The sequence below is a fragment of the Strongylocentrotus purpuratus genome, unplaced genomic scaffold (assembly GCF_000002235.5).
Source record: "Strongylocentrotus purpuratus isolate Spur 01 unplaced genomic scaffold, Spur_5.0 spur5_scaffold_4, whole genome shotgun sequence".
Taxonomy (NCBI): domain Eukaryota; kingdom Metazoa; phylum Echinodermata; class Echinoidea; order Camarodonta; family Strongylocentrotidae; genus Strongylocentrotus; species Strongylocentrotus purpuratus.
The window spans coordinates 28973864-29045952 of NW_022145610.1; the positions used below are offsets into that span (position 1 = coordinate 28973864).

The 72089-nt window shown below is 37.9% G+C and overlaps 4 protein-coding genes across 4 annotated transcripts; all 4 read left to right on the plus strand.

Annotated features, from left to right (window-relative positions):
- The first annotated feature begins 31441 nt into the window (after positions 1–31441).
- LOC105442757 (vicilin-like seed storage protein At2g18540) lies at positions 31442–33250 on the plus strand. Its single transcript, XM_030998069.1, has 2 exons — positions 31442–32677; positions 33041–33250. The coding sequence occupies exons 1-2, from the start codon at positions 31552–31554 to the stop codon at positions 33106–33108; spliced, it is 1194 nt and encodes a 397-aa protein (XP_030853929.1). The 5' UTR covers positions 31442–31551; the 3' UTR covers positions 33109–33250.
- Positions 33251–33561: 311 nt separating this feature from the next.
- Positions 33562–34739, plus strand: LOC105442756. The gene is made up of 2 exons (XM_030998228.1): positions 33562–33873; positions 34211–34739. Exons 1-2 carry the CDS (start codon positions 33570–33572, stop codon positions 34603–34605), a joined length of 699 nt encoding a protein of 232 aa, XP_030854088.1. The 5' UTR covers positions 33562–33569; the 3' UTR covers positions 34606–34739.
- A 10577-nt stretch (positions 34740–45316) lies between these two features.
- LOC105446910 (serine/arginine-rich SC35-like splicing factor SCL33) lies at positions 45317–46222 on the plus strand. The gene has a single exon (XM_011684324.2). It carries the CDS (start codon positions 45317–45319, stop codon positions 46220–46222), a length of 906 nt encoding a protein of 301 aa, XP_011682626.2.
- A 3667-nt stretch (positions 46223–49889) lies between these two features.
- LOC115929104 (myosin-11-like) lies at positions 49890–66214 on the plus strand. Its single transcript, XM_030997294.1, has 5 exons — positions 49890–50019; positions 62284–63816; positions 64172–64235; positions 64723–65012; positions 65461–66214. Exons 1-5 carry the CDS (start codon positions 49890–49892, stop codon positions 66069–66071), a joined length of 2628 nt encoding a protein of 875 aa, XP_030853154.1. The 3' UTR covers positions 66072–66214.
- Positions 66215–72089: the final 5875 nt, after the last annotated feature.

Sequence of the window (72089 nt, forward strand, 5' to 3'; positions counted from 1 at the left end):
GTGACGTAGTCGAGGAACGTCGGCATGGTCGACCTGATGAAGCGTCTGTAGACCTAAGACGTCATTAGCAACAAACAAAATAATCTAGTTGACTTTTTAAATATATATTATCTAATGCCTGGATGGTTGAAAAGAGTAAGAGACATAACCTTCATAATCATTAACCCAACCACATTGTATCAAAACACTCCATATATCATTTCAACAATGTGATTTGTTTTATAAATATTACAAGAATGGCATGCAGAGCGTGATGATTGTTGATTTTGATTTGAATTTTGTTTTTGACAAGAAATCTGGATATAGAAATTCAATCAATTATAGTAACTATTACAAGGGTCACTGATCATAACCGGAGCAAATTATAGTGTTATACTTTAATCTTTCAAAAGAATATGAGGCTTCATCAATCTTCTAATATATATTTTTTAATTTCACTGTACTTTTTAAAATAAGTTTAATTCAAAGCAGAAGAATCAAATTATTTCAATGAAAAACGCTCGTTGTTATATTTGTATATACCGCCATTTTGAAATGGATAAGTTAATAAACGAAGATATGACAGAATAATAAATCAATTAATAAATAATTCACATGAAAATAATGAATAAGAAAATGATGAATAACTAAAATAAGCATTGATTTTATAATATACAACACTCTGTACATAAGTATATCTCACAGTTTCTTTAGATTTTTGTTTGTCTCTGTTTTGATATATTTGTCCACGTGTATGTATATCTTGACGTACTGAACGTATGGGGATATTAAGGCTGATTTGTTGTCATTTGGGCCATTTCCAATTTGTCCAAACTTGTCTATGCATATCTAACCGGTTTCTGTACTTGTAATCGGTCTGATCTAATCTTGATCTTTGATATGCCTTGGATACTTGTCATTTTCCTGCTGTCTGTTAGAAATATTACCGATTAGCTCTACATATTTTCGTGGCCATATACACAATTTATTGTTTGGTAAGCATAACATAGTTTTTGTGTAATGTAAATGTACGTACATGTAACTGTTTTGATGTTCTGAATGCATGTACAACTAAAAACGAAAAATGAAACTAAAGGAGATAGAAAAACAAGTTATTATATCATGAATTTTTGTTAAAGAACATCTCTTCTAAAACCTTTCATACCGTGGTGGAAGGATACCATGCATCCTTCCATTATGACATTGCATTGCTGTATACTATTTGCTACATGTTTTCCTATGATACATTTGGTTTTGAAGCTAAAATTGTTCGTTGTAATGTTTGCAATTATAATTCTGATTTTATCCATAGTATCTTTCAATATGTCTTATATCTAAATTTATGTCGTTTTCCATAGTACCGTTATTGATATTGCGACCTTAAACATATTTTAACTGATATATTGTGTAGTTCCTAAAATATTAAGGTTAAACGGAAAAATACAGAGATCGCATGAAAAGACTCAGATGCAGAAATGGTAGATGTAGGCCAATACGGTAGAATATTATAACCAGTTGGTTTATTACTATAATATTAGCAAAAAATTATTTGGCTGTACATAAATGTGGCCATACACATGGAATGCAAATATTAACTATGAAATGAACTTCCGCCGCTTCTTGATATGTTAATACAAATACTGAATAGATGAACATTTATTACTTTGCGATTGTTACATCAATCGTTAGTACTCTGTATATACAGAAATGATCTTGGCATGGAACGTAATTAAACATTATTCGCGTGTACAGTATGCAGGCGTGTTTGCGTGCAAAATATCATATTGGCTTAGTGGGCATACTAAATCAAGCAACTCTTGATTTCTGTGTATCCTCGAATTGCAAATGTATGTGTTGCTGTATAGCACTTGGCAAATGTTAGTTGATCATAGAAATTATATTTGATATTTTAAGTCATATGCAATTGTCATTACAATGGCGGGGGAAATTAATGTAGATGATAGTCTGAAAATTATGTAAGAAATAAAGTGACATGACTTTCGATTTCATTTTGAATGTGTAAGCTACTAATACTATTTCTTGTCTTCCTCAATTTGTCACTTATTTTCTCTACCAGACCGTTCATCAGCTTAATGCAATTTGCCTGAAAGAGAACCATAGAGTTTGCACAAACGAACTGCTTAATAAATCATTGGAATACACGTCTGGCATTGATATCTCTCTCATGTGTAAAGTGTTTTCGAAAGTTAATCAAGGTGCGGGGAGTGTATAATTATTATACAGTCAAAATGTAACCCATTGTCATCAACGGGTACAGGCATGTATTTAACACCGTAGGGATGGGACATAGCTTTCACCCTCGACTTGAACATTGGTTAGTGGCAGATTATGCAGGTTTGAAGGGGGAGGGGGATTTACCCATAAATGACACTACATGTAACAGAGAGGAGAATTTGCGAGAGATGTTTGTGTGTATTGAAGAGAAAAGTATTAAAAAAGAAGGAGGGAGAATGGAGATAGAAATAGAGAGAAAGAGAGAAAGAGAGAGAGAGAGAGATGTAGAGAGATCTAAAGAGGGGGAGAGAGAGAGTACGGAAGAGAGAACTAAAGAGGGGAGAAAAAAGGAGCCTGGAGGGAAGGGGAGGCGGGTGGGAGCATGCACACGTTACAACCTACATCGTTCAGATTAAGGCAGTGCGAAGAGTTAAATAGTAAATGCTCTCCGAAAGGGCAAAAACATAACAATCAACTTCAAAACTCTAATGTGAGGTTGACAGAAATATAAATTACATGTTCACTTCTATTGTTTTATTTACTTTAAACATGAACAAAGTGCCATCCTAAATTACTCTTCAACATAGGAAATGCACGATTTAATTTCCCAATACCAACCCTATCCCTAGCGCTATAATTATGTCAACGAAATAAAGATTTCAAAAGAAGATCATCAAGTTCAATAATCATGTAGGCTTAACCTTATATCGGTGTTTACTCTCATCACAGTTCAGAAGTTTGAATTGCATTGAAGCAATACGAGATGCACATACTCCCTTGTCGCACAAATTTTGCAAATGCTTTACAGAATTTGTATTGGCGTAGTAGACAAGACATTAGTTTTCTTTTTTTTCTCGCTTCTTTGCCTAATTATTAAAGATAACAGCCTATGTTGTTGGTTGTACTTTTTGGCGTTCAGTCAAATTTTACCATTTTACGCCTGCATGCAGGGGTGGCGATTTCTTTTCATGACCGGAGAGGGGGGGGGGGGGGGACGAAATGCGAGGGACGGGGGAGCAGTGGCGTATATTGAATAAAAACGTTGGGGGGAGAACAAAATCCGCGTCCCTACTCTAACATTGTACATGCAGGCCTCGCGGAACGTTTTTCACAGAGGGGGAGGCTAAAGCATTTTATTAGGTAGAGCAATGCGAGCATAGCAAGTGGAGCGAAAATTGGCGCGGGTCAATGTCGCTAATCTTAAGGTCCGCTATTCATAAGGTCCGTTTTTCATAAGGTCCGTTATTCATAAGAACCGCTATTCATAAGGACCGCTATTCATAATCAGAGAAGAGGGTCGGTATTCGTAATAGGAGAAGAGGGTCGCTATTCATAATGCAAAATCGGGGTCGCTATTCATAATAGGAGAAAAGGGTCGCTATTCATACTAGGAGGAGATGGTCGCCATTCATAATACGAAATGAGGTTCGCTATTCATAATAGGAGAAGAGGGTCGCTATTCATAATAGGAGAAGAGGGTCGCTATTCATAATAGGAGAAGAGGGTCGCTATTCATAATACGAAATGAGGTTCGGTATTCATAATAGGAGAAGAGGGTCGCTATTCATTATAGGAGAAGAGGATCGTTATTCAAAATAGGAGAAGAGGGTCGCTATTCATAATACGAAATGAGGTTCGCTATTCATAATAGGAGAAGAGGGTCGCTATTCATAATACGAAATGAGGTTCGCTATTCATAACAGGAGAAGAGGGTCGCTATTCATAATACGAAATGAGGTTCGCTATTCATAATAGGAGAAGAGGGTAGCTATTCATAATACGAAATGAGGTTCGGTATTCATAATAGGAGAAGAGGGTCGCTATTCATAATACGAAATGAGGTTCGGTATTCATAATAGGAGAAGAGGGTCGCTATTCATAATACGAAACGAAGTTCGCTATTCATAACAGAAGAAGAGGGTCGCTATTCATAATACAAAATGAGGTTCGCTATTCATAATACGAAAGAGGGTCGCTATTCATAATAGGAGAAGAGGGTCGTTATTCATAATAGGAGAAGAGGGTCGCTATTCATAATAGGAGAAGAGGGTCGTTATTCATAATAGGAGAAGAGGGTCGCTATTCATAATACAAAATGAGGTTCGCTATTCATAATACGAAAGAGGGTCGCTATTCATAATACGAAATGAGGTTCGGTATTCATAATAGGAGAAGAGGGTCGCTATTCATAATACGAAATGAGGTTCGCTATTCATAATAGGAGAAGAGGGTCGCTATTCATAATACGAAATGAGGTTCGGTATTCATAATAGGAGAAGAGGGTCGCTATTCATAATAGGAGAAGAGGATCGTTATTCATAATAGGAGAAGAGGGTCGCTATTCATAATATGAAACGAGGTTCACTATTCATAATAGGAGAAGAGGGTCGCTATTCATAATACGAAATGAGGTTCGCTTTTCATAATAGGAGCAGAGGGTCGCTATTCATAATACGAAATGAGGTTCGGTATTCATAATAGGAGAAGAGGGTCGCTATTCATAATAGGAGAAGAGGGTCGTTATTCATAATAGGAGAAGAGGGTCGCTATTCATAATACGAAATGAGGTTCGGTATTCATAATAGGAGAAGAGGGTCGCTATTCATAATACGAAATGAGGTTCGCTATTCATAATAGGAGAAGAGGGTCGCTATTCATAATACGAAATGAGGTTCGGTATTCATAATAGGAGAAGAGGGTCGCTATTCATAATAGGAGAAGAGGATCGTTATTCATAATAGGAGAAGAGGGTCGCTATTCATAATATGAAACGAGGTTCACTATTCATAATAGGAGAAGAGGGTCGCTATTCATAATACGAAATGAGGTTCGCTTTTCATAATAGGAGAAGAGGGTCGCTATTCATAATACGAAATGAGGTTCGGTATTCATAATAGGAGAAGAGGGTCGCTATTCATAATAGGAGAAGAGGGTCGTTATTCATAATAGGAGAAGAGGGTCGCTATTCATAATACGAAATGAGGTTCGCTATTCATAATAGGAGAAGAGGGTCGCTATTCATAATACGAAATGAGGTTCGCTATTCATAATAGGAGAAGAGGGTCGCTATTCATAATAGGAGAAGAGGATCGTTATTCATAATAGGAGAAGAGGGTCGCTATTCATAATATGAAATGAGGTTCACTATTCATAATAGGAGAAGAGGGTCGCTATTCATAATACGAAATGAGGTTCGCTGTTCATAATAGGAGAAGAGGGTCGCTATTCATAATACGAAATGAGGTTCGATATTCATAATAGGAGAAGAGGGTCGCTATTCATAATAGAAGAAGAGGATCGTTATTCATAATAGGAGAAGAGGGTCGCTATTCATAATACGAAACGAGGTTCGCTATTCATAATAGGAGAAGAGGGTCGCTATTCATAATACGAAATGAGGTTCGGTATTTATAATAGGAGAAGAGGGTCGCTATTCATAATAAGAGAAGAGGGTCGTTATTCATAATAGGAGAAGAGGGTCGCTATTCATAATACGAAATGAGGTTCGCTATTCATAAATCAGTGGTATCGAGTTAGAAATAAAGTTTGAATTTTATTAGGGGGCAACTGCCCCCAACCCCCCCCCCCCTCATCATTACGTCAAGGCGAGGGAGCAAAGAGAACGAGAGGGATAGAGGTGACTATCCCCTCACAGGTTTTTGAAGATTTGTTGTATTAACAAATTACATACTTTAATTAGCAAAAGAATAGTATAAAAACAAGCAATATACCTTTTTCACACTTCACTTTTCTAGCATATTTACTGTACACTTCGAAGAATATTATGCGGGGAAGCGTAGCTCTAGAGCGAGAAGATTTTTTCATTTTTATTTGTCTAAACGCTGCACTCTAGGGCCCTCCAGAGCCTAATATAAAAGTTTGTTACAGTCTTTAGTCAGTATTTGCTTTACACTTTTTTTCTCACTTTTTCAATTTTTCAGGGGGGACGATCCCCCCCCCCCCCCCCCGTCCCCCGGGATCGCCGCCCCTGCCTGCATGGTCTGGTTCTTCAATAGTTGTATCAATTAAGGTAGTCGAGTCGCAAGAGTACCTAGCTTGGAAACTCTGTGCGTCTAGATGTTCTTCGCTGGTCGACTGCTGGTCGTCCGGCCAACATTGGAGAATCTGGCCGGTTCTTATATTTTATCTCTTTAATATTCTCTACACTTGCTGCAAGACGCCGAAGATGGCGTTATCGACGATTTTGTACGTCTAGCTTAATCTTTCCGGTTCTAATAATATTTTATTTCTATAAAAGTCCTTACACTTGCTGCAAGACGCTGAAGATGGCGTCAACGAACTCGTACGCCCAGCTTAATCTTGCCGGTTGGTATATAATTGTCTCTATAATATTCCCTACACACGCTGCAAGCCGCCGAAGATGGCGTTATCAACAAACTCGTACACACAGCTTTAATCTGGTCGACCAGCTGGCTGATCTTACTTTCACATTCTTACTGTCCGAACCTCGCGAGTCTTCTCATTCTATTGTATCCCAAGTTGGTCACTCAGTATTCAAATTTGCATTTCTTTTCTTATTTAAAATCAATTTGAAATCCAACTACCACATAAGTCTGTGAATATTGATGTGCATCCCCTCTTTCTTTTCTCTTCTTTTTTCTGTCTTTTCCCCCTTTTACCAATATTTTGTTCCTCCATATTTGTATTATTATGTATCTTTTGAGGGTAGTCATACTATCAAGCTTTGCTTATTTTGTCAACCCTCCTGTTTGATGTTCTCGATTAGTTACACCCAGCCTTACTTTATTCTACATATATTGTTTTGTCCTGTGTCCTGTGTAAATTTGCAATATTTGTTTGTTATATATTTGTAAAAATGCAAAAGAAAAAGAAAATCAAACAGAAATAAATCAATCAAATCAAATCAAATCAATTCTTATAATTTATTTATATTAATATTTCCTCCATCACCGAACTCATACGTCCACACACTTCATGTACTTGACATTTAGTCATATTACGGTCCATGTCGCATATAGTGAACAACTAAATTATTCATTTCCCTGGTAATCTGATATTTCTGGGTTGTTTTTTGTAAGTCAAGAATGAAAGGTTATTACTTGTTGAATTGGGGCCCTTTTTTATAATGTAAGCCTTAATATGTCACATTATCATGAAACTTAAGTTGGGACAAGTCATTTGTTTACATACTTTGAAATTACAAAACTTGGTATGGGTAAATACGAATGATATTTTCGTTGTGTTGATGTGGACATAAAATAAAAATGACATAATTTTCGGGAAAATCCGACGTCACTATCCGATTTTCATTTTTTTTTTAAATAGTAAAAAACGAACATTATGGTATAGTTATCATTTTGTCTACTTATCATTTGGTCTAATGTCCATTTAAGCTTAAATCCGTTTGGTCTAATGTCCATTTTGACTTATCGTCAAAAAGTCTACTACCCATTTGGTCTATTGTTCATTTATCTTACTAACCAGCTATTCTAATTCCCAGTTTGTGTAATGCCCATTTCGTCTACTATCTATAAGGTCTAATAATAATTTGACAAATGTCATTATTTAAGATTAAATTATTATTAGACTTGATGAATTGTAGACGAAATGGGAATTAGACCGGCTGGAAATAAGAATAAATATTCAATATGCAATATTTAAAGAATACAGTTATTCATCTCATGAGAAACAAGAAAAATAAAATATAACGCAGACCAGTTTTCACAAAATCATAACAACAGTAAGCAAATGTGGAGATGATTAAGAGGCCTTTTGCCTAAGTCGTTACCTATTTCTCCCAATACCATAAACGTTGATGGAGCAAATGTGTCAGACAATGCAAATATTGCTGAAGCCTTTAATGACTTTTTCATTTCTAATGCTACTAAGACTACAAAGGACCTGCGGAGGAATACGTCTCTACTGAGAGTAGACGAGGACAATGATTTTGGTCCAACTCATTCGCAATTTAATTTAAATTTGATTACTTAGGATTTTGTTTTGAAACAGATTGATAATCTGAGTATAGATAAAGCAACTGGTGAAGATCCCATCAGCTGTACACTTTTAAAGACGACGAAGAATGTTATCGCAGAGTCTCTTTGTGATATCATTAACAAATCCCTATCTACAGGTCTGGAGTTGTTCCACGTGAATGGAACAAGGCTCGGGTAGTACCAATATTCAAATCTGGAGATATTTCTTCTTTGAATAATTACCGACCCATTTCAATTTTACCCATTGTGAGTAAAATTATTTTTAAAAAGGGCCGTCCATCAACAACTCAGTGATTTCTTCGACGAGAATCAATGATTACACCCTATTCAGTCTGGTTTGAGACCTAAACTTTTAACAGCTACTGCCCTTGGAATAATTGTAAATCAATGATCGTTGAATTTTGGTAACAGAGACATTTCTGGATTTGCCTTCATAGATCTTCAGAAGGCTTTTGATAGTGTTGATTATATACCTCACTTAAGTAATCCAGCAATCTGATTGGTCGAAATTGCATTCATAAACTTTAACTGTTCCCGAAAATTCCCGGTAACTATGGTTAAAAAACAGTTCAAAATCCAAATAACCATGGTTATTGGGAAAATAGGTCAGTCTCCATGGTTACCCCATAGGTTTACATGTTAAAAAATGGTCTGAGCGATCGAGGATACCGTACGTGTGCGAAGAATTGGTCGGTAATTTCAATACAATTGAATCTCGATCGATCTTACCGACAATTTTATCTTGCATTGTTGACATGAAGACGAAAATAAACTTCCAAAAACAAAAAAACAACATCTGCCGATAGATCTTGATCTAAGTTCGTGCCAATATGCATTGCAAAAGTTAAAAAAGGGCCCGTTTAATGGAGCAGCGGCGAAGCATCGACCACGCGAAGCCGTTTTCAATTCATTTTAATGTATATATTAAAGAAAACTAGTGTACATGGAGACATAGCGCGCTGGCCGAGCGGTTTGAGGCGCTGACTATAGGTACATCACCTGTTGTGCGCAAGTGTTTGAATCCCATCATCGACAAAAGTGTTTGTTTGTTTTTCTTTTTTTTTTTTTTTTTTTCGGCATATAAAAGTATTAATGACTGCTTTAATATTCGAGAAATAGTTGTTTTATACGCTCTCGGGAAGGTTACAATTGGGCTATTCCCCTCGGCACGCCTCGGGTAATAGCACAATTCTAACCTTCCCTTGAGCGTATAAAAACAACTATTTCTCTCAAAGCAGTCATTAATACTATACCATGAGCTACTTTTATATAAACTAGCTTGTATAGGTTGTAGTAATAGGACTATTTATTGGTTCAAATCATATTTAGGTAATCGACAACAAGTGACCCAATTCAAAGGAGCCAAGTCGCATCCATCAACCATCAAAATTAGATGTGCCACAAGGTTCAGTCTACCTGAATGTACTTCTGATGGTATCATAGATATTATGTATAGCGACGATACGACACTTACCGTCAGCGCTAATGATGCAACTGTTGTGGAAGAAAATTAACTGTTCATTAAACAAAGTCATGGTATGGATTAAGGGAAATCGTCTCGTTCTTAACACTGAAGAAAACTTGTGTCATGATAATAGGCTCTCGTGCTAATCTCAGGAAAATTGCATTTGATCAAAAGAGTTCAATTCACCAAATGCTTAGGACTTTTGATAGATGAAGAATTGAAATGGTCTAAACAAATCAAAAACGTAAGTGAACTTACCCAGAAAACATTAGCAAAGAGTTTTTTTGCCTAAACGATCCTCAAGGTACTTTATAACAGTCTAGTGTTGCCACGATTAGAATACTGCTCTGCTGTATGGTCGAACAGATTTCATTCCGCGGCATACAACTAAACTGCAAAAAAAAATGAAAGAGGGCCACAACTTATTGAACAAGACATATGATACACCGTTGGCTGATTTGTTCACAAGTCTTAAATGGATGACACTAGAAAAACGGTTTCAATTAAATCGCGTTATGGATGATATATAAGTTTGTTCTTAGCATCTTCTTATCTTAGCACCTTCTTACCTTTAGGTAGGCTTAATCAATCCTAATGTACATGAGCATCATACAAGGCAAATAGACAGTGGATGTTTACGTGTGCCTATATTTCACGCTGATTGGTATAAATGTAGCCCAATTGTTTCTTCTATATTCGAATGGAATAAGCTAGATAATTCGATGAGAACGGCTTCCGCTGTCAATTCAGAGATTGTTTAAAAAAAGTTGTAATTCGTCAATGGCTCAGCCGAACATACACTACGAGCATGTTCTGTAATATAGGATTTCCCGGCCAAATTCGCGAGTTTGTCATTCAAATTAATTTGTCTTGCATTCAAATTCGACGGTTTTAGTGCAGTCAGGTATATCTCGGGTTTATATTCCCTTTTCTAGTTTCCAAATCTATGAACTTTTCGTTAGAATCTACGTATGTTTCATTCAAATTAACGAACATTATGCTTCTTTCGCTATTTGGTCATTCGATTTGGCGCAACACGATTTTTATTCATTCATGCACAAGCAGTGGCACTTCATGATACACAGGTGGAAGTATTATTTGAAAAGAGGGAACAAAGGCTATCTATGTACCACCTCCATCGCTGTAGGAGTGATTATTTAAAAATGTACAAAGCGGGACCTTTTCATGTGTTGTAGACGAGTGGATATTCGGGGTCATTGCAGTCATGTGCTAACCGTGAACTGGACTATTCCGGTCACTTGCTGCAAGCCGCCGAAGATGGCGTTATCAACGAACTCGTACACCCAGCTTAATCATGTTGGTTCTTATATGTTATCTCTATAATATTCCCTCCATCTTCGAACTCATACGCCGACACACTTCATATACCCAACCTTTAATACCCGAGATCGAAATTTAGTATATATCAATGCTCTGTTTCAAAATCCTAGCTGGTCTAGTGGGCATACTCTGACGTTAGATGACGTGCTAATGATGAGCTTAATATTGAAGTTTCACTTCACATGCTTATGACGTATCAAGTTGATTAGTTACATTGCGGTCGATGTCGCATACAGTGAACAACTAAATTATTCATACCCCTGGTTAATAAGATATTTCTGGGTTGTTTTTTGTAACTCTAGAATGAAAGGTTAACTGGATGAATTACAGCCTTTTTTAATGTAAATCTTAATACATATGTCACATTATCAAAGAACCTAAATTGGGACAAGACATTTGTTTACATATTTTGAAATTGCAAAACTTGGTATGGGTAAATACGAATGATATTTTCGTTGTGTTGATGTGGACATAAAATAAAAATGACATAATTTTCGGGAAAATCCGACGTCACCATCCGATTTTTATTTAAAGAAAAAATAGTAAAAAACAAACATTATGGTCTAATTATCATTTTGTCTACTTATCATTTGGTCTAATGTCCATTTAAGTTTAAATCCGTTTGGTCTAATGTCCAATTTGACTTATCGTCAAAAGTCTACTGCCCATTTGGTCTATTGTTCATTTATTTTACTAACCAGCTAGTCTAATTCCCAGTTTGTGTAATGCCCATTTCGTCTACTATCCATAAGGTCTAATAATGATTTGACAAATATCGTTATTTATGATTAAATCATTATTAGACTTTATGAATTGTAGACGATATGGGAATTAGACCGGCTGGAAATAAGAATAAATATTCAATATGCAATATCTAAAGAATACAGTTATTCATCTCATGAGAAACAAGAAAAATAAAATATAACGCAGACCAGATTTCACAAAATCATAACAACAGTAAGCAAATGTGGAGATGATTAGGAGGCCTTATGCCTAAGTCGTTACCTATTTCTCCCAATACCATAAACGTTGATGGAGCAAATGTGTCAGACAATACAAATATTGCTGAAGCCTTTAATGACTTTTTCATTTATAATGCTACTGAGACTACAAAGGACCTGCGGAGGAATACGTCTCTACTGAGAGTAGACGAGGGCAATGATTTTGGTCCAACTCATTCGCAATTTAATTTAAATTTGAATACTAAGGATTTTGTTTTGAAACAGATTGATAATCTGAGTATAGATAATGCAACTGGTGAAGATCCCATCAGCTGTACACTTTTAAAGACGACGAAGAATGTTATCGCAGAGTCTCTTTGTGGTGTCATTAACAAATCCCTGTCTACAGGTCTGGAGTTGTTCCACGTGAATGGAACAAGGCTCGGGTAGTACCAATATTCAAATCTGGAGATATTTCTTCTTTGAATAATTACCGTCTCATTTCAATTTTACCCATCGTGAGTAAAAATATTTTTAAAAAGGGCCGCCCATCAACAACTCAGTGAATTCTTGGACGAGAATCAATGATTACACCCTATTCAGTCTGGTTTGAGACCTAAACTTTTAACAGCTACTGCCCTTGGAATAATTGTAAATCAATGATCGTTGAATTTTGGTAACAGAGACATTTCTGGATTTGCCTTCATAGATCTTCAGAAGGCTTTTGATAGTGTTGATTATATACCTCACTTAAGTAATCCAGCAATCTGATTGGTCGAAATTGCATTCATAAACTTTAACTGTTCCCGAAAATTCCCGGTAACTATGGTTAAAAAACAGTTCAAAATCCAAATAACCATGGTTATTGGGAAAATAGGTCAGTCTCCATGGTTACCCCATAGGTTTACATGTTAAAAAATGGTCTGAGCGATCGAGGATACCGTACGTGTGCGAAGAATTGGTCGGTAATTTCAATACAATTGAATCTCGATCGATCTTACCGACAATTTTATCTTGCATTGTTGACATGAAGACGAAAATAAACTTCCAAAAACAAAAAAACAACATCTGCCGATAGATCTTGATCTAAGTTCGTGCCAATTTGCATTGCAAAAGTTAAAAAAGGGCCCGTTTAATGGAGCAGCGGCGAAGCATCGACCACGCGAAGCCGTTTTCAATTCATTTTAATGTATATATTAAAGAAAACTAGTGTACATGGAGACATAGCGCGCTGGCCGAGCGGTTTGAGGCGCTGACTATAGGTACATCACCTGTTGTGCGCAAGTGTTTGAATCCCATCATCGACAAAAGTGTTTGTTTGTTTTTCTTTTTTTTTCTTTTTTTTCGGCATATAAAAGTATTAATGACTGCTTTAATATTCGAGAAATAGTTGTTTTATACGCTCTCGGGAAGGTTACAATTGGGCTATTCCCCTCGGCACGCCTCGGGTAATAGCACAATTCTAACCTTCCCTTGAGCGTATAAAAACAACTATTTCTCTCAAAGCAGTCATTAATACTATACCATGAGCTACTTTTATATAAACTAGCTTGTATAGGTTGTAGTAATAGGACTATTTATTGGTTCAAATCATATTTAGGTAATCGACAACAAGTGACCCAATTCAAAGGAGCCAAGTCGCATCCATCAACCATCAAAATTAGATGTGCCACAAGGTTCAGTCTACCTGAATGTACTTCTGATGGTATCATAGATATTATGTATAGCGACGATACGACACTTACCGTCAGCGCTAATGATGCAACTGTTGTGGAAGAAAATTAACTGTTCATTAAACAAAGTCATGGTATGGATTAAGGGAAATCGTCTCGTTCTTAACACTGAAGAAAACTTGTGTCATGATAATAGGCTCTCGTGCTAATCTCAGGAAAATTGCATTTGATCAAAAGAGTTCAATTCACCAAATGCTTAGGACTTTTGATAGATGAAGAATTGAAATGGTCTAAACAAATCAAAAACGTAAGTGAACTTACCCAGAAAACATTAGCAAAGAGTTTTTTTGCCTAAACGATCCTCAAGGTACTTTATAACAGTCTAGTGTTGCCACGATTAGAATACTGCTCTGCTGTATGGTCGAACAGATTTCATTCCGCGGCATACAACTAAACTGCAAAAAAAAATGAAAGAGGGCCACAACTTATTGAACAAGACATATGATACACCGTTGGCTGATTTGTTCACAAGTCTTAAATGGATGACACTAGAAAAACGGTTTCAATTAAATCGCGTTATGGATGATATATAAGTTTGTTCTTAGCATCTTCTTATCTTAGCACCTTCTTACCTTTAGGTAGGCTTAATCAATCCTAATGTACATGAGCATCATACAAGGCAAATAGACAGTGGATGTTTACGTGTGCCTATATTTCACGCTGATTGGTATAAATGTAGCCCAATTGTTTCTTCTATATTCGAATGGAATAAGCTAGATAATTCGATGAGAACGGCTTCCGCTGTCAATTCAGAGATTGTTTAAAAAAAGTTGTAATTCGTCAATGGCTCAGCCGAACATACACTACGAGCATGTTCTGTAATATAGGATTTCCCGGCCAAATTCGCGAGTTTGTCATTCAAATTAATTTGTCTTGCATTCAAATTCGACGGTTTTAGTGCAGTCAGGTATATCTCGGGTTTATATTCCCTTTTCTAGTTTCCAAATCTATGAACTTTTCGTTAGAATCTACGTATGTTTCATTCAAATTAACGAACATTATGCTTCTTTCGCTATTTGGTCATTCGATTTGGCGCAACACGATTTTCTGACAACGCGACGGTGTACTTCTAGCATTCTAATTCATTTGTAGCATTCAAATTAGCACTTTGTGCACTTAAATTGATGGTCATTATACATTTCTCGTTTATTACACACTTTTTATAGCTCATTCTTTTTCTTTCAAGATTGTTTTTTCATGTGTATTTCATCATATTTCATTTTCTTGCATTTATACAATTATTATTATTATATTTATCTGATATTCATCAGCATTTAAGTTTGATGGTTAAGAAGAAAAAAACGACTTGCCTCTACGGACCTGATGGTCTCAGTATATTTGTAAATGTTCATGTAAGGAAGTTGTTTGTCTTATGTTTTATCATAAATTGATCATAATTTCATCATAATTTCATTATGGAAGAAGGGCATAATATTGTGACTGGAGTAGGGAGGGACTAGAGTCAACAATTTGAACATGATTAATTATTTAGTCATGTCTTGGCCATCGATCTGCTGGCGGGGCAGGTAAACTATGAAACTCTTTAAGAATAACAGAGGGGTGTGCTGGGTATAAGAGACGATGTGAATTACTTTTGTAAAATTCCGAGTCTGTAGTAAAGAAAAAAGGGCGATTGAGGGTACACCCACCTTTCCCGGGTATATGAACATGTCCGTGCAGAAATGCCATATCCCTTGATTTCGCCCCCTTCTCTACTTTATGTCTGACTACACCTATCTGCATTGTCCTGAAAACAAATAAATGGAATAACAGCTTTAATAGACCCTAATGGCAAATCATGCATTTTAACTGCATTATTTAAATACTGTAAAATGTTGTTGCAATTCTTCCCCCTAACATTCCTAACTTAAATAAAAAATATTACGAATACGAATGACAGGTGCTAATTTGAATGATAAAAATTACGCTTCGACAAGTGAATATTAATTTGAATGCTAGTTGAGCAGTTTCTAAATTGAATGATAGATCTATAAAACCCTTCGACCAAAATCCTAAATTAAATACAAAAGCTGGAAAATTGAATGATGATTGGCATGGCAAAGCCGATCTGCGCTAACTTAAATGCAAAGTAAATGAATTCGAATGACAAACACGCGAATTTGGCCGGGAAATCCTATATTAACATGATTTATTCACAAAATTGCGACTTAATCAATATTTTCCTATTGGCATTACAGTTGAACTAGTTTATTGATATATGTTTATTTTACAAGCAAGTATTCGTTTGTGGCACGTCTACTATTGCTCCGTCATATCTTTCTAAATGTACTATGGATTTTTATTTTAACTGTTCTGTTGAAATGGTATTCTTTTTGATGTAAATATGTTCATGCTTATTCAGAGCCCCGTGGAAGACCACTACTTATTGGTGAATGGGCAGCTCAGTGATCACGAGTCAAATCAATGCAAATGCATGTAGCTGTAATATGAACAAAACGAAAGGGGATGCATCAGTTTGAAAGGCCACCAGAGCGAATCGTTAACTCATACAAAATATTAAATTAGCAATGATTTCAGACACTGAAAGTACAAAGTCCATGAAAGCCATATTTTGAACAATAAACGTTTGCCCTGCGAGAATATACTGATTGAATTCACTGCATTAGGTTGTACCTTTTCATACGTAGGCAGGTAGTTATTCAAAATGGCTTCCTCAAACGCGGATATTGAGACGAGGATCGCTACATTACGACATGAAATCTTGTCGTACACACCAGGCAAGGCTGTATCTTGTGATGATGAACGAGTGGTGTTTCCTGATAAGCTTGTCGTTGGTATGTACGGGTTTGCGCCCGACATAGTCCCTGTTCTGAGACGCGCTCTTCGTGGAGACGTAAAGCCGAGCGAGCATGCTGATAAACGACAAACATCTACCGAGGATCAGGAGGATCTGACTGATTCTATATCTGTCATCGCGAGAATTTGCCATGGTTTGTATATTGAAAGCAAATGCAATGTTGATTTATTTGTGTGTGTTTGTTGAAAACGATTCAAATGAAACTAAGCCTCGAAGATAAAACTGTAACTATGGTATGTTTTTTTGTTCCTTATCCTTTAATCATAAAGTCGGAGGTATGTTTTTGATAAAATGTTGAATCTTATGACCATATTCTGTCTTTGGTATTACTAAAGCAACGCAACGCTCTTTGTTCCTCATTAAACCAGCAATGTGTAGAAATTCAAAACACTCTACATATGCCGGATAAAACAAATAATTTATTTCATTTCCTATTTGTTTCTTCCATCATTGGCTTTCTGAACATGCGCTTATGACCAATTGCCTGAAATAACGGAAATCAGACGCAACTAGCGTGTTTGTAAATTTGCAAAAATTTGTAAAAAATGGATGTTAGGTATTAAATTGCGAGACTATCCAAACTGTGCTTAAAGTTATGTTCACTTTCGTAGATTACACTAATTAATGGCAATCATGAATACGTTATCTAGCAATGTAATACAACTCAGTCGCTTTTAATGTTAGGGCATGTTTGCTATTTTTGGAGTTGTCTTGAGCCTTTTAATTGTTTGTATATCGAAGGTATAAACCATGCCATGCGCCAGTGTAACCCACGAACTATTGACATCATCCAACATCTATCATCCGAAAGAGGAATTATGTGAACACTTGCGTTCCTAATAAATGGCACACATCAAACACATGGAACGCCGTATCATTTTGTTTAAAGAATGGAATAAACACAATCGAATATGTGTATAAGCCGTTGATCAATTTAACATGTCAGCTATATGAAACATTGTTAGTTAGATGATGTGTATGTTTCACTGTGACTATATACCTGACCTGCCTGATGTAATTAGTTTGGAGGCTACCAGGACGGTATTATACATGAGCATACGTGTGTATGTAAATTGTGGAAACAGGTTTTCCAACATTGCCAATCGTCATATCACCATATTGGGATTATTAACAAGGAACTGCGAATAATTATATAACTCAGCCTTTTCTCTCTCAAAAGCGTATGGAGTACAAATAAGGGGGCATAAAAAGCAATTACTCAAATACATTTTCAATATCATATAGCTCAAACAGTGTTGATATATAGATGCCCAAATTTCATTAAAGAAAGTGATGTCTTGGGCTTTTCAAACATCCTCATTTTGTTGATGTCGTTATGGGTGCTTCTATTTTTGGTTTTGGAATTGTACCATTACTGACCACTGCAATCCTTACAAAATTCTTGCATGGCATTATACTTATAGGCCTACATAATTTTATACACATATATTTATCACAATTTTGGTTCTCCTTCTTAGTATGATTTCACGACGAACCCAGGTAAGATTCTCTACATTAAAAGTATCATGTTCACTTTTTTTGCTATCACATAATATTATTTTGTGTGGTTTCATTAAATGTTATTGCACAAACAATTCATCCATGCGTGTTTATTTAGTTTATTCTGAAACATTGGATGCAACTTATGGAACTACACACACGTGTCTACTTTGTTCTCTCTCTCTACTTCTGCATGTAGCCTACATGTCTTGCTCATAGTATCCCACATGTTCATCATGCACAATATATCAAACACGTTTTCTCTTCATCTTACCAGGTATAGTTGAAAAAGAGATACAAGACATGGCTGGGAAAGTTGGATGTATGGTGCTATTAGTTCAGTGAGTATTATTTTTTTTTCGCTCTCCGTATTTACATGAGCCGTATATATTTTGACTGAAACAAAATCACATAATATGTCTTTGGAAATCTGAAGAAAATAAACGTTCACGAAAATAGAAGACACATGTTTTAGCACTTTGGTCAAAATTCCATAAACGCGCATATTAATAATAAAAAACGATAAGGATTAATCAATTAGGACTGAAACAAGAATTGTGGTAATAAAAATTAACAGAAAACTCAGTCACTAGGTCCTCTTTTTTCTTCATACACAAAACGATATTAAACAATAACTTCAAGAACATCTTTATTGCTAGTTATTTTTATTGGATGGGTTGCTGAATTGATCTTTTTCATAAAGCGCGATTTAGCAAACATAATTCAGCAAAAAGGCGAAAGAATAGCAAATATGAGAAGTACAAACACGAAGGGCATCGTCAAGCATGTTTGCAAAGCTTCCAAATTTTGGGAGATTTCGGATGCATGAAATCAGTTCCGGAAAAGCATAATTGGTACGGGAAATTAGACACCTTAACGTAGAATATAGTAACCTGTCAGTGTCACAAAAAAGATATCGAAATATGTTCATCTGACAGTTATTAAATGCCTAAAATCCCCGAGCTTCCAGGGGCTCCGCCTCTTAGACCCCACTTCAATTTACGCTTAGTCTAGTTCCGGACCCTTTTTATTGATTGTTTTATTCGCCGACTATACTCATTAGGCCGAGTGATGGCGCGATCCCGAGAACCGATCCGGAAAAGCAAGTAATTTTCGGGAATAATCTCGAAGATAATTTTTTTTTGGACGAGGAAGTTATTTAAAGTTTCACAACCTGTGGCATTCAAAAGGAAGGGGAAAAAGAACGAAAGGAAATGAACTCACTTTTGTTTGAATCATGTATCGATAATGCCGTATAGGCCTATATACGGAGGAGGCAGAGAAAAACAAAGGTAAGAACGAGAAGAAGAAGAACTGTAGAATGAGAATATACCCCAAAATACAAAACAAACGGTGCACTAGCTGGAAAAGGACTTGTTGAAGTTTTAAAACACGATCATTTCAAGATCATGGTCATTTAAATATATCGTATAATTATGCTGATTCGGGATCGTGTAGTTCTGCGCCCCAACATAGCATAGTCCATACGAAGGGGTTTACATTAATTCTAATCGCTTTGCTCTAATTGAAAAGTGTTTAATTAGGCTCTTGTCAAATTTTTTGCTGGAGCGTACACAAATAAGGTTAACAATTTAAAAGGAATTTCAACATTCTAGCATCTTACCTATTTTTTCGCCTATATTTATCGCGAGGGTTGGTGGTGGAGTCCAGAGGGTAGAGTCGCTGCCAGGCTAGCAGTAGATGCAGGTTCAAGTCCCGCTGGTTTTTTTCTGACTTGTTTTTTCAATTACAGATCGATCAATCCAGGCGCGGATCCAGGATTTCTTAGGGGAGGGGGCCCAACTTTCTTCATTTTTGTTTGCTCCCGAAAATTCGAAAATCGCGCCGGCCGAAAAGTCGCTCAGTGGGAGGGGGGGGGGGGGGGGTAGTGAGCACATTTTTTTTTTGTCCTCGAAAATTTTTCAATTTGCACCCCCCAAAAAGGTAAAAATCACGTGATTTTACATGATTTTTTTCTCAAGGGGGGGGGGGGGGGCCGGGCCCCCCAGGCCCCCCCCCCCCCCCTGGATCCGCCACTGGATCAATCGATCTTATCTACTGGGTGTGAGCCACAAATATGTTTAAATAATTTAAGTTTCTACCAGGAAGCATTACATTTATAAAAGTTATTGTCCTATGGCGGACTAATGAATATTAATAAATCAGAATGAATTAGGAGAGCTTGGGTATTTGTTTCTAGTTCGTCGTGACCGTACCATGGACCAGTGATGGCCTGGTGGAAGAGTCGCTGCCCGGCAAGCAGTTAGATGCAGGTTCAAGTCCCGATGGTTCCAAGATATTTTTCTGTACTTTTGTTTCCAATTACAGATCGATCAAACGATCTTATTAAATGGGTGTAAGCAACAAATATGTTTAAATAATGATTTTTATTATTCCTAATGATCTCCGATAAATTGAATATCTCTTATGATTTCTTTTCTTGTTCTTGTTCTTCATACCGCTACGTAACTCAGACGACTTATAATGAACATATAATATGATATTATTCCCATCAGGGGCGTACGCATGATTTTTTCAAGGGGGGGGGGGGGTTAACATTTAACAGTTAACATGGGCCGAAAATTTCGCAACGATTCAGCCAGCCGCTGAATAAGCGGGGGGGGGGGGGGGGGGGGAGGGGGAGGGGGGAGGGGGAGGGGGAAGAGGACACTTTTTTTTTCTTTTTTTTTTTGGATCCCCCCAAAAATCGCAACGACTCTGCCAGCCGCTAAATAAGCGGGGGGTAAAAGGACACATTTTTTATTTTATTTTTTAAATAAAACAAATAAAAGTCACAAAAGGGGTGGGGGGTGATCAAAAAATACACATATAACATAAATAAAAGGGGGGTTCAACCCCCCCCCCCTGCGTACGCGCCTGATTCCCATTACAAAATTGATAGAAGGAGAGAAAGAGACAAGTGAGTGGGTTGAAGCAGGGATGTGATAGAGGAGAACTGGAATCATGCCGCTCTCATTTGACCCCAAGCTCCAAGCCGCCGAACAGTTATGCGCTAATCTGCAACTGTTGACCAGGTGGTGAGATAAAAGAGCGCATGAAATTTCAGGATTTAGAATTCCTACATCAGAAAAAGGTATCACAGCAACTGTTCGATGTCCCTTTCATTGATTTATCATCCATTGTTGAATATGCTAAGAGTAGAACAAGCGAACACAACATCCTTTTTTAAATTCAAAAATACAAATAACACGCGGAAACACGCATTGGCAAACTAAATGTTATTGAAGATTGTAAATCACGGATTGAATAAAGGGATATTAAAACATGCACAAATTAGCGCATTATCGTAAAATAATGAGGTTTTGTCAGGATGTAATTTTTCTTTTACTAACTCTGGCACACAAATTATAGGAAGGATGGAGTACTAAATTTGAAAATGCGTTTGATGCACTATTCCCAATACAATCCCCATATAAAGTTTTTGATATACACTGCAATTTTGCTGGTAATTTAATATTTTGTAATAAATGTAAAACTGGAGCCTGGCTTTCGAAAGTTCCCGCAGTGGAAGCGCGGTTCGGAGCATGGAACTTCAAAGCCAAGTGGAATGCTACACATCCCATTGTTACGATTTAGAACTCACGAATGGGTTTGAATAAATTACAAGAGTTTCGCCTCCTTTCTTTCACCTCCCTGGTTGAAGAACGAATGGGATGAGATACTGAAAAGAGGATGCGCAAAGAAACTGAAATATGAATATTGAAATATCATACATGAAATAATAACGGGGACATTGAGAGAGAGAGAGAGAGAGAGAGAGAGAGAGAGAGAGAGAGAGGGGGGAGGGGAGGGGGAGGAAGAGAGAGGAAGAGAGAGAGAGAGAGAGAGAGGAAGAGAGGCATAGCGGGAGAGAGGGAGAGGGAGAGAGATGGGGGTAATAATAATAATAATAATAGTTAGCTCTTATATAGCGCATTTAATTACCGAAGGTAATACCAATGCGCTTTACAAATGTAGAAGACAATAGAAATAAAGACATATATAGAAATAATTACATATAATTATAATCAAAACTTACAAGTAGGCATACGTTATACATTAGACAAATCGAAAATAGCTTCTATTAAAGGTGATACATGTAATATTTGAAAATGATTATAATTATACAACAATATAAATATGATTACAAAGATGGTATGTGCTGCACCAACCCTTTGGAACCAGTACAAAATTAAAAGGAAATGTTAAACAAATATGTCTTGAGCTCTTTCTGGAACATGTCTTTGTCTGATTGAGCACGTAGAGTGCTAGGAAGAGAGTTCCAAAGGGTTGGTGCAGCACATTCAAATGACCTGTCACCGAAAGTTTTGGTTCGGCTTCTATTTATTACTAGCAGATTTTGCGAGGCAGATCTGAGTGATCTGGTTGGTAGATATTGGGCTATCAACTCGGATAGGTAAGTAGGAGCAAGGCCATGGATTGCTTTAAATGTGAGCAGGATAACTTTGTAGTGGATGCGTGCGGGAATAGGTAACCAATGGAGCTCCTTTAAGATGGGAGTGATGTGATTGTATTTACTTGACATAGATACAAGACGGGCGGCAGAGTTCTGAATTCGTTGGAGTTTGGAAATGTCTTTGTCCGGAACGCCGAAGAGAAGACTGTTACAGTTGTCCAGCAGTGATGTGACAAACGCATGGATCAGTATTTCTGTTGTCTTCTGGTTAAGGAGATGGCGAATACCACCAATTCTTCTTAAGGCGAACGAAGCTCTGCGACACACCAAATTTATGTGGCGACGAAGAGATAGATGTTTGTCGATGACTACCCCTAGGTCCCGGACAGCTTCAGCGGGCTTGATTTCTCCAAAGCAGAAAGGTGGCAGTTCCTGGTTGCTCTTCATGTGAGATGATACATGTAATACTTCCGTCTTGTTGTCATTTAAGAAGAGATGGTTACCTCCCATCCACGTTCGAACCTCCTTAAGACACACATCAAGCTTTCTGATTGCTCGATTTCTGTCATCGGAGTTCATAGAGATGTACAGCTGTGTGTCATCTGCATACATCATGCAGGACAGGCCATGTGCATGAATTATCTGTTGAACTGGAGTTGTATAGCATACAAATAGCAACGGGCCAATTACTGATCCTTGGGGGACGCCCCATCGAAGACTAATTGGATCAGATGTTGCTTGATCAACCAACACTCGCTGTTGCCGATTGGAAAGATATGACGCTAACCAGTCAGCAGCAATGCCTGTGATACCAAATCTTTCTTTCAGCCCAGTTAGAAGAATATGATGGTCGACCGTATCAAATGCGGAGGTAAGGTCCAATAAGACAAGGATTGCTTCATTTCTGCTATCCAAAGTTTGGAGAAGATCATTTTGGACTCTTACTAGGGCTGTTTCCACACTGTGATACTGCCTGTAGGCAGACTGCCTAGACGCCAGAAGAGAGTTTCCATCAAGGTATGACATTAGTTGCTTACAGACGACACGTTCAATCACTTTTCCAAGAAATGGTAGATTAGATATGGGGCGGTAGTGATTGAGGCTCTCTGGTTCTAAACTGGGTTTTTTCAGTGTGGGAATGACGAGCGAGGACTTGAGGGAAGCTGGAAAGATGCCCGTCTGCAAGGACTGATTTATGATATCAGTGATAGCCGGGAGCAGAACCTCGACACAGTTCTTGAATACCATTGCCGGTAGAGGGTCAAGGGGACAAGCTTTGATCTTGGATGACTTTATGATACGAGCGACGTCGGACTGAGTCACTGGGAGAAACTTTTCCAAAGAGCAGCTTGGTTTAGATGTCTTCCTCAAGTCATTGTAGGGAAGTGATGATGATGAAGAGTCAGTATCCATCTCTAGTTGACATACTTTATCAACAAAGAAGTTCGAAAATCTTTGTGCAAGCTCCAAACTTGTGCTATGGGAGGGCAAATGTTGACCTGGTTTTTCAATTGTCAACTTGTTAACTATCTGAAAGAGTTCCTTGCTGCTAGCTTTGGAGATCAAATTCTGATGAAATGCTTTTTTCGCATTTTTCACACATGTGTTATACTCTGCTACCGCTCTCTGCATTTCCTCCTTGTCTAGAATTGATCTAGGACTTCCCTTTTTCCACTTTCTCTCCTTAGAGCGGACCTTTTGCTTTTTAGCCTTCAGGGCCTGATCATACCATGGAGCATGAGGGCGCAATTGTACAACTTTCTGAAGGACTGGTGCGTGCTGATTGAGAGTTTCACCAAGAGTATTGTTGTACAAGTCTACTTTGTCATTGACAGCCAGGTTCTCCAGGTTTCTCTCTGATGCAAAACTGGTCTGGATGTCGTTCCGAAAGTGATCATGATTGATGTTGCGGAGCTTGCGAAGTTTCACTGCTTTCTTCTTTTTAGAGGGTTTGGATAGGGCTGCAGAGAAGATAACAGCTGCGTGATCAGAGGGCATTGATGCACAGATGGTAACATCTCCAATGAAGTCATCATCATCTTGTACTATCACAAGATCAAGGGTGTGGCCTCGGGAGTGGGTAGGCTGAGAAATCAACTGTTTCAGTCCACCGGAGTCAAGAAGGTCGAGGAAAGTCTTGGTGTCCGTCTTTGTAGGGTCATCCACATGGATGTTAAAATCACCACAGATGACAACATGGCTTGTCAACAAGTTTACCGTTTCCAGAAGTTTTGAAAATTCTGATGTAAAGCTTATTGGAGGAAGGCATTTCTGTGTGCCTGGTGGCCTGTAAATGATAAACATTGACAGGGTTTCCTGGCCAGTGGATTTGACTGTTATCTCCAAACACTCAAATGTTTCAAAGAGATGCGGTCTGGATTTGCAGGTGTACATATCCCGCATGAGAACACATATTCCGCCTCCCTTCTTTCCTTTTCGCGGTAATTTGAATAGGCGATAGTCCTGAAGGGTGTTCTGAATTGTTGCGATGGTTGGACCGTCTCGATGATCGCCTCGTAACCAAGCTTCCGTGATAGCAAGGATATCAAGTTTTTCAGATAAAACGAAGTCACAGACTTCTGTTGGTTTGTTCATCATCGATTGTGCATTCCAAACCCCGATTCTCGTTGATAGTGGAATTTTGCAGGGTCCAGCTAATGAAACCCTTCTCAAAGTAATTGGAGCTCTACCTCCAAATTGCTGCATGGATCTCCCTTCATACCTCTCACTGATTAAAACAGGGATGGCCTTCCGGGACTTGCAGAAAGATCTTCGCCCTCGTCGCGTTGGTTTGACAGGGCATATTCCAAGATCCTGCACTGCACGATAGATATCACGTTGAAGCCTCACTTTCCTGACCCGAGTACCTATGTCCTTTAGGTTAGAAGAACTGTAGGATCTAGGCTCTTGTATAATCATGGCTATCACAATCAAAAGTATCACAGATGAATGATGCAGTCCAAAGTTCGCCATATTACTACATGGACAGTGCTATAGAGTATTACTCAAGGCCTACCAGGGGTGTGTCCAAAATCATGTATTCTACCATTGAGTAGATGCGGTCATGTTTAGCACTCTGAATAGGCTTAAGACCAAAACAAAGGAAGTTTCTAATCTGTCCAACAATAGGTGACTGGTCATTCATGCATGCATGTTGTAAAATGGAGGTTCAAGAAGTTGACCAAGCCTGTATTTTCATGACAAACTGTCCTACATACTAGCTGCTTCATCTTGAACATTTCCAACTCCAAATTTGTCTAGAAGATTCCTGAGTAATGTAGCAACAAACTGATATAAAGCAGAAACATTCATATAAAATATGTCAATATGAATTTCCTGTCGAAGAGAGAGCAAAATTGAGTGCAACATATAGCGCAACATCTATATACGTCGTATCTAATACAATAAGGAGAAGGAAGTTCTTACATGCCCGTTACGAACGATTACAGTTCCTACGCACTTTGTATATATAATGTTCAGGCACTTCGAAACGTTTTAGCATTGTTTTTTGAGGTGGGATGTTGAGGAGGAGGGGGTAAACATTGTGAGGGGCCCCACCTCCGATTCGATTTTTTGACATGTTTATATACTCCGAAAAGAACCTAAGCTTACTACCTGCATATACCCCCAAACCCGCCGAAACAAGCCGTCCTATTTGTATATCTTTATCCATTAGGTATGCTGAGGTAGAAGGGTAGGGTAAGGGGAATGTAGAAAAGGAGCACTGCCAAGAATAGCATCCACAGGCCTAATGGGACTCAATGGCCCGAATTCACAAAGGAGGTTTGTCGACAAACCAAGGTTTTCGTGCATCATTATGACGCATTTTGACGCGTTTTTACAAACCAGGTTTGTACAAAAAAACCGCGTCAAAACGCGTCATATGACGTACGAACCCTGGTTTGTCGACAAACCTTCCTTTGTGAATTCGGGCCAATTGGTTTTGAATCACACTTTGCTTGAGCAATTTTTAAACGTACTAGCAAAGCAGAGAATATTCAGAATCTCCATTTAATACATAAGACAGAGAATTCCTAATAAAACACTTTCATATAGTACTTAGGATCTTATCATTTTGAAGAACGTTTATTACGAGGCGCGTAAGCGTAACGACCGAGCGAGAATAAAACTCCCTCGCACGCTTCTACGGTATTGTAATTAATTCAATCAAGACTACATCTACACACACGGACAAATCACAACCTACTTCGAAATTATGATAATGAGATTGAGCATATGCCATCCTCAGCAGATAGAGCTTTCAGCTAAATATAGCACTTTGTGTGTTGTGAGAGGGTGGCGAAATTGATTGTGCCCTACCCCTCATTACAGTTAAACACGGATAAGAAATACTCCCTGTATTAATACGCGATTTACATAGGTGCAAGGAGCCAGAAATAGATTTAGAATAGAGCGCTTAAAACTTATCGATATACTGCAATTTTTAAAGATGAATTACATGTATAATAATACGCGTAAACCTTTCCCCCTTCATACGGTAAGCCCCTATCTGCACACTTCCAAGGCCTTGGCATAAGGTGTGTAGTATTTGGAAATATTTCTATCTATAAGTATGCTCGAGAACGTCGCGCCCAAGTTAGCAACGGAAATCGGATTTTGAATCATCAAAGTGTGTATTTCCAACTTTTTTTTTTTCGAGGGGGGGGGGGGGGCAAAATAGTGAGTATAATTGTCCTGTCTTGAAGTTGTGAAGTTTTATTTATTCCACATTTTACATAAAACAACAGTGTATATTCTTTTTTTTAATATTATATAAGAGTAGGTTTCACACAAGAAAAAAAAATGTACGAGAAAAACAAGTTCCTACCTCCTTTTGTAAAGATTAGCACTTGCCCCGAATTTAGACTTTGGGGCCTGTTGAGACAGGGTTTATAATGTACACGCAGTACTGCATCACCTGGTTTGCAAGAGAGTGTAGTGACCGAATATTAAGAATGTTAATATTTTACATTATAGAGCCAAAAACGGCATTAGTGATATACATCAACGCTATTTCACGTCATTTAACAACATTTCTTTCTGTCTTGAGAAGGTGCTCACTGAGGGGGTCGAAATCGATTACTTGAAACAAACAAACAAACAAACAAAAAGTCAGATAGTTGCATGTTGAAGCGTTGTATTTTCACAGTAATAAAATATATTCATTATACTACAAGAGGGGCAGAAACGAATTAGCCGTCCCCTTTATCATGTTTAATGGCCCTCGCATTTAACGCCTCTGAAAGACAGGGTATATGCAAAATACGCCTATCATTTCTGTTGTTGTTGTTGTTGTGCGTGTGTAATGTTAAGGATCGTAGCATCCATTTAAGTACAATACGGAAAGAAGGGTGAAACTGCATTTCAGACCTGTTATAACTGAAAGCTTTACTAAACATTATTTATTGTAATTTAGGCGCAAGAAGTATTTCCCCATCCATTGATAAATGGAAGCACCTGCCCACTCATAAAATGCCTATTCTATTCTACACAGAATGTTTACGGTGCTGAGAAACATAGCATCAAGGCCCCCGAGTATAACGGTGTTTTACTCACTGATGGGGTTACCCTGGGTAAATAAAACAAAATAAATAAATAAATAAATTAATTAATTAATTAATTAATTAATCTTCAAGCATTCGATGGTGCGTACCCACGGAGCGAGAACAATTTCATTGTGATATGCTTAAGGTTTGCGTATAGGGTTGACGTGTTAGAACACAATGAACAATTATTATAAGTGTAGTGTATAACAATTTCATACACGTTATCTTCTTTGAGGTGGCCTTTGGTGGGGGTGGGTTGCAGAATCATGTTAATATCATTAAAAATAAATGTATGCAATTTATATTTTGTGATGCACATGCATTTTTTACAACTTCCTCTTATACTTTTTTCTTCATGTTTCACCTCTCCGTTTTCCGGACTTCATGTTATATTCTGTTTTCTTATTTTTGCTGCCCAAGCAATCGTATCTTAGTAACTATATACAACACTGTATGCATGTACTTCAATATTGACAAATTATTTGTAACTGTATTTTATATTTGAAACATGCAATGAGTGTTTTATTTGTACACATGATCAATTCAGCCATTGGGCTGCGACACATGTTTTTTCAATAAACCTTGGTTCAATTCAATTCAATTCAATCATTAACTCTTCAATCATCACCACGTGAATAATGACGATCTGAATCGGTGTATTTTCTTATTTTTATTTTTAGCCCGCTTGATATTGATTCTTACCAAAAGAGGATCGAGATAGTAAAGAGGATTACAGGTGAGTTTGCCACTAATTTTTTATGGTAGGTAGGATCATAAAGTGAAGACATATGAAGGTTTATCTTTAAACAGGTTTGAATTTATAAAAGATTGCACTGTTGATACACAGTATAGACCACAAGGCGTGGATATACACCACCCTATTAGTTAAAATAATGATTAATTCAATAAATAATGTTACTAGCCAGAATTCTATAACACATGAATCATTATGTAGGTTGTTTAACTTTGTTTACGTATATGGTGTTTTGTGTTATTTACACTGTTATTACATGTGTAGGTATCTAACAATAATGACACCTGCTACACAATAATGTTTCATCAGTAATGAATGGAATATGAAAGAAACGAGGAACAACTATTACTCGATTTATATCAGAATCAAATTTCTACAAGCAATTTCTTTGTGGTAATCATTATTCACATATTTAAAAAAACAGGGTAGCTCATTCACAATCGTGTTCAACCATAAAGCCCTGTACATAAACAGAGAGAAAGAAAGAAATTAAGGATATACAACAAAAACATGGCCTATCCACATATACACAATGAAGTAAAATTTAAGAAAGTTGGGACATGTATACAATAAATCAAGTAGCTAGTATCAAGTATCAAGTTTATTTGTCTTCCAGAAAACACATGTGACAAAATATAATAGAGTATAATCATAACAGTACAATGTAGAATAAAGAAAGACGAGGAGACCTTGGTTGAAGCACAGCTTCTTAAGTTAAGGCCCCCTCATATAATGTGACAAAGATAACTGATTCATGATTACAACAACAAATATGGAATATATCGAATTATTTACAAAATACTCTCAGAAAACAATCACCCAATGATGCATCGACCACAGCATGGATGACCACACATGTATACCCGAATATGCGCACATCTCCATCACACCGGGTGAGCTAACAAACTCACCGGCCCGAATTCACAAAGGAGGTTTGTCGACATACCTAGGTTTATGTACGTCATATGACGCCTGGTGACGCGTTTTTTTTTTTTACAAACCTTCATTTGAAACAGGCATGGTGTGTACTATGTACCATTTCCCCAACATCTACCCGCTCCCGTGTTGACATGGTTGACCTTAATCATCTGAACATGGGTCTACGTGTGAGACATACGGCCATGATCTGACGATCCACAGTCAACAATTTAAACATAAATACTATATCTGAAACGACTTTGACATTATATTTGGATGAAACATAAATTAGGCATAAAATAGAAATATTCCTTCCACTTATCTGCTTGTAATTATTTCATGCAATTTGGTGCTTAATATCCATTTTCCTTGTACTGGATACAGATTTATAACTTTGACCCGAGGCATGGGGGGGGGGGATTAAAGTTAAATATAATTATGGCAATGCTTACACCAATACCTATATTATTTGAATCGAGCCCAACTTGGTCTTGATTTCATTCATTTATTTATCAATTAAATTTCACTAACTACGGCCATGATCTGACGATCCAGAATCAACAATTTAAACATAACTAATATATCTGAAACGACTTTGACATTATATTTGGATGAAACATAAATTAGGCATAAAATAGAAATATACCTTCCACTTATATGCTTGTATATTATTTCATGCAATTTGGTGCTTAATATCCATTTTCCTTGTACTGGATACAGGTTTCTAACTTTGAGCAGAGGCATGGGGGGATTAAAGTTAAATATAATTAATGCAATGCTTACACCATTACCGATATTGTTTGAATCGAGCCCAACTTGGTCTTGATTTCATTCATTTATTTGTCAATTAATTTTCACTAACTACGGCCATGATCTGACGATCCACAGTCAACAATTTAAACATAAGTAATATATCTGAAACGACTTTGACATTATATTTGGATGAAACATAAATTAGGCATAAAATAGTAATATACCTTCCACTTATATGCTTGTATATTATTTCATGCAATTTGGTGCTTAATATCCTTTTCCCTTGTACTGGATATACAGGTTTCTAACTTTGAGCCGAGGCATGGGGGGGGGGGATTAAAGTTAAATATAATTATGGCAATGCCTACACCAATACCGATGATATTTGAATCGAGCCATTCTTAGTCTTGATTTCATTCATTTATTTATCAATTAATTTTCACTAACTACCGATCTTTAAATTTCCCAATTTTATTTCAACCTTTTTTTATCATAAACAACATCATCAGTCTATTATAACATGATTGTCCCGACTGATTTTCCTACCACAAGTATATTACATTTCATTTACATTATCATAGTTTTAAATGTATTACTATCTCATTACTCACTTCATTTACTCTTTATACCGGCTCATCTTCAGTCTCCTTCCTTTATCATCATTCTCTCTCTCTCTCTCTCTCTCTCTCTCTCTCTCCCTTCCTACGTTTCTCACTCGATTTTGCCCATTCTTTTCAAAATTTAAATATGGCAGGAAATGATATGCCACTGAGAATACTGATAAAAACACACATATATGATGATGATGATGATTCACAGCATTTGTATGGCGCCATTTATCTGTTTCAAAAACATTCAAAGGCGCGAGCTCCTCCAATAAAGTTAGCATTTAAATGTCTGAAGGAAGATGTGAGTTTTGAGTGAAGCATTTCAGATTTTCAGATTTTTTACATTCGTTTGTGTCACCCCCCCCCCCTGGAAGAAAAAAGGATATTATGTGACGTAGGTGTGGTATGCAGATGTCATAAAAATATCATGATTTTGGACGTTATGTCGAGTTTAACCCGTTGAATATGTTTCGATTGGATAGGCCGCGTCCCTCTATGTGCTATACTTCATCGCAGAGACATCGCCGAAGCGAGGAATGAATTAAAGCATCTCGGGATCACTGATATGTACGAAGTAAAAAGAACTGCTGACTGTGAATCAGATGAGGAACAGTTCCAGTGGCTTGACCTTCTACATGGATGCCTTCACGAAGGTGACAGAGCAAGGTATGAGAAACAGATGAGCTCATTGGTCGCAGAAATGACGAATAAACTTGAGTCTAAGCAACAGCATGTAGACACTTTGATGGCAACCGTAAGGGAGAAAGAGCGAAATGAGTCGACTCTAACACAACAAGTTGAGAAGCTAAAGAAAGTAGGAGAAGAAAACAGAGCAAGAGCTGAAAAGGAGAAGCGCTCATTGGCAGCAGATGTGACGAAGAAACTTGAGTCTAAGCAACAACGCGTAGACACTTTGACAGAAATCGTAGGAGAAAAAGAGCGAAATGAGACGACTCTAACACAACAAGTTGAGGAGCTAAAGAGAGGAAGAGAGGAAGACAAAGCAAGATCTGAGAAAGAGAAGCGCTCATTGGCAGCAGATATGACGAAGAAACTTGAGTCTAAGCAACAGCAAGTTGACACTTTGACAGAAATCGTAGGTGAGAAAGAGCGTAATGAGACGACTCTAACACAACAAGTTGAGGAGCTAAAGAGAGGAAGAGAGGAAGACAGAGTAAAAGCTGAAAAAGACAGAGGAAGATCTGAGGAAGCAAAGCGCTCATTGGAAGAAGAAATGAGGAAGAAACTCGATTCTAAGCAACAGCATGTAAACACTTTGACAGAAACCGTAGAGAACAAAGAGCGAAATGAGACGACGCTGACACAACAAGTTAAAGAGTTAGAGAAAGGAAGAAAGCAAGACAGAGCAAGATCTGAGAAAGAGAAGCGCTCATTGGCAGCAGATATGACGAAGAAACTCGACTCTCAGCAACAACGCGTAGACACTTTGATAGAAACCGTAAGGGAGAAAGAACGAAATGAGACGACTCTAAGACAGCATGTTGAAGAGCTAAAGAAGGAGCATGACTATAAGGAACAGCTTTTGGAGCAACTTGAGCGTGAGACCTGGAAGCTGAGAACTAAAATTCAACTAGAAAGTGAGATACGATCAGCAGAGCAGAAGAAGAAAGCAGAGACACATCAATGGAGTTTCATTCCTTGGGTGAATTCTGGAAAACAAGCTCAGGGTGGTAAGACTTAACTTTCCAATCTCATTTTCCCTTTCCAACTCCTATTTTGATATCTACAATATGCTACATAACTCCTATTCCATCTTTGGTTACTTGTTAAAATATTGATAATGTGAAGCTTATCAAGTCTAATATGGTCCGCAATCTAAATTGATATATGTCTTGTTTGTTTTAGTTGTCATTATGCCAAAAGTAACACCATTCGATTATATTATCCAAGGACGCTAGAGCTTACATGCTTGTGCATTATTTATACTTTACAAGTTAAAATAACACATAGAGATACATTGAACGATAAAGATCAGTAAAAAATATTTTTCTTTTTTTTTCTTTATTCAAACTTACTTCATTCCGTCATGACAGGCACATCATCTTTTGTGGATAATTCAACCGGAGGACTGGGAAGGAGTCATATATTACAATCAGGGTGAGATGAAATATATTTACTCTTAACATGACAATGGACGCATTATTTATCTTATTGTGACAACACTGTTATGGAATGTACTTTTGTGTGTTAAATGAGTGGTGCTAAAATGTCAATAACAATTATACAAGTACGGCAGCGCTTATGTTCTATGGATGCAAAATCATGTTTATAAATGTTATGACCATCTACATGTGATTATGTAGAACCAAAAGTGAGTAAAAGATTAAAACTCATTAACAAAAAAATATGAGAATTTGGCTGCATTAAAGTCTATGGTAATTAGAGTTAAAAGTGAAATCCTTTTATGAATATAAAATAAGTAATTTGAGCATGTTCTCATCACAGGATGAACGCATTTTCCCGCTATTTTTTCTTCACCGAAGTAAAGATTTCAATTACTTTTTAAGTTGATACGTCATACCTACGTTCTATGACCGCCCCATGTTTGTCTTTTTTGTTACCATGTACCATTCTAGAGAGGAGCCCCCAGATGATGAGTTTGCAGGCATATTACAGCAGATAGCTGACGATCTTTACGATGAAGCCAAGATCGACAGCCTTGCTGGTCAGCTGGGAATCCTACAAGGTGATATACAGAGAGCGCTCATGACCAATATGAGGTTCAACCGTATTACCAGTGATGGAACTCGCCATATACTGAAACAATGGAGAAGAGGTGTGTCCAGGGAAGATGAGCGGATTGAGCTAACGAAGGCACTGCACGCTGCCAAGTTGGTCAACCTTGTAGACCTGTATCTCAGCGAAGGTAAAGTTTATTTTCATTAATAACGATTGTAGTTTCGTAATAAGGACCCCATTCAACACTTCAGCAACATACTATTATAGTTGGTGAACTTGGTGTACAATACGGCCCATGTGTTTAGATACCAAGGTGACGTAATGCAGAAAAAAATAGCTGTGCACACACAAAAATCCAAACAGATGCTGACTAGTAACATCAAGTTCTCTTCTAATACTGTAAAAATACAAGACATTTGAAATTCAATGCGATAAGTTCTACACAATTATGATAGTTCCGATTCGATGTCAATTGAGATGGAAAAAAAAGGGGAATTTTTTTTTTCTTTCTTGCTGCCGGTCAGGTGTAGCAGAAGAACAGATCGATTCGGAATGTGCCAACGAAGACGACAATGATCAGCAACTCTCTAATAGAGATGACACCTCTCTAGAACAGGACCGGACCAAAGGACACACTGACATACAGGTACTTCAGGAAGCTACAGCAAGCAGTTACAACACTCCTCTAGATGGGCATACAGGAGACACGGCTTCCAAAACCCAGGAGGACTCGACAAATGGAAGTAGAAGTCAACATCTTGACCAATCGCCGGATAACAGCCATGTAGGTGGAATCATAAGTAATGAAGAAGATCTGATTTCTCAACTCGTTCTTATTGATACATTCCCGGAGAAAATATTGCTTCTGTTCCTCGTAAAGATAATAATGGATGTTTCCCAGAAAGCACTCAGTTTTTAAGAATCCCCAGAGAATCTTCATCAAGTCAAGTTACTTGCTTCCTCTAAATAGAAAACAATGCCTAATACTTATATTATTTTAGCTTGCGACGTTTCAGGAGCCCGTTTGATAAAACTGTTTATCTATAACAAATGCTTAATTTTGTATGATACATTTGCTCTCAGCCAATCAAATGCCGTGATTTCAGTAGCTTATAACAGTAGCTTGTAACTTGTTATTGATATCAAGTTTGCTCTCAGCCAATCAAATGCCGTGATTTCAGTAGCTTATAACAGTAGCTTGTAACTTGTTATTGATATCAAGTTTGCTCTCAGCCAATCAGATGCCTTGATTTCAGTAGCTTATAACAGTAGCTTGTAACTTGTTATTGATATCAAGTTTGCTCTCAGCCAATCAAATGCCGTGATTTCAGTAGCTTATAACAGTAGCTTGTAACTTGTTATTGATATCAAGTTTGCTCTCAGCCAATCAGATGCCTTGATTTCAGTAGCTTATAACAGTAGCTTGTAACTTGTTATTGATATCAAGTTTGCTCTCAGCCAATCAAATGCCGTGATTTCAGTAGCTTATAACAGTAGCTTGTAACTTGTTATTGATATCAAGTTTGCTCTCAGCCAATCAGATGCCTTGATTTCAGTAGCTTATAACAGTAGCTTGTAACTTGTTATTGATATCAAGTTTGCTCTCAGCCAATCAAATGCCGTGATTTCAGTAGCTTATAACAGTAGCTTGTAACTTGTTATTGATATCAAGTTTGCTCTCAGCCAATCAGATGCCTTGATTTCAGTAGCTTATAACAGTAGCTTGTAACTTGTTATTGATATCAAGTTTGCTCTCAGCCAATCAAATGCCGTGATTTCAGTAGCTTATAACAGTAGCTTGTAACTTGTTATTGATATCAAGTTTGCTCTCAGCCAATCAGATGCCGTGATTTCAGTAGCTTATAACAGTAGCTTGTAACTTGTTATTAATATCAAGTTTGCTCTCAGCCAATCAGATGCCTTGATTTCAGTAGCTTATAACAGTAGCTTGTAACTTGTTATTGATATCAAGTTTTATGAAACAGGGCCCAGGTCCACTTCGATACCCTTCATCAGGGTGACTGGTCTTTAGCGCCAAATGATTGTTGACTCATGAACACGGTGACGTGGTCGAGGAACGTCGGCGTGGTCAGCCTGATGAAGCGTATGTGGACGTAAGACGTCGGAAGCGAAAAAAAGTAAATCAGTTGACTTTTTAAAAATACATTATCTACTGCCTGCATATTTGAAAAGAGTCAGAAACATAACCTTCATAATCATTAACCGAACCATATTGTATCCAAACACAGCATGTATAATTTCAGCATTGTTAATTTTTGTAAATATTACACGAATTGCATGCAGAGCGGGATGTTTTTTAATGTAGATTTAAATTTTCTTTTTGGCAAAATATCTGGAAATAGAAATTTGATTAAATTTTAGTAGTTATTACAATAGTCATTTATTATAACCGGAGCAATTTTAATTTATCTTTACACATCTGTCAACAAAATATTATGCTTGATCAATCCTATAATATTATTTTTTCCATTTCACTGTACTTTTCAAAAGAAAGCTTGATTTGAAGCAGTAGAATCGAATTATTTCAGGTGGAAAAGCTACAACGCTCGTTGTTATTTCTGTATATACCGGCATTTTGAAATTATAGTATTTAAAATAAGAGTCACTTATTTTTTTCAGACAGTTTCTTGACCAGATCTCAAAAATATCTTTAACTGTTTTGAATTACACATATTATAAAAGAAGACTTAGATGTAGACCTGATAGATGTCGGCTAATACGGTAGAACATTATAATCAGATGGCTTATTACTATAATATTAACAGAAACTCATTTGGCTGTACATAGATGTGGTCACACACAGGGAATGCAAATATTAACTCTGAAAGGAACTTCCGTAAATTCTTGATATGTTAATAACAAAAACACTGAAGAGATGAACATGTATTACTTTGCACTTATTGCACCTATCGTTAGTACTCTGTATATACAGAAATGCGCTTAGCATTGAACGTAAATAGACGTAAATAAACAATAATCGCATGAACAGTATGAAGACGTATTTGCGGGCAAAATGTCATATGGGCTTGGCTAGCAAACTAAATCAAGCAACTCTTGATGTCTGTGTATCCTCGAATTGCAAATGTATGTTTTGCTGTATAGCACTTGGCAAATGTTAGTTGATGATAGAAATTATATTTAATATTTTAGGTTGTATGCAATTATCATCATTTATATTACAATGGCAAGGAAATTTATATGTAGATGATACTCTGAAAATTATGTAAGAAATAAAGTTCAATAACTTTTCATTTCATTTAGAATATGTAAGCTACTAAAACAATTGTCTTCCTCAATATATCACTAATGTCTATTTCTCTACCGGATCGTTCATCAGCTTCATATCATTTTACTTGCAAGAGAATCATAGAGTTTGCCCAAATAAATCTTAATAAATCATTGGAATATACGTCTGGCATTGATATCTCTTTCATGTGTGAAGTCTTTTCGAAAGTTAATCAAGGTGCGGGGAGGGTATAATTATTATACAGTCATAATGTAACCCATTGTCATCAACGGGAACAGGCATGTACTTAACACCAGATGGACGGGACATAGATTTGAAGGTTTGAAGGGGGAGGGGGGGGGGGGGGTTACAAATACATGATAATACATGTAACGGAGAGGAGCATTTGCGAGAGAGATATTTGTGTGTATTGAAGAGAAATGTATTTAAAATGAGGGAGGGGGAATGGTGAGAGAAATAGAAAGAAATAGAGAGTAATGAAGAGAGAACTAAAGAGGGAGAGAGAGAGAGAAAGAGAAAGAGAGTACGGAAGAGAGAACTAAACAGGGGAGAGGAGGAGAGAGAGAAAGAAAGGGGAAGCATGCATGCACACGTTACAACTCCCATTGTACAATTCAAGGCATTATGAAGAGTTAAATGGTAAATGCTCTCAGAAGAGGGCAACACAATAACCATCAACTTCAAAACTCTAATGTGAAGTTGTCAGAGTTATAAATTACATGTTCACTTCTATGTTTTTAATAAACTTATAACATGAACAAAGTGCAACCCTAAATTGTTGGTCAACATAGGAAATGCCAACCCAATACCAACACTATCCATACCGCTATAATTATTCTAACGAAATAAAGATTTCAAAAGAAGATTATAAAGTTCAATAATCATGTAGGCCTAACCTTATATCGGTGTTTACTCTCATCACAGCTTGTCTTGTATTGAAGCAAAACGAGATGCAAAGCTTTGCAAATGCTATACAGAGTTAGTAGTGGCTTAGTAGACAAGACATTGATTATGCTTCTTTTTATTTTTTCGCTTCTCTGCCTAATCATTGAAGATAGCAGTATATTACTTAGTTGTTGTTGGTTCTACGTTTTGGCCTTCAGTAAAATGTTACCATTTACGCCTGCATGGTCTGGTTCTTTAATAGTTGAATCAATCAAGGTAGTCGAGTAGAAAGAGTACCTAGCTTGGAAACTCTGTGCGTCTGTTCTTCGCTGGTCGACTGCTGGTCGTCCGGCCAACCTTGGAGAATCTGGTCGGTGCTTATAAAGGTTCACTACACTTGCTGCAAGACGCCGAAGATGGCGTTATCAACGATTTCGTAGGCCCAGCTTAATCTGGCCGATTCTTATAATATAAATATTTCCTTGGTCACCGAACTCGTACGCCCACACACTCGACCTTTTGTACCCGAGATTGAAATTGAGTAAATATCAATTATCTGTTTCAAACTCCTAGCTGGTCTAGTAAGCATACTCACACGTTAGTTGACGTGCCAATTATGATCTCTATTGATGTTTCACTTCACATGCTTATGACGTATCAAGTTGATTAGTCACAATATGGTCCATGTCGCATACAGTGAACAACAAAGTATTCATATCCCTGTTAAATTTGATATTTCTGGGTTGTGTTTGTTTTCGTAACTCATGAATGAAAGGTTGAATTTGGGCCTTTTTAATGTAAGCATCAATATGTCACATTATCAAGAAACATAAATTAGGACGAACTATTTGTTCACACACTTACAATTGGTACGGGTACGAATGATTTAGTCGCTTCTGTACATGTGGACATAAAATAAAAGCTACATAACTTTCGGGGATATCCAACATCACCATCCGATTTTCATAAAAGAAAACATAGTCAAAATAAATATTCTTCTAAAACGCCATAAAAAGAAGATCTCATTTCCCAGAAACCAGGATCTATTTATTCGTTAAAAGAAAAAAATAGGGGGATATACTGAGTAAGACAGGGGTGGAGGGGGGTAGCTCGTTGTGGTTCAGGAAAGATAATGTCTAAGTCATGGGAATATATTGTCACGAAATTGGTTTCATTTCGTAGATAGTTATTTCGGCGTAGATGGCGTAATTCAGGTTAAATATACGACGCCTAAGTCACGTGTTAATTTTAAGAATGTTCGATTGTGCATGTTTTTGACAGTTTTAGTGTAATTACTTTTCTACCATTAATAATTACTTGTTTTCTCTTGTTTAGTTTTATAGAATAAAACTAGTGCTTTCATTTGATATATGGTTTGTTTCAATTTGATATTGGAAAGTGGAGTTATATCAATGTTTATGTAATTTTTGGAAACCTAACCAGAATAATAAATGTTTTAAAAATGTCTATATAAATCAATTGGTAACGATATATTTCTTTATTGCTTGCAGCGAGAAGCCATTGCGGTCCTTCAACTAGGCGTTGTGGCGTGCGCCTGTAATCCAGCTAAAAAGTGGAAGTTACAAACTGATTCAGCCGAGGACGCAGGTCACGTCTTTCGGATGGTGACGTTTAAAGGTCGGTCCCAGACGTAAATAATCATATCTGATTGATACACGTCTGTAAAAACCCAATACACACACACACGCCACAACTAGGCGTTGTGGCGTGTGTGGCGTGCGCCTGTAATCCAGCTAAAAAGTGGAAGTTACAAACTGATTCAGCCGAGGACGCAGGTTCGAAACTGAGTCACGTCTTTCGGATGGTGACGTTTAAAGGTCGGTCCCAGACGTAAATAATCATATCTGATTGAAACACGTCTGTAAAAACCCAATACACACACACACACACACACACGTGTCGGTGAGTTTCCTGTCATAGTCTACATAATTGCCGTCGCCCACTGGGCACACTTACATTGTAAGGCATTAAGATTATGTTTGGATATTTGCCCAATAAAGTATTGCGTGCAACGAAATGATTGAGATGATCGTTTGCATGTCTTTCCATGGGGAAACCTAAAGTTTGAAGTCTGATTTTAGGTGACGACCATGGTTGGAATTGTCTTTGTTGAGTCTTTTGCATTCTGGCACTAGACAATACCAGGGGTTCTTCTTTCGGTGGACTAATGGTTGCTGTTTAGGTGAACTAGTGGTCGGTGGTCTGGGGTAGACAATGGTGCAGTGCTGATCTATCACGACCGGGTAGTTTCAATTGGACGGTGGTCGAGAGGTGGTGCAAGGTCAACGGGGTAGTATATCTCTGCCAAACGGATCCACGGCGAAATTGGTACTGGACTAGGAAAAACTACCAGCAGAAGGCAATCCTGACAAGATAAGCTGCTGGGGAGTATTCGACAGAGTTCCGGTTTCGTTACATGTGGTGTCAGAAGTGGGATCCAGTGACAATGGCACAAGGAAGAAATATGCAGAATCGACCAACGCCAAGAGAAACGATGACGCACTTAGAAAGGAGTATGACAGAAATAGATCAAATGATGGAGCAACTACGTGCTTCAATGAGCCAGGCACCAGTTGCAGACTCAGAACCAGGTCGCCGCCAGGAGGCATTTCCCCCAACTCTGAGTGGACAAACTGCATCAGGACCAACTGCAGAATCACAGATGTCAGCGGCACAGCGGGTTAGATTTAGTTCAACGCCCCGACAACAAACTAGGCGGATGCCCACTGCAGGAACCGAAGTTCATATTACACCACCGCTTTTCTCTCCACCTATGCAGGATGTGGGGAGGTCAAATGATGCAGTAATCGGCAGACGGCCGCATATGGTACCAGACAGATTTGACGGCCACACTCCTGTCGAGGATTACTTGCACCATTTTGAGGCATGTGCTGGAGTAAACAAATGGACCAAAGTAGAAGCAGTGCAGTTTCTTGCTGCAGGTTTGAGGGGATCTGCTGTGAAGTTGTTAACCCAACAGCCTGGAGTGGATTTGACGTACGACGAGTTGGTATACAGACTCAAGAACCGGTTTGGTCTTGGAGGCAAAGCTGAGGTATACCTAGCAGAGTTGAGACAGCGTCGTCGGCAACCAAAGGAAAGCCTCCAGGAATTAGGACAAACAATACGGGAGCTGTGTGCTTTGTCCTACCCCGAGTTCGACGAAAAAGGACAAGACCGACTAGCCCGTGGGCATTTTCTGGATGCTGTAGTAACACCAGAAATAAGAGAAGGATTGTTCCGTGCTCAACCTCGCACACTTGATGATGCCGTGGAAGCAGCTTTAAACACAGAGGCCTTCATGAGGATGGAGGGGTAGAGAAATGAAGTGAAGCGTTTGACCAGGTACAGTCGAGCACTGGAAGAGTGTGAGATTGCGGCCGTCCGAGAACAGCAACCAAGGATTCCTACTATCGATGAGATAGTAAAGGCTGTATTAGACACCTTAGACATGAGAAATAGGAGGAATACGACTAGACCAGATGTACCAAATAGGAGACCGGAAAAACCATGCCAACTAAAGTCTCGGAACTGGAAGATAACCGGTGTTTCAACTGTAATGAATTAGGACACTGGAGGAACCAATGTCCTTATCCAAGGAAAGTTAGGGGAGGAACAGCACCTTCAGCAGCAGCAGCAAATACAAACTTGCAGTGGGCAACTGCAAATGGTATCACAGAAGAAGAGGAGCAGACCAGAGTTGGCTCGTCTCAGGATTTTAACAGGAAAGGACTTTTTCTGGAAGGGAAAGTCAATGGACAGTCCTTGAAATTACTGATCGACACCGGAGCCACCAACACTTTGATTTCAGACAAGGTGTTTGACCGGATAGAGGACAATAGAAGACCTGAGTTATTACCAGTGACCAGCGTGGTACTACAAGCAGATGGGAGCCCGTTGAGGACCAGAGGTAGATCAAGGCTGGAAGTACAGATCGGAGATTCACTTGTCACTACAATGGTTACGGTGGCCAGCCTCAAGAACGAAGGCATTCTTGGGCTAGACTTTCTAGTTCAAATTAATGCTGTACTTGACTGCCAGAAGATGGAATTGAGGACCAAGTGGGGCATAATTCCATGCCTAGATAGTGAAGGAGAATCATTCTGCAGAAGGATAGTAACAGAGGAGGACTACTCAATTCCTCCAGGACATGAAATGGTGCTAGCAGGCAGAGTAACGGGTAAAAAGGTAGCGCTATGTGAAGGACTGGTAGAACCTCCTGTGAACCCAACCGAATTGGTGAAAAAGGGACTCATCGTTGCCAGATCTGTCGTAAAGGCAGATGAGGATGTGTTGCCTGTCAGGGTGTTCAATCCAACAAGGGAACAGAAGACTATAAAGGCAGGCACTGCCATTGCCTCATTGTCAGCGCTGGAAGAAGTGGGCACAGAAATGTGCCACCAGACGATGGCCACTGAAACCACTACAAGCAGAAACATTCCGGACCATTTACAAGATCTCTTGGCTCGCAGTACCAGTGAGGTCGCAGACCAATGCCATGATGCAATCAAGGAACTGCTGGTCGACAATGCGGATGTTTTCTCAAAAGGACCATCGGATCTGGGCCAGACGAATCTGGTTCAACATGGCATTGACACTGGTACCGCAAGACCGATACGCCAAGCGCAGAGAAGACACCCGATGGCGCAGAGAGATGAAATATATGAACAAGTCAAAAATCTTCTAGCTCAAGGCCTGATAAAACCAGTGAATAGCCCTTGGGCATCCAACATCGTGCTAGTCAAAAAGAAAGATGGTAGCCAAAGAATGTGTGTCGATTACCGTCAGTTGAATGCGGAGACGATTAAGGATGCCTACCCGTTGCCTAGAATTGATGACACACTTGACGCTCTAGCGGGGGCACAGTGGTTTTCCACCTTGGACCTAGCCAGCGGGTACTGGCAGGTGGAGTTGACTGATGATGCCAAACAAAAGTCAGCTTTTATTGCCAATGGTGCACTCTACTCTTGGAAAGTAATGCCCTTTGGGTTATCAAACGCACCTGCAACCTTTAGTAGACTTATGGACTGTGTGTTAGCTGGACTCAAATGGGATACCTTGCTTGTGTACCTGGATGATGTAATAGTACACGCCAAGTCTGTGGAGGATGAACTAGAACGACTGAAGGTGGTATTCCAGAGACTACGTCAAGCTGGACTCAAGTTGAAACCCGCAAAATGTCACTTGTTCCACACCAACGTTCACTTTCTGGGACATGTGGTTTCGGCAGAAGGAGTGGCAACAGAGCCAGACAAATTGGAAGCCGTACAGAAGTGGCCAGAACTTACCACAGTTGGAGAAGTCAGGAGCTTTCTAGGCCTTGTGTGCTATTACCGGCGTTTTATCAGAAACTTTTCTGACATCGCAAGACCACTACATGAACTCACTGAAAAGAACCATAAGTTCGTATGGACTAAAGACTGCCGATCTTCATTCCAGGAGCTCAAGGAACGGTTGGTGTCACCACCCATTCTTGCCTATCCACAATCAGAAGGACAACTTGTGCTTGACACTGATGCAAGTGACTACGCAGCCGGTGCTGTATTATCCCAAATCCAGAATGGGGAAGAAAGAGTTATCGCTTACGGCAGCAAGACTTTCAATAAGCCGGAAAGAAACTATTGCGTCACCAGGAAAGAGCTCTTGGCCATTGTAATGTTCCTGAAGCACTTTCGACCATATCTCTACGGAAGACCAGTCCTAGTTCGAACAGACCATGGTTCCCTTCGTTGGTTAACGAAATTCAAAGAACCTAGAGGTCAGATGGCCAGATGGATGGAGGTAATTTCGGAGTATGATATAAAGATTGAACATCGAGAGGGACGTAAACATGGTAATGCAGATGGACTGTCAAGGCGACCATGTCAACAATGTTGAAGACCCGATAAAGAAGCTCCAGCACAGGAGCAAGTGCAACTTGTTGAAACAGTAACTGACAGGAGCTCAGAAGAGATTGCTGACTGGCAAGGAGAAGACAAAGATATCTGTCCGGTCCTCACAGCAACGAAACTTGGAATCAAGCCTGGTCGTAACGAAACATGTGCCTGGTCACCAGCTTCTAGACGGTTACTGGAAATTTGGGATACCTTGGAGCTCAAGGAAGACATACTCTTCCGCCGATGGGAATCCAATGACGGTAAAGTAATCAGATGGCAATTGGTTGTACCACGGAGGATGGTGCAAGAAATTATGGAGCTAGTCCATGCAGCAAAGTTGTCAGGGCACTTTGGTCTATCCAAGTGTTTGGGTCGTGCAAGGCAGAAGTACTTCTGGGTAGGAATGACAGCTGATCTCCGTTCAGCAATACGTCAATGTGATGTCTGTGCTAGACGGAAAGCACCCAGTACCAGGACACGGAGAGCACCACTCCAACAAAGGATTAGTGGCTATCCCATGGAAAGGGTCGCAGTCGATATCCTTGGACCACTACCAGAGACTACCAAGGGCAACAAATACGTTGTGATAGTCGGTGACTATTTCACCAAATGGATGGAATCGTTTCCCGTACCCAATGAAAAAGCCGAGACTGTTGCCGAGAAGCTAGTGCAGGAGTTCTTTTGTAGATTCGGAGTACCCAGTTATCTGCACTCTGATCAAGGACGCAATTTTGAATCTCAGGTATTTAGCGAAGTCTGTAAGCTGATGGGGATATCCAAGACCAGAACAACTCCGTATAACCCAAAGTCAGATGGGATGATAGAAAGGTACAATCGTACGCTTGTCGACACCATAGCATCCTTGCTAGACCCAGCAGCTCAGCAGAGAGACTGGGACAGATACCTTGCTTTTGCCACTGCCGCATATAGGAGTTGTCCTCAGGAGTCTACAGGGGAGACACCAAGTATGATGATGATGGGGCGTGAAATTGTTCTGCCATCTGATCTTGCCATTCCACCAGTACCAGAAACCATGGAACAACTGAACACAGACTACGCCTTGAAGCTTCGAGAGACCATGAGAAGTGTTCATGAGAAGGCTCGACAGGCTTTGAAAGATGCAGCGAGCCGTCAGAAGCAGCACTATGACAGGGCGGCTGAATCGGTCCAGATTAAGCCTGGAGAGTTCGTATGGATGAGAAAGAAAACCAGAGAGAAGGGTCTTCCACCAAAGCTACAACCCAGATGGCTGGGGCCATATTTGGTAGTCACCCAACTTTCCGATGTGACTTTCCGCCTACAACTTTCTCCGAGGACCAGACATTCATTGTCCATGCAAATCGACTAAAACCATACACTGGTAAAGCTAGAGATATCTGGGAGTATGACTCCTCCCCCTCCAGACCACCGACGGGAGACAAGAATGGCAACACTGAGTAAAGTGATGGGTGGGCAACCCAGAGAAAAGGAAAGAGATTGCAACTTTATCCTAATAAGCTCATGTAATTAACAGTTTCCATTGATGTATAATGTGTGACATGCCTTATTATTAACCCAATTGTTTATGTTTTGCCAGAAACATGCCATCCGACAAGCAGAAAAACAGAGACGGCGATGCCCGACGTGCGACTACCCACTTCTTTCAATGTGACTCTTGTACCAAAAGTTATGAGAAGAAAGACTCTTTGCAAAGACACAAGCGGGAAGTGCATATCCGGAAGTATCGTTGCGGCCAATGTGATTATCGCACGGGTAGGAAGACTGAGATGGAGCGGCATCAGGGAGCCCACGCTGTAGCTGTGGTACCCGTGAGAAAACACAGCTTAACGCCTGTTTATTCGCCAAGATGCAAACCTAGTACTTCCACGTCAATTGCAGGGACCTCTGAAAAAGCTGATGCATCGTGGCGTCTTGTAAGAATGAACTCACAGTCACCACCACGTGATGATCCAAGATTGGACAGATCTCGAGGGAAGTCACCCCGTCGTTCTCGCTCACCCCGTCGTTCTCGCTCACCGCGACGAAAATCCAAATCACCCCCAAAAGAACTACCGAAATCGCCACGTCAAAAGAACCCGGAGTCTCCACAGCATGATGGATCGGAAGCTTCCACTCGACATAGCCGACAATCTACGCCCGAACCAGAAGAAGAGTTGGATTACGACGAAAGGTCCCCTTCACCACTTGACTTGCGATATTCATCTAGGAAAATGGCGTCGGAGACTGCATCAACTAGTGAGTGGACTGAAATAACTAGTAAGAATGCTGAAACTCAAACTGACACTGATAGTTCTCGTCAAAGAATTCAGTCAGCACTGCATGAACTTAGAACCGCTGGTCCCGGTGGGAAGGTGCCCCTGAACAAGTCTACTGACACATTCCAGATCCCCCCAGACGTCATCTTCGTTCGCACCACTGAGCGCTACATCACCAAGGAGGGAGAACTCTTGGAAGTGGTAACTGAGGAACTGAAAAAGAAAGAGTAGTTTTGAACTCTTTCCTCACTTTAAACTGTTCTTTGCATTTATTTTGTTAAGTTTAAAGACAAGTTAAAAAGGTACATCTTTATGTACCTAGACATTATTTTTTATGTCGTATTTAAGAATGTTTTTTTGTTTGCATATATATGTCATTATGTTCCTGGAGGCAGTAAAGGAAGGATACCCAAATGCCATGGACGTTATTTTTTTGTAGATGTGTTATATGCCAGTTTGTAAATTGTTGTTAGATATCGCTCGGGGACCGAGCTAAGAAAAAGAAGGGAGTTGTGTCACGAAATTGGTTTCATTTCGTAGATAGTTATTTCGGCGTAGATGGCGTAATTCAGGTTAAATATACGACGCTAAAGTCACGTGTTAATTTTAAGAATGTTCGATTGTGCATGTTTTTGACAATTTTAGTGTAATTACTTTTCTACCATTAATAATTACTTTTTTTTTTTTTTTAGTTTTATAGAATAAAACTAGTGCTTTCATTTGATATATGGTTTGTTTCAATTTGATATTGGAAAGTGGAGTTATATCAATGTTTATGTAATTTTTGGAAACCTAACCAGAATAATAAATGTATAAGAAATGTATATATAAATCAATTGTCTCATAACCAGGCGTTGTGGTGTGCGCCTGTAATCCAGCTAAAAAGTGGAAGTTACAAACTGATTCAGCCGAGGACGCAGGTTCGAAACTGAGTCACGTCTTTCGGATGGTGACGTTTAAAGGTCGGTCCCAGACGTAAATAATCATATCTGATTGAAACACGTCTGTAAAAACCCAATACACACACGTGTCGGTGAGTTTCCTGTCATAGTCTACATAACTGCCGTCGCCCACTAGGCACACTTACATTGTAAGGCATTAAGATTATGTTTGGATATTTGCCCAATAAAGTATTGCGTGCAACGAAATGATTGAGATGATCGTTTGCATGTCTTTCCATGGGGAAACCTAAAGTTGAAGTCTGATTTTAGGTGACGACCATGGTTGGAATTGTCTTTGTTGAGTCTTTTGCATTCTGGCACTAGACAATACAAGGGGTTGTTCTTTCGGTGGACTAATGGTTGCTGTTTAGGTGAACTAGTGGTCGGTGGTCTGGGGTAGACAATGGTGCAGTGCTGATCTATCACGACCGGGTAGTTTCAATTGGACGGTGGTCGAGAGGTGGTGCAAGGTCAACGGGGTAGTATATCTCTGCCAAACGGATCCACGGCGAAATTGGTACTGGACTAGGAAAAACTACCAGCAGAAGGCAATCCTGACAAGATAAGCTGCTGGGGAGTATTCGACAGAGTTCCGGTTTCGTTACAATATGCTGGAAACTATGAAATAGCACCGACATAGTACGAAAACTCAAAAGGTATACATTGATACCTAAAGGCGAAACTAATAAAAAATTGTGTAATACATAAATTATGCAGACCCCCGCCCCTCTCTCTCTCTCTCTCTCTCTCTCTCTTCCTTTCTCTCCCCCCCCCCTCTCTCTCTCTCTCTCTCTCTCTCTCTCTTACGTACGCTCAAGAGCTTGCTCTGACCGGATGATCGAGATACGATTTTAAATAATGTTCCTATCTACCTATTGGGAAGATAAGAGCAAGTCGTTATAATAATAATAATAATAATCCGGTTTTTTATATAGCGCTCAATACACCGATCCAACGATGTACCTAAGCGCTTTACAAAACAGAACAAACAAACACTTCATAATTATATCAGACATCCTGGACTCAATATTGATAACATATTATGAGCAAACATTGCTTGAAATGAAAAATACCCATGCAGAATTATAATAATTGCGCTACATAAAATTTCATCAATTATATTTCTTGATTTCTCTCTGCGCCAAAAGGCATATATCCGTTTTATCCTGAAAAGTTATTTAAGCTTTGTTATGTTATGTACTTTAACATGGATATGACGTGCGTATGATCCTTACTCGCAGCACCTCATTCAACCCATACTTGAGTGTTTAGAGCCAGAAGGACGTTAAATCAGTGTTAAATCAGAATGATATAACACCCTTCTGGCTTCACGTAGTGATGTTGTATCAAGAGTCACAGTGTGGACCACGTAACCACGGTTACTCGACTAAATTGTAACAATACTCAAAAGTGTTTGCAGTGGAAATTGCAACCCTTTTCGATTTGCAAAGGTCTCAATTTGCAAATTTATTTGGCTTTTCAGTATGCGGAAGCTAATTTTGTATTATTATCTTATACGATCATGCCCAAAATATGCGGCGAGGAACAATACCCACAGTTTAATTCAGTTTAACCATTTAATTTTCCATGAAAGCACATTGAAATCAGGTAAACAATATTGTGCACATCCAAACCGTGCAATAATGATGTCAAAGCCCATGCTATTGGTAACGTAAACATAATGTTAGTCTGATTCAAAAGTGAAAGTGAGGTAACTGAAGAGATGATTGGTCCTACAAAATCAAAAAATAGCAACGAAAACAAACATACTAAAGCTTTTCATTTTCATTCATCCGAGTAAATCGCAAATATAAACACAAAGGCAATTTCAGCTTTATTCTGAATTGAAGTATGAGAACTAAAGAAAAGCTTGTACATGTTTGTATTAATAAGTTCCCTTCTATAATATAAGTTGTGTTACGGAGCATAAATCATACGGTGAGTTGCCGATTGGTCTACTACCCAATTGGTCTACTACCCAATTAGTCTATTCCCAAATGGTGTACACCCAGCCCGTCTACTATCTTTACGGTCTAATAATCGTTTCGTCTACTTATCATTTGGTCTAATGACCATTCAACATCCTAAAAGCCATTTTGTCTTATCATCAATGAGTCTACTACCCATTTGGTCTATTGTTCATTTATTCTACTAACCAGCTTGTCTAATTCCCAGTATGTATAATGCCAATTTCGTCTACTATACATAAGGTCTAATAATTATTTGACGATTATTATTACATATGATTAAATGATTATTAGACGTTATGGGTTGTAGACGAAATGGGCATTAGACAAACAAGGAATGAGACCCAATGGAAAGTAGAATAAATATGCAATAGCCTTTTTGTTTTTATTGTGATATGTCACGAATATCCATCCATTTCCTAAACTGAATTTAGGGCAGAGTCATAAAGGAGACGCAGTCGCATTTATTTTTTGTATTATTGTGTCTGTACCTATTTGTTATGATTGAATATATTTTTGTTTTGTATATTTTGTAAACGCAATTCGGCCTTTAGCCCCGATGAAATGTTATTAGTAAACCATTTTAATTAAATTAATATTCATTCATGAAATCAATTATATATTTTAGCCTATCACCTTGAAAGTACTATGTGTGTGTGGTCGTCACACTGATGCTTTAACACATTCAACAATGGATGGGGGGTGGGGCTTGGGAAAGGGCAGCACAGTGATCACGAGTCAAATCGATGCACATACACGTAACTGTCATATGAACAAAACGAAAGGAGTGCATCAGTTTAAAAGACCACCAGAGCGAATCGTTAACTCATACAAAATTTTAAATTAGCAATGATTTCGGAAACACTGAGAGTACAAAGTCCGTGAAAGCCATATTTTGAACAATAAACATTTGCCGTACGAGAATATACTGATTGAATTCACTGCATTAGGTTGTACTTATTCATACTTATAGGCAGGTAGTCATTCAAAATGGCTTCTTCAAAAGCGGATTGTAAGACAAGAGTGGCTACATTACGACATGAAATCTTGTCGTACAAACCAGGCAAGGCTGTATCTTGTGATGATGAACGAGTGGTGTTTCCTGATAAGCTTGTCGTTGGTATAATGTATCCGTACACGCGTGGGGCCGACATAGTCCCTGTTCTGAGACGCGCTCTTCATGGAGACGTAAAGCTGAGCAAGCATGCTGATACACGACAAACATCTACTGACGATCAGGAGGAATATCTAACCGATTCTATATCTGTCATCATGAAAAATTGTTATGGTTTGTATATTGAAGAAAATGAAATGTTGATGTTGTGTGTGTTTGTTTTGTTGAAAAATCTTTAAATGAAACTGCACCTCGGAGATGAAAAACTGTAACTATAGTACGTTTTCTTTCTTCTCTATACTTTAATCATAAAGTCGGAGGTATGTTTTTGGTAAAATTATGAATCTTATGACCAAATTCTGTCTTGGATAGTACTAAACCAGCGCAATGTCATTAAACCAGCATTGCGTAGACATTCAAGACACTCTACATATGCCGGATTCAAAAAAAATATTTATTTCATTTCCTATTTGGTTCTTCCATCATTCGCTTTCTGAACATGCGTTTATGCTCAATTGCCTAAATTAGGGTAAATCAGACGCAACTTGTGCTTAAAATAACATTCACTTTGGCAGATTACACTAACTTATCACAACCATACGTTATGTTACAATGAATGTAATTAGTATACTCATTTTTTTTTTTTTTTTTTTTTTTTTTTTGGACAACTCAGCGCCCTCCGCCTGCCGGATGGAGGGTGTTTTATGCCGTTTTTTTTTGGTTTTTCACGCACACACATACTCATTCGCTTTGAATGTTCAATTATGTTTGCTAAATTGCAGTTGTCTTGAGCAATTTAATCGTTTGTATATTGAAGGTATAAACCAGGACATACGCCTGGGTAACACAGAAACTGTTGCCATCATCCAACATTTATCATCTGAAAGGGAGAATTATGTGAACACTTGCGTTCTCTTGTAAAGTCATTAGTTTAACAGTAACAAAATAAAACTCTTATAATTTTTATTACATGACACACATCAAACATATAGAGCGCAATATATCATTTTTTAAAGAATATAATTTTAAAAAACAAATATGAGTAAGCCGTTGATCAATTTAACATGTCAGCTATATGAACTTAGTTATATGATGTGTATGTTTCACTGTGGCTATAAGCCTGACCTGCCCGATGTAATGATGTAATTAGTTTGGAGACTACCAGGTGGGTACTATGCATGGGCTTACGCGTGTGGATGTCAATTGCGGAAACAGGTTTTCCAACATTGTCAATCGTCATATCAACATATTGGGATTATTAACAAGGAACTGCGAATAATTATATAACTGAGCCTTTTCTCTCTCAAAAGCATATGGGGATACAAATACGGGGCCCTTAAACAAGCATTTCTCAAATACATTTTCAATATCATGAAGCTTAAACAGTGTTAACATATACATGCACAAATTTCATTAAAGAGAGTGATGTCTTGGGCTTTTCAAACATCCTCATTGAGTTGATGTCGTTATGGGTGTTTCTATTACTGGCTTTGGAATGGTACTATTACTGACCACTGCAATTATTACAAAATTCTCATATAATATTATACATGTTCTTGACGTACATAGGTTCGTAGATTTATCATAATTGTGTCTCCCTCTTCTTAGTATGATTCCACGTCTTCCAAACCCATGTAAGATTCTCTTCATGAAACGCATTTTGTTCACTGTTTTTGTTATCACATAATATGATTTTGTGTGGTTTGCTTAAATGTTATTGCACAAAGAATTCATTCATTTGTGTTATTCTGGCAATTGCACAAGTTGTTCTACCTTGTTCTCTCTCTACTTCTTCATGTAGGCTAAATTTCATGTTCATAGTATTAACAATGTTCATCATGCACAACGTATAAACACGTTCTCTCTTGTTATCTTTAATTATACCAGGTTCATTCGAAAGTGTTGTACAAGACCTTGCTGGGAAAGTTGGATGTATGGTGCTGTTTTTTGAGTGAGTATTATTTTTTTCGCTCGCCATATTCACATGGGCCGTATATATTTTGACTGAAACCAAATCATATATTTCTTCATCGCAAATCTGAAGAACACTATCATTTACAAAAATAGAAGACACATGTTTTAGCACTTTAATCAAAATTCCACTAACGCGCATATTAATAATAATAAAAAAGTTATTACAAATTAATCAATTAATCAATTAGGACTGACACAGGGATTGTGATATTAATAATTAATACATACACAAAACGATATCAAATAATATTTTCAAGAACAAGTTTATTGCTAGTTATTTTTACCGGGTGGGTTGCTTCTCTGAATTGTTTTTTTTTCATAGCACCTTGCAAATAAAGGCGCGATTTACCAAACCTAATTCAGCAAAAAAGCGTGAAAAATAGCAAATGCGAGAAGTACATACGCGGAGGGCATCGTCAAGCATGTCGGCAAAGCTTCCAAATTCGGGTGTTTTTGGATTCATAAAATCAGTTCCGTAAAATCGATCGTAGAAGCCTAATTGGTACAGAAAATTAAACACCTGTATCGCAGAATATAGTGACCTGTCAGCGTCACAAAAATATATCAAAATATGCTCATCTGACTGTGATTAAATGCCTAAAATCCCTGAGCTTCCAGGGGCTCCGCCTCCTGGACCCCACGCTAATTCACGCTTAGTCTAGTTCTGGACCCTTTATATTGAATGTTTTATTCGCCGACTATACGCATTAAGCCGAGTGATGGCGCGATCCCGATAACCGGCCCAGAAAAGCAAGTCATTTTCGGGAATAATCTCGAAGGCAATTTGTTTTCGGACGAAGAAGTTATTTAAAGTTTCACAACATTTTCAAAAGGAAAGAAAAAAAAAACGAAAGGAAATGAACTCACTTTTGTTTGAATCATGTATCGATAATGCCGTATAGGTCTATATACGGAGAAGGCAGAGAATTACAAATGTAAGAAAGAGAAGAAGAAGAACTGTAGAATGAGAATATACCCCAAAATACAAAACAAACGGTGCACAAGCTGGAAAAGGACTTGTTGAAGTTTTCAAAACACGATCATTTTCAAAATCATGGTCATTTTAATCTATTGTATAATTATGCTGATTCGGGATCGTGTAGTTCTTCACCCCAACATAGCATAGTCCATACGAAGGGGTCTACATTAATTATAATCGCTTTGCTCTAATTGAAAAGTGTTTAATTAGGCTCTTGTCAAATTTTGCGCTGGAGCGTACACAAATAAGGTTAACAATTTAAAAGGAATTTCAACATTCTAGCATCTTACCTATTTTTTCGCCTATATTTATCGCGAGGGTTGGTGGTGGAGTCGCTGCCAGGCTAGCAGTAGATGCAGGTTCAAGTCCCGCTGGTTTTTTCTGACTTGTTTTTCAATTACATTCTACTGGGTGTGAGCCACAAATATGCTTAAATAATTGAAATTTTTACCTGGAAGCATTACATTTATAAAGGTTATTGTCCTATGGCGGACTTATGAATATTAATGAGTCAGAATAAATCAGGAGAGCTTTGGTATTTGTTTCTAGTTCGTCGTGACTGTGCCATAGACAAGTGATGGCCTGGTGGTAGAGTCGCTGCCCGGCAAGCCGTTAGATGCAGGTTCAAGTCCCGCTGGTTCCAAGATTTTTTTCTGACTTGTTTTTTTTTTCAATTACAGATCGATCAATCGATCTTATCTACTGGGTGTAAGTCACAAATATGTTTAAATAATTTAAGTTTCTACCAGGAAGCATTACATTTATAAAAGTTATTGTCATATGGCGGACTAATGAATATTAATAAATCAGAATGAATTAGGAGAGCTTGGGTATTTGTTTCTAGTTCGTCATGACCGTACAATGGACCAGTGATGGCCTGGTGGTAGAGTCGCTGCCCGGCAAGCAGTTAGATGCAGGTTCAAGTCCCGCTGGTTCCAAGATATTTTTTTGTACTTTTTTTTCCAATTACAGATCGATCAAACAATCTTATTAAATGGGTGTAAGCAACAAATTTGTTTAAATAATGATTTTTATTATTCCTAATGATCTCCGATAAATTGAACATCTCTTATGATTTATTTTCTTGTTCTTGTTCTTCATACCACTACGTAACTCAGACGACTCATAATGAACATGCTAATATGATATTATTCCCATCAGGGGCGTACGCATGATTTTTTCAAGGGGGGGGGGGGTTAACATTTTTAAATTGGGCCGAAAAATTCGCGACAATTCAGCCAGCCGCTGAATAAGCGGGGGGGGGGGGGGAAGAGGACACTTTTCTTTCTTTTTTTGGATCCCCCCAAAAATCGCAACGACTCCGCCAGCCGCTGAATAAGCGGGGGGGGGGGGGGGGGGGTAAGAGGACACTTCTTCTTTTTTTTTAGTCTCCTATATATTTTTGGAATCCTTATGACCAGACGAGTAATTTGATATGCAATTTTATAAGGTTCACTGTGTTGGCGAATTTGACCACAAGTCAAAAGTGTGTTGACCTTTCAACATTTTTGACCATAGCGCCCTCATTTAAAATCGGAGGTATAGCAAACTATACATTTTTGGAATCCTCATGACCAGACGAGTAATTTGATATGCATATTGACACGATTAAAACTATTTAAATTTCTATCCCTGTGTGACCTTTGTTGACCCCTCACGAAAATGCCTGATATTTTCAAGGGGGCAGCCCAAGTCCAAATTGTTCGGTATTCATCAGGGAACACAAAAACACTTTCAAACCTTTGTTCCCAGAGATTGGTCACGGGACCTACAGGCTGGTCTCCTACTAAGGATGGAGTACTAAATTTGAAAATGCGTTTGATGCACTATTTCCAATACAATCCCCATATAAAGTTTTTGATATACACTGAAATTTTGCCGGTAATTTAATATTTTGTAATAAATGTAAAACTGGAGCCTTGCTCTCGAAAGTTCCCGCGGTGGAAGCGCGGTTCGGAGCATGGAACTTCAAAGCCAAGTGGAATGCTACACATCCCATTGTTACGATTTAGAACTCACGAATGGGTTTGAATAAATTACAAGAGTTTCGCCTCCTTTCTTTCACCTCCCTGGTTGAAGAACGAATGGGATGAGATACTGAAAAGAGGATGCGCAAAAAAACTGAAATATGAATATTGATATATCGAACATGAAATAATAACGAGGACATTAAGAGAGAGAGAGAGAGAGAGAGAGAGAGAGAGGAAGAGAGGCATAGCGGGAGAGAGGGAGAGGGAGAGAGATGGGGGTAAGGAGAAGGAAGTTCTTAAATGCCCGTTACGAACGATTACAGTTCCTACGCACTTTGTATATAATATGTTCAGGCACTTCGAAACGTTTTAGCATTGTTTTTTGAGGTGGGATGTTGAGAAGGAGGGGATAACATTGTAAGGGGCCCCACCTCCGATTCGATTTTTTGACATGTTTATATACTCCGAAAAGAACCTAAGCTTACTACCTGCATATACCCCAAAACCCGCCGAAACAAGTCGTCCTATTTGTATATCTTTATCCATTGATGTGTTCATCACTCATTAGGCATGCTGAGGTAGAAGGGTAGGGTAAGGGGAATGTAGAAAAGGAGCACTGCCAAGAATAGCATCCACAGGCCTAATGGGACTCAATGGCCCGAATTCACAAAGGAGGTTTGTCGACAAACCAAGGTTTTCGTGCATCATTATGACGCATTTTGACGCGTTTTTACAAATCAGGTTTAATCAAGCACTCAGGATAATATTTCAAACACAATTCAGATCTCATACAGATATTTTATTTTTCGAAAATAATATTCTCAAAGTGAAAGATATCTATGTGTTCCAACTCGGCCAATTTATGTTCAAACTAAGTAAAGACGACCTCCCCGCAATTTTTTCCGATATGTTCTGCAAAAATGCCTCTGTACACAATTACCCGACTAGACAACGGAACTGTTATCACTTACCCTTAACACGAACATTATTTGCACAGAATTCATTTGTCTTCGCTGGATGTGCCTATTGGAATTCTCTTCCCAACGATATAAAAGAAGCCCCTAGTCTTAGCAATTTTAAACGTAAACTTAGGAAAACATTAATCAGCCAATACTCCCCACCAACAAGCCAAGCTCAAAAATCTAAACCTACGGAAAGATAAAACAAATCTTTCCTTTTGTTATTCCTCCTTTCCTCCTTTTTTGTTTCTTTTTTAAGAATAATCTAAACAAGCCTAACGACCTGGTGGTGTACCTGCCTCCTGTCCCCATCTCCTTCTTCCTGCCTTTCTCTCGCTCTCTATTTCTCTCTTGCTCTCTCCCCTTTCTCTCTCTCTCTCTCTCTGTTACTATATTTATCTTACTTTTATTTTTACTTTTACTTTTTCTTTTTTTTTGTATTCCCTTTTAGTGTGTTTTACTGGTATTAGCTTTCGACCATAATTATTTAAGCGTATCCATGTAACTAAGTCAGGGGCTTGCCTCATACAAGCTCTGCTTTTTTAGCAAGCCCCTCCGTTTTGAATTACTTCATCAAGGTCATTTTTTTTCTATTGTTCAGTACTGTTTTTTCCCAATATTTCTTATCAACTAAATTTTGTTCTACATAATACTGAATTTACTTTGTTTATATTATATTTGACTGTATTATATTATGTCTGTTTATATTTTGTTTGTTTTGAAACGGAAATAAAATCTGGTTATGAATCACACTTTGCTTGAGCAATTTTTAAACGCACTAGCAAAGCAGAGAATATTCAGAATCTCCATTTAATACATAAGACAGAGCATTCCTAATAAAACACTTTCATTATAGTACTTAGGATCTTATCATTTTAAAGAACGTTTATTACTAGGCGCGTAAGCGTAACGACCGATCGAGAATAAAACTCCCTCACACGCTTCTACGGCATTGTAATTAATTCAATCAAGACTACATCTACACACACGGACAAATCACAACCTACTTCAAAATTATGATAATGAGATTGAGCATATGCCATCCTCAGCAGATAGAGCTTTCAGCTTAATATAGCACTTTGTGTGTTGTGAGAGGGTGGCGAAATTGATTGTGCCCTACCCCTTCATTACAGTTAAACACGGATAAGAAATACTCCATGTATTAATACAAGATTTACATAGGTGCAAGGAGCCAGAAATAGATTTAGAATAGAGCGCTTAAAACTTATCGATATACTGCAATTTTTAAAGATGAATTACATGTATAATAATACGCGTAAACCTTTCCCCCTTCATACGGTAAGCCCCATGGGTGTCGATACTTACGTAATACCTATTCATCAGGGGGGATGAATGAATAGATCATCCCCCCCTGATGAATAGGTATCAGTTACGGATCGACACCCATGGTAAGCCCCTATCTGCACACTTCCAAGGCCTTGGCATAAGGTGTGTAGTATTTGGAAATATTTCTATCTATAAGTATGCTCGAGAACGTCGCGCCCAAGTTAGAAACGGAAATCGGATTTTGAATCATCAAAGTGTGTATTTTCAACTTTTTTTTCGAGGGGGGGGGGGGCAAATAGTAAGTGTAATTGTCCTGTCTTGAAGTTTGTGAAATTGTATTTATTTCACATTTTACATAAAACAACAGTTTATATATAATGGTGTACAAGCGTATATTATATAAGAGTAGATTTCACACAAGAAAAAAAAGGGTACGAGAAAAACAAGTTCCTACCTCCTTTTGTAAAGATTAGCACTTGCCCCGAATTTTGACTTTGGGGCCTGTTGAGAAAGGGTTTATAATGTACACGCAGTACTGCATCACTTGGTTTGCGAGGGAGTGTAGTGACCGAATATTTAGAATGTTAATATTTTACATTTTAGAGCAAAAAAAGGCATTAGTGTTATATACATCAACGTCATTTCACGTCATTTAACAACATTTCTTTCTATCTTGAGAAGGTGCTCACGGAGGGGGTCGAAACGATTATTAGTACTTGAAACAAATAAACAAACAAACAAAAAGTCAGATAAGTGCATGTTGAAGCGTTGTATTTTTACAGTAATAAAATATATTCGTTATACTGCAAGAGGGGCAGAAACGATTTAGCCGTCCCCTTAATCATGTGACTGAAGGGCAACATAATGGTCCTCGCATTTAACGCCTCTGAAAGACAGGGTATATGCAACATACGCCTATCATTTCTGTTGTTGTTGTTGTTGTTGTTGTGCGTGTGTAAAAGGATCGTAGCATCCATTTTAGTACAATACGGAAAGAAGGGTGAAACTGCATTTCAGACCTGTTATAACTGAAAGCTTTACTAAACATTATTTATTGTAATTTTATAGGCGCAAGAAGTATTTCCCCATCCATTGATAAATGGAAGCACCTGCCCACTCATCCAATGCCTATTCTACACAGAATATTTACGGTGCTGAGAAACATTGCATCTTCAAACATTCGATGGAGCGTACCCACGGAGCGAGAACAATTTCATTGTGATATGCTTAAGGTTTGCGTATAGGGTTAACGTGTTAGAACACAATGAACAATTATTACAAGTGCAGGGTAAAACAAATACATACACGTTATCTTCTTTGAGGTGGTCTACGGTAGGGGTGGGTTGCAGAATCATGTTAATATCATTAACCTTTCAATCATTACCACGTGAATAATAACGATTCTGAATCGGTGTATTTTCTTATTTTTATTTTCAGCCCGCTTGATATTGATTCTTACCAACATTGGATCGACATAGTAAAGGGTATTACAGGTGAGTTTGCCACTAATTCTTAATGGTAGGTAGGATCATAAAGTGAAGACATATGAAATTTTATCTTTAAACAATTTTTAATTAATAAAAATTTCACTGTTGATACACACAGTATACACCACAAGTCGTTGATATACACCACCGTATTAGTTAAAAGAATGATTAATTAAATAAATAATGTTACTAGCCAGAATTCTATAACGCATGAATCATTATGTAGGTTGTTTAACTTTGTTTACGTATATGGTGTTTTGTGTTATATGCACTGTTATTAAATGTGTAAGTATCTAACAATAATGACACCTGCTACACAATAATGTTTCATCAGTAATGAATGGAACATGAAAGAAAACAACTATTACTCAATTTATATCAGAATGAAATTTCTACAAGCAATTTCTTTTTGTTCATCATTATTCACATATTTAAAAAACAGGGTAGCTCATTCACAATCGTGTTCAACCATAAAGCCCTGTACATAAACAGAGAGAAAGAAAGAAATTAAGGATATACATAAAAAAAAACATGGCCTATCCACATATACACAATGAAGTTAAATTTAAGAAAGTTGGGACATATATACAATAAATCAAGTATCTAATATCAGGTATCAAGTTTATTTGTCTTCCAGAAAACACATATGACAAAGTATAATCATATTACAGTACAATGTAGAATAAAGAAAGACGAGGAGACCTTGGTTGAAGCACAGCTTCTTAAGTTAAGGCCCCCTCATATTATGGTGTGACAAAGATAACTGATTCATGAATACAACAACAAATATGGAATATATACTATTCACAAAATACTCTCAGAAAACAACTACCCAACGATGCATCGACCACAGCATGGATGACCACAACAAGTATACCTGAATATGCGCACATCCCCATCACACCGGGAGAGCTAACAAACTCACCGGCCCGAATTCACAAAGGAGGTTTGTCGACAAACCTAGGTTTATATACGTCATATAACGCGTTTGGACGCGTTTTTTACAAGCCAAGGGGGTAACCTAAGTTAACTCTAAGTTGGACTTAAATATTATGGAAAGCCATTTGTAGCCTCAAAATGAATTATATTCAAAAGCAAAAATTCAAGTCATTTAGACTTTTTATAAATTCCACATCAAGAACATGAAATCTCCTTGATAATAGAAAATATGAACGATTTTAATTAACATTTCATGCCTTTTAAAATAACCTTTACAAAATATTTTCATAGATGCTAACGGCTTTCCATAATGTCCAACTTAGAGATAAGTTCAACTTAGGATCTTTGTGAAACACCCCCTTGGTTTCCAAAAACGCGTCGAAATGCGTCATATGACGCACGAAAACCTAGATTTGTCGACAAACCTCCATTGTGAAATCGGGCCACCGTGTGTGTTAAAATATATGCCATATGAGCACAAACAACCCACCCATGGGAGGGCGACCTAATATGGACAAACCCAAGACACCAAATCGAGACATCAATGAGTTAATCTGAGTGCAGAGATTAAATAGGAATATATGGTATATGTACAGATGGGAAAGAAGAAGAAAAATAAGAGGGATCAAAGGGATTATGTCAAAGTCAAGAAATAACGAAAAATAGATCGAGAGTAGAGTTAAATAATTATGCTACAGTACATGATTTGACCTTGAAATCAAGTATTTATCTAAGTTTTCTATATTATCGATATTAATTACACACTCTTAATTCTGATCACGTTGATATCGTGGACTCTTACAAGCCCCTTTTTCGTTCATTTTGTAAATTATATACTTTTTCCTTTCTTCGTAAATTGCATGTTAATACTTGGCTCTGCTTGTGTAGGCCTGTGGCCGATGTAATAACACTATTTCCCTATTAATTTGATTATCATACCATCCATTGAAATGCTTGAACAAGATTCTTTTTTTCTATTAGATTTAATATGCATGCACATATCATATCATGTCCTCAGTTGGTAACCAACCGTATAATCACGGTGATTTTACCAGATTTTGGGTTTTGAGGCCGTCGTGTTGAATCAAGTGAAACATGGATGGTGTGTATTATGTACCATTCCCCCCAAAACATCTACCCTGCTCCCGTGTTGAAATGGTTTCTCTAATCATCTGATCATGAATCTACGTGTGAGACATAAGGCCATGATCTGACAATCAACAGTGAACAATTTAAACATAACAAATATGAAACGATTATGACATTATATTTGGATGAAACATTTATTATGCATAATATAAGAAATGTTCCCTCCATTTATCTGCTTGTATACTTATAACATTTGGGGCTTAATGTCCATTTTCCTTGTACTGGATACAGCTTTCTAATTTTGAGCCGAGGCATGGGGGTGATTAAAGTTAGATACAATTATGGCAATGCTTACACTAAATACCGGCATTAGGCCCTATATTAGTCGAACCCCACATGGTCTTGATTTCATTCTTTTATTTATTAAGTAATTTTCACTAACTACCCGATCTTTAGATTTCCCAATCATATTTCAACCTTTTGTTTCAGTCGAAGTTGTAGTAGTTAAACAATATCATAACAATATCATCAGTTTATTCTATGATGATTGTCCCGACTACATTTTCTACCATAAATATTACATTCCATTTGCATTATCATAGTTTTAAATGTATTACTATCTCATTAGTCACTTCATTTAATCTTTATACCGGCTCATCTTCAGTCTCCTTCCTCTATCACCCCCCTCCCTACTTTGCTCACTCGATTTTGTCCATTCTACGTGTGAGACATAAGACCATGATCCGACAAAACAGTCAACAATTTGAACATCAAAAATATGAATCAATTATGAAATTATATTTGGATGAAACATAAATTAAGCATAACTTAGAAATATATCCTCCACTTACCTGCTTTTATACTTTAACATGTAATTTGGTGCTTAATAGCCATCTCCTTGTAGCTTTCTAATTTTGAGCCGATCGAGGCATTGGAGTGATTAAAGTTGAATATAATTATGGCAATGCTTGCACCAAATACCGGTATTATATCAATCGAACCCAACGTGGTATTGATTTCATTCATTTTTGTATTAATCAATTTACTCTAACTACTGATCTTAAGAATTCCAAAATCATGTTTCATCTTGTTTCCGTTGAAGTTGTTGTGGTTAAACAATATCATAAACAATAAAATCAGTCTATTCTATCATTATTTTCCCGACTAAATTTCCTCCCATGAACATTAAATTTCATTTGCATTATCATAGTTGTGAATGTATTACTCTCTCATTTCTCACTTCATTTACTCTTTATACCGGCTCATCTTCAGTCTCCGTCCTTTATCATCATTCTCTCTCTCTCTCTCTCTCCGCTCCCTACTTTTCTCAATCGATTTTTGCCCATTCATTCTTTTTACAACTTAAATATGGCAGGAAATGCTATGCTACTGAGATTACTGATAAAAATACACATAGATGAAGAAGCATTTCAGATTTTCTCATTACTTTGTGTCAACCACCCCCCCCCCCCCCCGGTAAAAAAAAAGACATTATGGACGTATGTGTGGTATGTAGATGTCATAAACATATCGTGACTTTAGACGAAATTTCGAGTAAACTCATTGAATATGTTTTGATTGAATAGGCCGCGTCCCTCATTGTGCTATATTTCGTTACGGAGACTTCCCTAAAGGTAGAAATGAATTGAAGCAGCTCGGGATCACTGATATGTACGAAGTAACTGACAGTGGTGGCACTCAATCATATAAGGATAAGTTGCAGTTGCTTGACCTTCTACGTGGATGCCTTTATGAAGGCGACAGAACGTTAGCAGCTAATGATCTGGAGAAGATGTGCAAGAATCCAAGATGTACGTTGTCCTATGAGAAAACCAAGAAAGAGGTGAAAGAGGCGAAAGAAGCAAATCAGAAGATGTTCACAGAGGTCCAAGAGCAAAATCAGGAATTAAAGAAAGGGAGAGAGGAAGACAGAGAAAGATCTGAGAAAGAGAAGCGCTCATTGGCAGCAGAAATGACGAAGAAACTCGAGTGTAAACAACAGCATGTAGACACTTTGACGGAAACCGTACGGGAGAAAGAACGAAATGAGACGACTCTAAGACAGCAAGTTGAGGAGTTAAAGAAAGGAAGAGAGGAAGACAGAGCAAGATCTAAAAAAGAGCAGCGCTTATTGGCAGCAGATATGACGAAGAAACTTGAGTCTAAGCAACAGCATGTAGACACTTTGACGGAAACCGTACGGGAGAAAGAACGAAATGAGACGACTCTAACACAACAAGTTGAGGAGCTAAAGAAAGGAAGAGAGGAAGACGGAGCAAGGTCTGAGAAAGAGAGACGCTCATTGGAAGGTGATATGACGAAGAAACTCGAGTCTAAGCAACATCATGTAGACACTTTGACAGAAACCGTAGGGGAGAAAGAGCGAAATGAGACGACTCTAACACAAGTCGAAGGAAGAGAGGAAGACAGAGCAAGATCTGAGAAAGAGAAGCGCTCATTGGCAGCAGATATGACGAAGAAACTTGAGTCTCAGCTACAACATGTAGACACTTTGACAGAAATCGTAGGGGAGAAAGAGCGTAATGAGACGACTCTAACACAACAAGTTGAGGAGCTAAAGAGAGGAAGAGAGGAAGACAGAGTAAAAGCTGAAAAAGTCAGAGGAAGATCTGAGGAAGCAAAGCGCTCATTGGCAGAAGAAATGAGGAAGAAACTCGATTCTAAGCAACAGCATGTAAACACTTTAACAGAAACCGTAGGGAACAAAGAGCGAAATGAGACGACGCTGACACAACAAGTTAAAGAGTTAGAGAAAGGAAGAAAGCAAGACAGAGCAAGATCTGAGAAAGAGAAGCGCTCATTGGCAGCAGATATGACGAAGAAACTCGACTCTCAGCAACAACGCGTAGACACTTTGATAGAAACCGTAAGGGAGAAAGAACGAAATGAGACGACTCTAAGACAGCAAGTTGAAGAGCTAAAGAAGGAGCATGACTATAAGGAACAGCTTTTGGAGCAACTTGAGCGTGAGACCTGGAAGCTGAGAACCAAAATTCAACTAGAAAGTGAGATACGATCTGCAGAGCAGAAGAAGAAAGCAGAGACACATCAATGGAGTTTCATTCCTTGGGTGACCTCTGGGAAACAAGCTCAGGGTGGTAAGACTTAACTTTCCAATCTCATTTTCCCTTTCCAACTCCTATTTTGATATCTACAATATGCTACATAACTCCTATTCCATCTTTGGTTACTTGTTAAAATATTGATAATGTGAAGCTTATCAAGTCTAATATGGTCCTCAATCTAAATTGATATATGTCTTGTTTGTTTTAGTTGTCATTATGCCAAAAGTAACACCATTCGATTATATTATCCAAGGACGCTAGAGCTTACATGCTTGTGCATTATTTACAAGTTAAAATAACACATAGAGATACATTGAACGATAAAGATCAGTAAAATTATTTCTCTTTTTTTTTCTTCATTCAAACTTACTTCATTCCGTCATGACAGGCACATCATCATTTGAGGATAATTCAAGCGGAGGACTGGGAAGAAGTGAAACATTACAAGCAGGGTGAGATGAAATATATTTACTCTTTAAATGACAATGAACGCAATTTTGATCTTGCAGTGACAAAACTACTATGGAATGTACTTTTGTGTGTAAAATGAGTGATGCTAGACTGTCAATAACAGTTCTAAAAGTACGGCAGCACTTATGTTCTATGAATCCAAAATCATGTTTGGAATTTCATGACCACCTGTGATTGTGTAGAAGCAGAAGTCAATCAAAGATTAAAAATCATTAACAAAAAACAATGAAAATCTAAGCTGCATTCCAGTCTATGGTGATTAGAGTTTAAAAAAAATAATCCTTTCATGAATTTATATCAATAATTTGAGCATGTTGAGTATGGTCTCATCACTGGAAGAACGTATTTTTCCCTTCCTATCTTCACCTAAGTAAAGATTTTACTTTACTTTTTCAGTGTATACGTCATACCAACGTTCTCTGACCACCCCAAGTTTGTCTTTTTTTTGTTTACCGTGTACCATTCTAGAGAGGAGCCCCCAGATGATGAGTTTGCAGGCATATTACAGCAGATAGCTGACGATCTTTACGATGAAGCCAAGATCGACAGCCTTGCTGGTCAGCTGGGAATCCTACATGGTGATATACAGAGAGCGCTCATGACCAATGTGAAGTTCAACCGAGTTACCAGTGATGGAACTCGTCACATGCTGAAACAATGGAGAGAAGGTGTGTCCAGGGAAGATGAACGGATTGTGCTAACGAAGGCGCTAAAAGCCGCCAAGTTGGTCAACCTTGCAGACCTGTATCTCAGCACAGGTAACGTATATTTTCATTAAGAACAATTGTAGTGTTGTAATAAGCACCCCATTCAACACTTCAGCATCATGCTATTATATTTGGTGTACAATACGGCCCATGTGCTTAAAAAAAGATTGGTAGTATTTTCTGAAGCAAGTTCATTTCCCAAATGTATACTGCTGATATAGAGACTAAGGTGACATAATGCAGAGAAAATAAAGAAAGAGGGAGCTTAATAGGTACTTCTTGCAGTTAGCAATTTCCTCATTATAGCTGTGCACACGAAACCCCAATACGATGCTGATTATATAGTAACGTCAAGTTCTCGCCTACTCCCTGGTTAACATAAACATAAAATAAATTTCGAATTCACTGCGATAAATTCGACACAATCATGATAATTCCGATTCGATATGCTTTGAGAGAAGAAAAAAAAAACCTTTTTTTTTTTCTTGTTGCCGGTCAGGTGTAGCAGAGGAACAGATCGATGATGAATATGCCAACGAAGACGTCAATGATCATCAGCTCTCTTATAGAGATGAGACCTCTCTAGAAGAGGACCGGACCAAAGGACACACTGACATCCAGGTACTTCAGGAAGCTACAGCGAGCAGTAACCATACTTCTCGAGATGGGCATTCCGGAGACACGGCTACCAAAACCCAGGAAGAATTGACAGATGGAAGTAAGAGTAAACATCTTGACCAATCACCGGAGCGCAGTACAGAGGACTTGGATGAATCTGAAGTGACTTCTGAAGAAGTGTCCTCTGAAGAAGTTCATCCTGGTGATGATATGAACAATGCAAGTAGCATTCAACCTTCTGAACAATCGCCACGCCATGAAATGCAAGTCCTACCTGAAGAAATGTCTGAGATAGCCCCTCTGGTATCTTCTGGTGAGAAACCCAAAGATGAATCCACCACCTTGGATTACAGCCATGTAGGTGGAATCATAAGTAACGAAGAAGATCTGATTTCTCAACTCGTTCTTATTGATACATTCCCGGAGAAAATATTGCTTCTGTTCCTCGTAAAGATAATAATGGATGTTTCCCAGAAAGCACTCAGTTTTTAAGAATCCCCAGAGAATCTTCATCAAGTCAAGTTACTTGCTTCCTCTATATAGAAAACAATGCATAATACTTTTATTATTTTAGCTTGTGACGTTTCAGGAGCCCGTTTCATAAAACTTTTTATCTATAAAAAATGCTTAATTTTATGATAAATTTGCTCTCAGCCAATCAAATGCCTTGATTTCAGTAGCTTATAAAAGTAGCGTGTAACTTGTTATTGATATCAAGTTTGCTCTCAGCCAATCAGATGCCTTGATTTCAGTAGCTTATAACAGTAGCTTGTAACTTGTTATTAATATCAAGTTTGCTCTCAGCCAATCAGATGCCTTGATTTCAGTAGCTTATAACAGTAGCTTGTAACTTGTTATTAATATCAAGTTTGCTCTCAGCCAATCAGATGCCTTGATTTCAGTAGCTTATAACAGTAGCTTGTAACTTGTTATTAATATCAAGTTTGCTCTCAGCCAATCAGATGCCTTGATTTCAGTAGCTTATAACAGTAGCTTGTAACTTGTTATTGATATCAAGTTTGCTCTCAGCCAATCAGATGCCTTGATTTCAGTAGCTTATAACAGTAGCTTGTAACTTGTTATTGATATCAAGTTTGCTCTCAGCCAATCAGATGCCATGATTTCAGTAGCTTATAACAGTAGCTTGTAACTTGTTATTGATATCAAGTTTTATGAAACAGGGTCCAGGTCCACTTCGATACCCTTCATCAGGGTGACTGGTCTTTAGCGCCAAATGATTGTTGACCCATGAACACGGTGACGTGGTCGAGGAACGTCGGCATGGTCGGCCCGATGAAGCGTCTGCGGACGTAAGACGTCGCAAGCAAAAAAAAAAGTAAATCAGTTGACTTTTTAAAAATACATTATCTACTGCCTGCATATTTGAAAAGAGTCATAAACATAACCTTCATAATCATTAACCGAACCATATTGTATCCAAACACAGCATGTATAATTTCAGCATTGTTAATTTTTGTAAATATTACACGAATTGCATGCAGAGCGGGATGTTTTTTATGTAGTTTTGATTTTTTTTTGGCAAGATATCTGGATATAGAAAATTCAATCGATTCTAGTAGTTCAAAAGTCACCTATTATAACCGGAGCAATTTTAATGTATTGTTATACTTTAATCTGTCAAAAAGATATTAGGTTTGATCAATCCTATAACATTATTTTTTAACAATTTACTATACTTAAAAAAAAATAATCTTAATTTGAAGCAGTAGAATCGAATTATGTCAATTAGAAAGATACAACACTCGTTGTTATTTTTGTATCAACCGCCATTTTAGAATAGTAGTTAAAACAAGTGTCACTTTTTATTTTAAGACCGTTTCTTGACAAGATCTCAAAAATATCTTTAACTGTTTATAATGTTTTGAATTACACAGATTATAAAAAAAAGACTTAGATGTAGGCCAATACGGTAGAACATATATTATTTGCTACGTGTTTTCCTATGATGCATTCGGTGTTCAAGATAATAATGTTCTTTGTAATGTTTGTGATTATAATTCTGATTTTATCCATATCATCTTTTCATATGTCATATATGTTATCTTATGTCATTTTTCTTAGTACCGTTATTGATATTCCGACCTTATACATATTTCAACTGAAACGGAAAATTACACAGATTACATAGGAGACTTAGATGTAGACATGGTAGATATAGGCCAATACGGTAGAACATAATTATAACCAGTTGGCTTATTAGCAGAAACTCATTGGGCTGTACATAGATGTGGTCACACACTGGGAATGCAATTATTAACTATGAAAGGAACTTCCTTAATTACTTGATATGTTAATAACATAAACGGAATAGATGAACATTTATTACTTAAGCATTCTTCTCATTACTTTCTTAGCATTTAACGTAAAACAACAATAATCGCATGTACAGTATGAAGACGTATATGCGTGCAAAATGCTATCTTGGCTTGGCTGGCATACCAAATCAAGCAACTCTTGATTTCTGTGTATCCTCGAATTGCAAATGTATGTTTTGCGCTTATGTATTTTGAATTAATTGTAGGTTGATTAGTATATATTAATTATAGTTATTGAATGTATTATTACCTAAGTACAACTTTGTAAAGCGCTTAGAAACATTTTAATAAGCGCTATAGAAATATAATGTATTATTATTATTATTATAGCACTTGGCAAATGTTAGTTGAACCTAGAAATTATATTGTATATTATAAATCATATGCAACTGTCATTACAATGGGGGGGAAATTTATGTAGATGATATTCTAAAAATGATGTAAGAAATAAAGTGACATGACTTTCGATTTCATTTTGAATATGTAAGCTTCTAATAACATGTCATTGTCTTCATCCAATATATCACTAATGTTTATTTCTCTACCAGATTGTTCATCAGCTTAATATGAGTTTACTTGGAAGATAATCATAGAGTTTGCTTTAAAACATGCTTAATAAACCATTGGTATATTCGTCTGGCATTGATATCTCTCTCGTGCGGGGAGGGTATAATTTAACCCAATGTCATCAACGGGTACAGGCATGTATTCAGCACCAGAGGGACGAGACATAGATTTTACACTCGCCTTGAACATTGGTTAGTGGCAAATTATGCAGGTTTAAAGGGGGGGGGGGGAGGTTAACATAAAGTACAATATATGTAACAGAGAGGAACATTTGCCAGAGATTTGTGTTTGTGTATTGGAAAAGCATTTAAAAAGAGGGGGGGGGATGGAGAGAGAAATGGAAAGAAAGAGAGAGAGAAAGAGAGAGAGAGTAATGAAGAGAGAACTAAAGAGGAAGAGAGAGAGAGATAGTACGGAAGAGAGAACTAAAGAGGGGTGAGAGAGAGAGAGAGAGAGAGTACGGAAGAGAGAACTAAAGAAGGAGAGGGAGAGTACGGAAGAGAAAACTAAAGAGGGGGTGTGAGAGAGAGAGAGTACGGAAGAGATAAGTAAAGAGGGGGACAGAGAGAGAAGGGGGAGGGGAGGGAGCATGCACACGTTACAACCTGCATTGTTTAGATTAAGACATTACGAAGAGTTAAATGGTAAATGCTCTCAGAAGAGCAAAAGCATAACGATCAACTTCAAAACTCTAATGTAAATTTGACAGAATTATAAATTACATGTTCACTTCTATTGTTTTATTTACTTAAAACATGAACAAATTCTGTCCTAAATTATTCTTTAATATAGGAAATGCTCCATCTATCGATGTTTACTCTCTTCAGAGTTTAAAAGTTTGACTTGCATTCCAACAAAACGAGATGTAAAACTTTGCAAATGCTTTACACAGTTTGTAGTGTTTTAGTAGACAAAACATTGATTTTGCTTGTTTTCTTTTTTTTGCGTCTCGGCCTAATTATTCAAGATAACAGCATATGTCTATGTTAATGTTTTTGGTTGTACTTTTTGGCGTTCAGTAAAATTTTACTATTTACGCCTGCATGGTCTGGTTCTTCAATACATGTAGTTGAATCAATCAAGGTAGTCGAGTCGAAAGAGTACCTAGCTCGGAAACTCTGTGCGTCTGTTCCTCGTTGGTAGACTTCTGGTCGTCCGGCCAACAACACTTGCTGCAAGCCGCCGAAGATGGCGTTATAAATGAACTCTTACGCTCAGCTTAATCTTGCCGGTTCCGGTTCTTATAATTTAACTCTATAATATCAGCCAGTTGACGGTTGCAGTCTGAGCATGAGCAGATAAAGGTCATTGCAGAACAAATGGGGCCTGTCACCACGAAATGAGTCCAGTTGGTCAAAAATGTTATTCCTGATTTTAAGTATTATATGAATCTACATTAAGTAAGCTTTAAATTAAGGGGTCACACATTAAAATTGATAAATTATATCCAGAAATATGAACAAAAACCTAATTGGACTTTATAACAATGGGATTACCCAGTTTTGAGATAATTAGGTGTAAAGTTAATGATGCGTAACATATTATAATCTGGTCAACAACAACATAGCAACAACACACTTCCCATCATTCGATTTCAATGAAACTTTCAACAAACAAAGAAATAATAAGTCGATTTTTGGAAAAATCTTAAATGTGGTAGGTGGGTCAATTTTCAGTACATACACACTATACATCGCTATTACTACGATTGAGCCTAATGCGACACTGGACTCATTTCGTGGTGACTGGCCCCAAATTGTGAAATACACGGAGACCAAATACTTGATACGTGCTCATGACAGTCATGTAATCATTATTCATTCATGCACAAGCAGTGGCACTTCATTATACACAGGTGGAAGTATTATTTGAAAAGGGGGAACAAAGGCTATCTATGTACCACCTCCATCGCTGTAGGAGTGATTATTTAAAAATGTACAAAGCGGGACCTTTTCATGTGTTGTAAACGAGTGGATATTCGGGGTCATTGCAGCCATGTGCTAACCGTGAACTGGACTATTCCGGTCACTTGCTGCAAGCCGCCGAAGATGGCGTTATCAACGAACTCGTACACCCAGCCCACCCTGAAATTAAGTTAGTTTTAATAGGAGTAGAAAAATGAGAGAAACAAGTCAGTGAAAGTTTGAGCAAATTCCGATTAAAAATAAGGAAGTTAGGATTTTTTAAGTTGTGATCAATCAAACACAAATTGGCAACTCTATGACGTAAAATGCGAGCTCAACTTCCATTTGCTCAGTACTAAAAAAATCTAAAATTTTCATTTTCCCTCAAGAAAAATTTCAACCATACATGCACCCTAAATATAATAATTGCAAATATGTTTCTATACTCCCCCTGCAAGGAACAAATATATATTCCGTCATCAATAACGAAGAAAACATGATTTTATGGAATATTATGCACAAAGCAAACGAAGGAGAGCTCGTATAATACGTCACAGAGTTGCCAATTTGTATTTGATTGATCACAACTTCAATAATTCATAACTTTCTTATTTTCATTCAGAATTTGCTCAAACTTTCACTCACCTGATTTTCTTATTATTCTGCCTCTATCGAAAAAAAACTTATTTTTGGGGTGGACTTTCCCTTTAATCATGTCGGTTCTTAAATGTTATCTCTATAATATTCCCTCCATCTTCGAACTCATACGCCGACACACTTCATATACCCAACATTTAATACCCGAGATCGAAATTTAGTATATATATCAATGCTCTGTTTCAAAATCCTAGCTGGTCTAGTGGGCATACTCTGACGTTAGATGACGTGCTAATTATGAGCTTTATTGAAGTTTCACTTCACATGATTATGACGTATTAAGTTGATTAGTCACATTACGGTCCATGTCGCATACAGTGAATAACTAAATTATTCATATCTCTGGTAAATTAGATATTTCTTGGTTGTTTTTTGTAACTCAAGAATGAAAGGTTAACTGGATGAATTACAGCCTTTTTTAATGTAAATCTTAATACATATGTCACATTATCAAAGAACCTAAACTGGGACAAGACATTTGTTTACATTCTTTAAAATTGCAAAACTTGGTATGGGTAAATACGAATGATATTGTCGTTGTGTTGATGTGGACATAAAATAAAAATGACATGATTCTCGGGAAAATCCGACGTCACCATCCGATTTTCATTTAAAGAAAACATGGTAAAAAACAAACATTATGGTATAATTATCATTTTGTCTATTTATCATTTGGTCTAATGTCCATTTAACTTTAAATCCGTTTAGTCTAAGGTCCATTTTGACTTATCGTCAAAAAGTCTACTACCCATTTGGTCTATTGTTCATTTATTCTATTAACCAGCTTGTCTAATTCCCAGTTTGTGTAATGCCCATTTCGTCTACTATCCATAAATACTAATAATAATTTGACAAATATCATTATTTATGATTAAATTATTATTATACTTTATGGATTGTAGACGAAATAGGAATTAGACCGACTAAAAATAAGAATAAATATTTAATATGCAATATCTAAAGAATGCAGTTATTCATCTCATGAGAAACAAGAAAAATAAAATATAACGCAGACCAGATTTCACAAAATCATAACAACGCAGTAA

What these genes read in the sequence shown, in the direction of transcription:
- LOC105446910 (XM_011684324.2), top strand. Translation starts at nt 45,317, where the DNA reads ATGCCATCCGACAAGCAGAAAAACAGAGACGGCGATGCCCGACGTGCG.
- LOC105442757 (XM_030998069.1), top strand. Translation starts at nt 31,552, where the DNA reads ATGTACGAAGTAAAAAGAACTGCTGACTGTGAATCAGATGAGGAACAG. An exon ending in TGGAAAACAAGCTCAGGGTG is followed by an intron (nt 32,678 to 33,040) that starts GTAAGACTTAAC and finishes CCGTCATGACAG; the next exon opens with GCACATCATCTTTTGTGGAT.
- LOC105442756 (XM_030998228.1), top strand. Translation starts at nt 33,570, where the DNA reads ATGTACCATTCTAGAGAGGAGCCCCCAGATGATGAGTTTGCAGGCATA. An exon ending in AGACCTGTATCTCAGCGAAG is followed by an intron (nt 33,874 to 34,210) that starts GTAAAGTTTATT and finishes GCTGCCGGTCAG; the next exon opens with GTGTAGCAGAAGAACAGATC.
- LOC115929104 (XM_030997294.1), top strand. Translation starts at nt 49,890, where the DNA reads ATGGCTTCTTCAAAAGCGGATTGTAAGACAAGAGTGGCTACATTACGA. An exon ending in TCCTGATAAGCTTGTCGTTG is followed by an intron (nt 50,020 to 62,283) that starts GTATAATGTATC and finishes TTGATTGAATAG; the next exon opens with GCCGCGTCCCTCATTGTGCT. An exon ending in TGGGAAACAAGCTCAGGGTG is followed by an intron (nt 63,817 to 64,171) that starts GTAAGACTTAAC and finishes CCGTCATGACAG; the next exon opens with GCACATCATCATTTGAGGAT.